This window comes from Brachionichthys hirsutus, chromosome 3 (assembly GCF_040956055.1).
Source record: "Brachionichthys hirsutus isolate HB-005 chromosome 3, CSIRO-AGI_Bhir_v1, whole genome shotgun sequence".
Lineage (NCBI taxonomy): Eukaryota > Metazoa > Chordata > Actinopteri > Lophiiformes > Brachionichthyidae > Brachionichthys > Brachionichthys hirsutus.
This window is the reverse complement of record NC_090899.1, coordinates 16093976-16166064: the sequence shown is the minus strand read 5'-3', so window position 1 is coordinate 16166064 and position 72089 is coordinate 16093976.

Below are 72089 nucleotides of genomic sequence, written 5' to 3'. Positions count from 1 at the left end.
CGGAGGTTACTCTTAATGAAATGAATAAAACAAAGAGAGCTAATCGTGGGCTAAAAGCAAGCTGGCTAGAGCTGGAAGAAGGAGCCCACAGATGGTGCTTGAACAACAACGTCCAATGCATTCAGTGATGTGGAATGACATCAAGAATTTGGTAAACTAGCTTACCGGTAACTTGCTCGTTGGACTCGTGAGCTTGTTATGCTAATTCTGCCTATTCAGCCTCCCAGGTATGTTATTTATGCGAGTGTGGAGCTGAATAACTGCTAATGTATTATGTTAACAGACTATTAGCTTCTTGTGTATGCAAAGACTTTGTAAATTAAATTTCCCAATAAAGTGTGACTTACCAATGTGGTTTTTTTCCATGACACGTTTTTGAACAATGCGACTTATAGTTCAAATGGAGGCTTTTTCAAAAAATCATATCTTGTACAATATGCGTTCAATTCACTCTCCATGAATCAGTCATAAAGGAGACTATGAACTATCTTGAAACATGTATTCTCGATCTGATCCAGAATGAGGTCAGGAACAAATATTAAAATTTAACATTAAAAGCCCATTTGTGATGGTTGAACTGAACGAGACACACCTGTTACACATCTCACCTCGTCAGCTGCTGCCTCTCTGGACAGTTCTCTGCCAGAATGTTGTAGGGAATTTCCGTATTTAGATGGGATTCCACAACGTAATTACATGCCGACACCACTAGGAACGCACCACGTTTAGTTTGTTATTGTAATGACTGATTTCAATTGAACGCATCACAACAGTGACATCACACAACACAGATAAACATGGGCTTAGATTGGATTGAGGGGGACGGACTCATGGACATAGAAAGACACGGACGCGGAGAGCGGCCCTTTGTTCGGACCTGAGACAGACACACGAAACAGGATCGAACCTCAGCGCTGAGGTTCGATCCTGTTTCGTGTGTCAATTGAAATCAGTCATTACAATAACAAACTAAATGTGGTGCGTTCCTAGTGGTGTCGTCATGTAATTACGTTGTGGAATCCCATCTAAATATGGAAATTCCCTACAATATTCTCTCTATTTTTCAGTACCTATTTTCTGACTCTCCCGTATTCGTACTCGTTGACTCCGCCAAGGAGGTTATGTTTTAGCCGGCGTTTTCTTCTCTGTCCGTCCGTCTGTTAGCAAGTTAACTCAAAATGTTCTGGGCGGATCTGGATGATATTTTGGGATTGGAAAGAGATTCCTCTGGATCTGATCCGGAATGAGGTCAGGAAAAAAATTCCTCAGATCTGAGAACTTGGTGATCCATACTTTCCTCTAGAGGCTGATGTGAACCTGGTGTATTGGGACAACTCTTGGTGATGATTGGATGGAAGGGGTAGAATTAGGGGGCACAAATAAATCCATTGCACTTTCTTCTCAGAACACTGTGTATTTGTCACTTTTTGTTTGTCCATGTTGTGTGTTCACTGCGGTGTGCACAGCCCTCTACGGCGGTAAGCAGGTAATAAAACCAATTAAATAGGAATAGGCTAGGCTGCCAAGAGGGCAGGTGACGGTCACAATCACTATAAGAATAAAAATTGCATAGAACTCTAACAGTGACTGACGTTGTGTACGTCACTGTGGAGCACGAATGCAGACAAGGTAAAAAAGAAAAGAAAAGAAAAAAAAAGAAAAAAAAGAAAAAAAAGAAAAAAAAAAAAGGAAAAAAATTACATTTTAACTTTAAACTTTTACTTTTCATGGTTGGTGTATAAAGATACCAAGAACAATCTAGAACCTTTTGATGATGATCCAGATCACCATGTGGGCTGTGTAGATCCAGTTAGGAGGGGAACAAGCTGCTTGGGGGAGGTCTGCGCTCTCTGAATGCTTTTCTATTTCTATCTTTATTACCGGAGGAAGCAGATCCAGATGAAATCTGGGTACATTTGTGTAACTGCAATTTAGTTTTTGGACCCTTTCAATAATATCTCTCTGATTACCTCCACAAAGGAGGTTCTGTTTCTGCTTGCCAAGACGCTGTGGAATTAGCAGTGGACAAACATATTTCAAAAGCTCTGGATCAAGAAGAATCCACCATTACTTGCCTCACAGCAAGAAGGTCATCGGTTCGAATCCAACTTGTGGCCTTTCTGTGAGGAGTTTGTCTGTTCACCACGTGTCTGTTTGGGTTCTGTCCGGGTTCTCCGGCTTCCTCCCACCACCAAAAACATGCCAATTAGGTTAATATGTTACACTAAATTGGCCGTTGTGTGTGTTTGAATGATCGTCTTTCTATACGTCTTCCTGACTGACGGCTTGTCCAGGTTGTGCCCCGCCTCTAGATTCTAAAATAACTAGAAAGACAATCAGAGATTGCAGACCCCGCCTCCAATAGACTATTGGATCTTGTGAGACAGTAAACAGGGCTTCCGGATCAGAGGGGCCAAACCTGCTCTAGCTTGCTGCTCCGGAACGTACTACAAGACAGCTTCTGGACTCTTTTTCCCATCATGCCATTCGTGTCCCTCCCTCTTAAAGTGGCAGTTTACAGCACAGGCACGATTCCAGATGTTTTAATAATTCTAGAATCTGGATCCAGATCCGGATCAACGCCATTCTCGGGGAGGACCGAGCCAAGGACAGAACCTTGCTTGTGTAAAAATTTCAAGTCGATTGGGTTACTAGTTTTTGAGTTATGCGCTCGGACAGACAAACAGACAAACAAACAAACAAACAGACAAACAAGCAAACAAACAAACAAACAAACGCACCCAATTGCAATACCCTCGTCTCCTCTTCGGCGAGGGTAAAAATAAAGACGAGTGAAGAAACAGATCCAGGATGTCCCTTACTTTTTATTTTATCATTTTATTCCAACATTTAAGTCTTAAACAGAGCTCTTCTGTGGCGTAGCTTGAACATTCAAGTAATAAATAAAATACTTTGTTCACTTTGGACTTGGACTAGTACAACAGGAAATACTAAATAAGAATATTTATTCTTATTATAAAGAATGTATCTCTCATCCACTTCGGAATACTTCCACAGCGCAGACAGACTCGCGCGACTAGCTTCAAGCTGCTTCCTGTTTAGCCAACATCAGTCAGCACTCTGTACCACAGCGTAACTCCAGATCGGATCAAAAGTAGTGACAGTAACTATCCATATGTATCCGAGTCCTGATCGGGACCTGACGTCCTTCTCCGATCGAGTCCGCAAGCTCGTGATCGGGCCTCATTTCCGATCAGGACATAACCCTAACCCTACTAGAAAATATAGATAAAATAAATGTAGGGCCATTATTCTTGGTGTAAATCACAATTTATGGAGACTGGGGTGCTCGGCGGAGGTCTGCGCTCAGTGCTTTTCTAGTTTGAGTATGTTTCATCTTAATGTCTTCATTATATTTCATAAATTATTGGTTTTCATTTCAAGTGTATCTTGCTCTCGGGGCATGTTGTATTGTTCTCCCTGCTCATCTTGCTGTCGACTGAATTGAATACTCCATTGATCATATCAGAACAGTTAGGTAATTGATTGTTGCTGGTTATTAACCTCCCAGAACTTTGCACCTTCCAGCCAGCCACTGAGAACAGCCTGTAATCAGTCACAAATGGCAGCCACTAATGCAATTAGTTCCTTGTTCTGCCTCACAACTTTGTTTGTTCCACAGTATGGGCAAGGGCAGAGATATGCTTCAGGTTCCTCTCCTCAGAGAATGCAGTTATTGAACAGCAGGAGGCAGATAATGTGCTGCTGTGTCTGTGTTGTCTGTCTAATTACATACGTGTCTGACCAAATTAGAAAGATGAGAACTTCCGCTTCAGGTGAGTCTCGGCTCATAGAAGCTCCAAACCGTGTGAACCAATATTGTGTGTGTTGTTTCCGTGACTTTGCTGGCTTTGGGTCTAGTTTGATTCCCTAACATTTTGTAATTTGCCATTCAAAAACCGATTTGTTCAAAAACCAAAACTATATTTCCCTTAATAAATAATGTAAACGAGATGAATCAGTTTCTGCGCACCAGATTAATGTCCGTTCACATGCGTACATTTAAATTAATATGTAACTTAATGTATCTAAACGACAGAAAACACATAAAAGTCTAAATAGTATGAAAAACAAAAACATTTTTTTCATGACTCATCTTGTTTCTGTTTTCATTTAGGAAGCCGGTTTCTGTCTCCAGGACCGAGTGGACCTCAGAAGTACATCACCTCCCAGCCATTCTAACTTTCTATGTTTCAGCTCCAGTCTCCAGCTCAATGTTCTTCACACAAGGATGGTTGATCTCCGGGGCTGTATAAATAAACAGTGTAATGGTGGGTTCACAATTTTTGGCCTTGGTGCGGCATGCGGGGCTCTGGCGGGCTGGGCTTGGGGCAAGATTGGTGGGTCGGCCTCTTGCTCCCTCCTCTCCGTCCCAGGGAATAATACTCTCCCCCAAAATAGCTGCATATGGGTCAGGTTGAGCTGAAGCCCCTGCGTTGCCTACGCCTGTTCCCCAGACGCTGGTTCTCCGGGTTGGGGGGTTGCCCGAGCTCGGCGGTGGGGGATGGTGGGGTGGGGATGGGTGGCGTTGGTGGGGGGGGTTGACTGGGCCATGGGGGGCTGGGCGGGCGGTGTGCGGGATGGGTGGAGGGTGCTGGGTGCTGGGAGGGGGGCGGGCGGTTGTGGGGGGCGTGGTGTTGGGTGCTGGTGGGACACCGGGCCGGTCCGCTGGCCTTGGTTTTGTCGGCTGTGTTGGTGACTGTCGCTCCCGGGTTCTGGGCTGGTTCTTCTGCGTGTGGCTCTGGGGGGGCCCCGGGGGTCGTTCTCGGGTTGCTGTGGCTGCTTGGGGTGACAATCACAATCACTATAAGAATAAAAAGCATAGAACGCTAACAGTGACTGACGTTGTGTACGTTGTTACTCTGTAGCACGAATGCAGACAAGGTATAGGAAAAAAGAGAGAGAAAAAAAAGGGAGAGAGAGAGATGGAAGGGGCAGGGACATAAGGAAGGGGGAGGGGTTATTCCTCTGAAAGGGAGTCCTCCTCCAATCAGTGACTGGGTAACTGTCCTGCTGGGTTTTATTCCGTCTCTTTAGCTCAGTTTTCTGCAGTAAAGTCTAAATCATTGATTCCTCCGTCCCGTCCTGCAGCAGATCCCAGACACGGACGCCGTTTCCATATCTGGAGATTATTTCCTTCTCCTATTCAACCGTTGTTCTCGCTACTTTCCTCTTTCCTTTGCCAGGCCTGTTACTGCTGCCTTTATTTGGATCCATGGCTAAAGGCTCAAAAGAATTAATGTGAAAAAAACACGCACACAGAGCAAAACATCAGCGAAGTCCTTCTCCTGCGGCAGGTCGACTCAAACTGAACCTTCTCGGGTCGACTCCGGCTTTGTTCACGCGTCTTCCGCTCACCTCAGCTCCACTCGAGCAATCAACTTCCAAGGCAATTTAAACTCCATTGTTTTGTTGGAAAACCGAGAACCTCTGTATACAAGTGGCTGCTGGACTCCTCCCCCTCCGTCATGTAGGGAGCGCTGCAGTCACGCCCACAGTGTTGTCGTGGCATGAAACTGTTGTATCATATGATATAACATCCATCCATCCATCTCCTTGTAGATGACATTATCACAATTGTCTCATCCACAGCTGCTTATCCGCCTTGTGGGTTTGTTATTGGCGAGAGGCGGGGTACAGCCCAAATAACACGCCAGCTCATTGCAAGTATGCACGCTCACCTGCACCTAACCTGCATGTTGTCCTTGTTCGGGGGCGCCAGAGACCCCGGAGAGAATTAAGAGAATCTATATACAGTAGTACCTCTGCTTACGAATGTCTCTACATCCGAAAGTTTCAGGTTACGAAGTATCTGAATGGGAAAATATTGCCTCTCGTTACGAAGGCGTTTCAGGATACGAAGTCAAAAATAGCTGCTCGTAGCTGCTCTGCCATTGGCTATCGCCTAAAATCTGCCTGGCAACCCGTTGCGTATGCGTGTATCCCAGCACGCTATTCGTGTCCCCCTCGTGTCACCCGGAAAAAGTGTTGACAAGTCGGGCTATTGCTCATTATGATGACGTCTGCCTCGCACATTTCCGACGGATTGTCAAAAGCCGGCAAAAGCAGACGCCATTGGATCAGTTTTTCAAGAAACGCGAGGCAGAAAACACCGCAAAGGACCAGTAAACAAAGAGGACAAAAAGTAACAGCTAACAGGTAGATTAATATTTTTAAAAAATATCATACTTTTGCGGGGCTTGGAACGGATTAGTGCATTTACATTCAAAATGCGTCTCTACTTACGAAGTTTTCACGTTACGAAGCTACTCCCAGAACGGATTAAATTCAAGATTCAAGATTCAAGATTCAAGATTCAAGATACTTTATTGTCATTATGCGAGCATAATAAAATCGTGAGAAGGTCCACGGCTTAAGGCACAAATCATAACAAACTAAATTCACTCTCTTAAGAAACAATATATATACACACAGAGAGAGTGAGAATCACAGGCAGTAGTGCAAAATGGCAACAGCAGCAACAGGACCGGCATAGAGTGTCGTAAGTAGAGGTACCAGTGTACAAACTCTGCACTCAAAAGAATCCATTCTTGCACCTTCTTGCAGCCGCCGCCCACCATGCAGCATATGGTAACATAATATGATACTATTATTATTCATTCATAAGCCGGGAAGAGCAACAAAATAAAGAACGAACTGGACGTGCTGAAGGTTGGTTGAAGATGTTTCTCGGCTTCTTCAGTTCTAACTGACTGAGATTCCTCTTATCATTCAGCAGCAACAATTCAGCGTCAGGACATGTAGAATCTGAAAGTGAAGAGAAAGCAATGACGATTCCCCAGCATGAGGTTTACGGTTTCAGCAGAGGTGCACTGCTTGTGTGTGTGTGTGTGTGCATGCTTAACATTGAGCTCTGTGTTTGTGGTTTTGTAGTCATAGTGAAATGGTCTCTAGGAAGTCATAACCTCAGGGTGATGCCTATGTGGACTGCTGATTATCGTGGATGTCCAGTTGGACGTCCAGTTGACCATCTGATATCGTCCTGCAGCCGGAGCCAGGAAGCCTCCCAAGAAACAAACAGGAAGAACAGCATTTTCAAATGCCATGGCCCAGGACAGTGCTCATTTACCCTGGAGCTCCTCCGGACATCCCAAACACTGAGCCTCAGATGGTCTCAGCAGGGCTCCAGAAACTGTCCTCCACTGGAGCGATGAGTCCATGCAGAGTATTTGTTTCTTTGCAGAATTAGACTGCCAAAATGGAAGTGGTCACAGCATGGAAAAAGAGCATTAGTCCTCCTCATCTCGGGCGAAGGCCTTGGGCGGTTTCAGTCTTGTGCAACCAAGGAGCCTCTTATTGAACTGTGACACTGCGGCTATCCATCCGAACTCGGGAGCTTTGAATTCGGTGCTTGTGTTACAGCGCTCTGTCTCAGCTCGTAGGGATGGAATAATTAGACTTATAGGACACCAGACCCAAATGCTACCAATGCTATTACAGTCAGGAGTCAGGAAGAATGGCAGAATTAAGGGAAGTTAACAGAATTATTGGGTGCTTGAGGCGTAAGGCGATCAATCTGAGGATGAATTAACAAAAGAACCTTCTGGTAAGGATTTGTCTGAAGGTCACAGTAATGGTGGGAATGTAACTTGTGTTTATTTTAGGTTTGTTCAGGGCAGCAAGTTTTTTTTTTTTTTGCCATTTAAATAAAACCAAACAATCTCGGTGAAGCAAATTCTCGTAAAACATAAAACCCATTTTATTATTGTCATTCAAGCAAGTGTTTTATTTTTATTACTTTACTTAGTACAAGCAAAATATTTATTTGAAAGCTGGACTTCTTAAATTATGAAAAATAATTAATGTATTCATTTTTCATTAGTAACTTTCATATTATATCATTTGATTTGTTTCGTTTTTATAATATCCTCTTTGCTGAAATTCAACACTTCACAGAATGAAGAGGTGAGATAGGCTCTGGGTGGGCAAGAGAGGCTTCCTGAAGCTAAGGCAGTGCTTCTCAATTATTTCTGACGCCCCCCCCCCGGAAAAAAAACCCACTCTTGTATCCTTATTAACATACAAAGAAATATGAAAAAGAAAGAAATATAGATCAACTTACAACAAAGAATAACTTTATTACCATTTTTTTTAGTCTGCAACAGAAAATGAGGAAGTCAAGTCTTTCTTCTTCTCCCACCGGAGATTGTTTACGACCGCTCTTCTTCTGCTAACACTCCCTGCGCGCACTCTGACAATCAGGGCGCCACTGCCAACTACTGGAGTGGATGTGCAATTACACTTGAATCTCGCAAGGCAAAAAAACATTTTCTCCGCGGTCACAGGCACCCCCCCTGACATCGCACCGCGCCCCCCCAGGGGGGCGTGCCCCACCATTTGAGAACCACTGAGCTAAGGTGATCAGGGAGACAGGTAGGAGAGGACCGGACGTGTCTTCTGGAAGGAAAGGAGAGACCAAAGGGCACCCATAGACATATATAAAGAGTCGGCGCCGCACCGAGTGCTACGACCTCTTGGCGCTGACGAGCCGTGGGGCCGCCATCTTGGTCCGGTCACCCGCTCCCCTCAGTGGAATCTGTTTGGCAGGCGCAATCGCTTTGTAAATAAAAGCCTGCTCGTCCTGCTCCAGCTCAGACAGAGAAAATCAGGGAGAACAGAATCATGACAGTAACATTGTTTTCTCAAATTCAGCGCAGTATTGCCGTTAAAACTTGTAAACTAGAAAATACAGGAATATTTTTGCACAGTCTTTTTTACAGGATGCATATTGTCAAATGTTTGCATCGCGATGCACCGTGGGGCGGTGCATCGTTACACCCCTAATAAACAGTAATATATGATAGAGCTATTTTAATAAGTTGAAAAATTAAGGAACACTATTTCAATACTTTATAGATTCAAGATTCAAGATACTTTATTGTCATTATGCGAACATAATAAAGTCGTGAGAAGGCCCACGGCTTAAGGCACACATCATAACATAATCAAATCAAAAACTAAATTCTCTCTCTTAAAGGAACAGTATATATATACACAAAGAGAATATATATACACAAAGAGAGTGAGAATCACAGGCAGTAGTGCAAAATAGCAACAGCAGCAACAGGGCCGGCATAAAGTGTCCCAGATCACTACAAGGGAACGACTGCTTTCACAGCTCGGGGGAAGAAGCTGTTCCTGAGCCTCGTGGTGCTCCATATCCATATATAAGATATAACACAATAAACAGAAGTTATATATCAGAAATATAAATATAATCCAACAACGAATCCTAAAAACAAAGTGGCAGAATTGACATTGAGGTTGAACCCAGTCCCAAATCAGTGGACAAACAGGTGGTTTAGGACTCTGACAGAGACACTCGAGGACAGGGAAGGACTATCAGAATCAAGAGGACAGGTGTCCTTCATAGGGGATCATCTCTGAGATTTGTCTTTGACTGAATCAGCAGCATCCACACATATTTCCATGTGATACAGACTCACATCTCTGCACTGAGCTGGGAGTCTGAGAGAATCCAGCCAGCCTTCCTGCCACGAAGCTCTTCTGATGTACTTAATGTGAAACAGAGCGAAGTTTTGGGCACCAAAACAGAACGTTAAAAGCAGCAGAGTGTCCTGTAAATGTGGGCAGCTTTTTTTGCACCCTTTTCCAATGTGGTTTATCGTGCAAATGGCAAATAAATGGAACTGAACGTTACATTTCTTTGGGTTTTTCTAACCCCTCTTCCGGTTCTTGTTCTTCTTCGCGGGTGCGTATTCAATGAGGAGAATGTGGGTCAGATTAAGACATTGACATAATTAACAGATCAGTTACGGTTGGTTCAGATATCAGCGCTGAGATTCTAGCATTGTCTCTCGTGGACGCTTGAATGAAGACTCTTCCTGCTTCGTCATCATTCAGTCCATCCCCTGTTGGTGGGACTTCTCACCGGCCAATCTTAACCCCTGATTATTATTGTTATGTGACATCACTAATGAGACGTTCAATGGAAATCAGTCATAGCAATACCAAAATAAATGTCATGTCTTCCTCGTGTCGTGTCGGCATGAAATCACGTTGCGTAATTCCATCTGGTATGGAAATTCCCTACACATTTGAGAAAATATTCGTGCTCTCAAGACATGATCTAAGGGTGAATATTTAAATTATGCAAAATACTTTCCTCTTTTTGCTTAAAGTAAGGTATTTGGGCTTCTGTTGAAAGTATATCTGCATCTGATATATGAGCTGTGTAAATACGTCTCAGCCTTAACTTGTCAAACACATTTCTAATTTCTCTTTTAAGGGCCACAACTCTAAATATATCACCAATAGCTGTTGGAGAGTCTAACTTTACTTTCGGTGTGTACGCGTACTTTACACAACCCTGAGGTAATATAATATCTACTTTTTACAAAGGTCAGATAAAAAAATAGAAACGAAAAAGAACCTGCCAGAGAAAGTCTGAAAGTAAAGCGCCACTGTCCTTTAAATAAAGGCCACTGCCAGATTGGGAGAGAGAGGGAGAACGTCTGCAGACACTGAGACAGAAACTGTTCTAATGCACAAATTAGTCAGAGGAGTTTGTTGAATAATGAACAGTTTCTCCTCGGGACCATCACCTCCTCCATGCCGCCATCCTTCGGCTTGCAAGGCAATCTCTTCAGCCCAAAATAAAACATTCATCCATCCATTGACAATCTAATCAAAGTCGAGAGAGATTGAGGACAACCTTTTTGGTCCTTTCAAACAAATGAAAGCAGCAAAGTCCTTTAGTCTAGAGGCACAAGGTCACCTTGCACTAAAGACATGCTGTCTCGATGTGGAAAGTCTGGAGTCTCCTTTTAATAAATGCTATTGATACTCATCTGGCTGAACTGTGTGTAATTAAGCTGCTGCTAATTCCACTTAGATAAACACATGGACTGCCTGACCTGAAGCTGGAAGAAATAAGCTCACAAGGGGGACAGGAGGAAAAGGTCCTCTGTGAATCGTAATCGTGTCATTATTTAGAAATGAATGAAGTCATGGAAAATGTGCATTGAATTGGAACCGACTTTGCCCTTTGTTTGTCTCGTGCTCAGTGGTCACATCATGAGCTCCCAAACAGTGTGAAAAGAATAGAGCCAAACTAAAACAAGGGAAATATGGGCATCATGTCATGATGCTTTCAATTGTAGCATTGATTTTTGAATCCCTGGTGACATCAAAGAGATAAGTCTTCATTTTCTATTTCCCAGACAGTGGTATTGATGAACCAAGACCTTCCCATTTGGTGCTTTGGCTTCCCCAGCAAGCCAAAGACAGGATACGTACGTTTACCGTTGACCATAATAGAAGTAATATGATGATCTAAATTGCAAAAATGTCTGACTGACTCAAAGTTGGTTGCCTGTCGTTGGATGTATGATGAACTGGCCCCCTGTGGACTCTGTACACTGCAAAAACAGCCCTTCTGGAAATAAGCCAAATATCCTTAAATTTAGTAAAATGTTCTTGTTTTGAGCAAAGAAATCTGCCAATGGGGTGAGCAAATTTTGCTTAGCTAGAATTCTTAAAACTAGCTTACAAATCTAGACTCTTTATGAACATAATGTGTCTTGAAACTAGAAAAATAACCCTGAATTTGATCAACCTTGCTTATTACAAGCATAACAAAGTTATTTTTTAAGAAAATTTTACTTAAATTTTAGCTGATTTCAAGAATTATTTTACTTAATTTAAGAATGTTTTTACTTAGTAATAAAATCTTATAATGTTACAGATTTTCTTCAAACAAGACAATGTTTTTCTGATTTTAAGAATGTTTTCTCCAACTCCAAGAAAAATAATTATCCAAAATATCTTGGAATAAGACACAGTTTCTTAAAAATTAAACTAAAATACAAGTGATTTTGTCTCAAATTAAGGCACCAGAAGCAATCCTGTTTTCTTGCCTTTTATTATAACATGCTGACAAATTTACAAAAGTGTACTGCTCAACAAAGGCATACTAGCTCCCAGTGTAAAATGGTTATCAAGCATTCAAAACAGCATAACACACAAATGTACATTTTTGTGCTACTAAAATATTGCACTGTTCGGTAAAATATTGCTGCTGCTTTGCTCTAAAAGAGTTCTGCAGCATTGGCAAAAGGGTAAAAAATAACACATCAGCTACATACAATAACAGAATAAACTAAGAACATTAATTCTGCCGACTTGCACTACAACCACAGAGATCCAGATTAAAACATGTTTGACCAACATTCATCTGTGTAAAAAAAAAGAGAAAAGAATGTAGCCGAAAAACCAGATGAAAAAACTAAACATACCCAGAGAGGAAGATCTACCCAATGAATGACTTCCACTCAGCCAGGGCTTTCTTGTAGGATGAGGTTGAATCTTTGTCATGGATGGAATCTAGGAGGATTCCCGTTTGCAGTACCGAGAGCAGTGTGGAAATACACCTTGGGTAGGTGCGGTGGAGGGCATAATGATATGCCAGGAGATAGAGCGGTCCCTCATACAGGTCATCCTTGCTGATTGTGGTGACTGGAGTGCTTCCAATGGCAATCATGCAGTTTTCTTCAGTGAGGAGCAAAAACGGACAAGACAAAGGCCACTGGCGCAGGAAACGGTCTGGGTCTTCAGTCTAAAAGACAGTGAAGATTAGTATAGACAACTTTTAAAAACTTCGAAACACAGCTGCACCTCCGCTAAAACGCATGAGTCCTAAGCTGTTGACTTTTGAAAAGTGAGCTTCACCTCCTACACAAATGCAGATGCTCATAAATCATACCATAAGAATAGAGAAAACAAATGAGTATACCTGCAGCACAGACATTGACAGCTGTTGCCCAGCTTCTTATGAGGTACAGCGCTGGATGGGAAGAGCAGTGGAAGAGCTCTGAACACAGCTGTGGCATGCTCCACTGGTTTGACAGAAAAGTACACAAGACAAGGTATCACAATACGTAACTTCTTCTTATCCAATCTAAAGAACAGAATTAACAGATCAAGATATGGTGACCACACCTCCATCTAAAGTTCTTGGAGGCTTCATAACTTTCTTCATGATGGCATAAAACTGCACCTTTGAGTAGAAGATTTCCCATCTTTTCTTCATTTCAGATATGAAATGGACATTGGTTGGTTGAACTGATCTCCGCAGCTCATCCAAAACCTATAAAATATAGAGAAGTAGAAACAAATTTGAACAATTGGTTTTACTAGTCTTGCACTTATTGGAGCTCGCATTAAAAAAAAGAGTAATGCCTAAGACATTTATAAACTGTTTCAAAATACACAAACTGTATACACTAAAATATAAAATTATATAACTGGGAAACCTAACTTACATGATACACTTCTCTGAAACAAGGATATGCCTCCAGAATTTTGGTTGGCCTGTCTTGCTCTTTTATTGCATCAGAGTCAACGAAGAGTCTTCTTCACTGCAGCTTTGTTTGGCTTCTTGGACCTGTACATTTCTTGGAGAGTCTTGTAGTGCCTCGCCTGGCTTTTCTGTCTGTCAAAGAAGTCAACTGAACCAGCTGAAAAGATATAAGCAGGGGTGAGGGTGTTAAAATTAAAGCCATTACACACATTTGTTCATGACATGTTCCAAAAGGTCCAGTCTACCCCAAACCCATGTATGCATACATTGTTTATTAATGCAATACATACATGCTTCATCACTGCTACCCTGGTTCACTGGGGTGCTGGATGCAGCATGTGATAAAATAATAGTTGATCCGCGAAAGTGTTGGCAGTATGTCAGTATGTTACAATATTTGCATCTGTAACAGAAACGTTTACATTCTCAGGGATATATTAATCAGAAAAAATAAATACAAATCACGCACTTATTCCATGTATTGAACACATAGCACATTTTATTCGAGATATACTCCAAGTTTAAAGATCATCATTTAATTATCCATCGTTTAATGAACTGACAATCAGCCACACGCACACTCACACCCTACAGGCAATTTAGCATCACAAATCCACATAAGATGCATGTTTTTGGTGGTGGAAGGAAGCCGGAGAACACGGGGAGAACATGCAAACTCCTCACAGAAAGGCCACAAGTCGGATTCGAACACGCAACCTCCCTGCTGTGAGGCAACAGCGCTAACCACCGTGCCTCAGAGTGAAAGGCGTAGAAAGAGGGAGGGCTACACGAACTTTCGCGGTTGCTCCCGCCATAACTTAAGCGAGTCATGACACAATTTATGTCCCTATAGGTTACGCTGCTCATATCCTTAATATTTTTATTTTACTTAATAAAAACGGATGACTAACCGTGGTGATTCCATTACAAATATCAACAGTCACTATGTAAAACGCCCATGTACCAAGTTGTGTTAGCTAGCTAGCTAGCATACATTATATTAGAGCAAAAGAAGAGCAACTTACCTTTGAGTGTAGTTGTTGTAACTTCATCCAGTTTATCCATAGCTCGATTTGCAAACTTGTATTTATAAAACGACCAAGAAGGAACGACAAATTTGTGCAAATCAAAATATTTAAACTTGCAACGAGGCCTCTGTCTTTTTTTCTTCCCTACGGATTTTCCCTCTCGTCGCGCTGTCGCGCTTCCAATCTTTCCAGGAAGGCGGGGGGGGAGGGGTCAATTTTCAATTTTCCCAAATACATTACAATAATTAAGATGGATAAATTACATTACATAATTGATATTTAACTACTTTTATATATTATTCTGTAAATAATTATGTGACACTGCTGTTACAAGTTGGTGAATTATGAAGAGTAATTTCACATGTCCCCTAATGGACTATACCATGTCATCCTGGGGTCATGGGGCAAACGCGTTCAAAAACCGGAAGACCATGGAAACAGCATCAGATCTCGGGGGCTTCAACATCGAGAGGGTAAGGCTTTAACAGTTTAACTAATTATTTTTTTATGTCTTTTTTTTATGTATGTTTATATGTCTGATAACTGTTACTTTTAAAACAAGTAATTATAACACAAATGAATAATATATAAGAGTTGCTAATTTTTTTAGATGCCTTGGGGGCATGTGTTAAATCCAGTTATATGCAGAATAAATATGATTGTGCTAATTAATTCATCCCAATCCCCAACAATACTGTTTATGCCTACATTATAAATTATAACAAGAGATTCATGCACTAAAGTTCAATGAGAAACACAGAGAAATATGTCACTTGAAAGCCATTATCCATAAATTGATATTTTTTTATAACAGATTATATTTTATGGCATTGTTAGTTGTATGAAATAATAATAAAGGTTCTGCAGAAAAATACAAATCATTAATTACACCTTTAAGCATTTTTGTGGTGGACACTTGAAAGGTTTGCAAATCATTGCTTTCAGTAGAACAAATTTTTGCTGGGTAAATACACAATAGAAATTCAAAATCCAATGTAATAAATATATTTTGCAATAATAAAATATCTGCATACCCTTGTTATTTTAGTAAGAAGGTAATAAAGGGTAATTTCTCATTGAATCTTACTAAACCCAGTTCAATAAAATGAAGATGTTAGGTTAGAGTATAAGGACTTTGTTAATTTGCAAATGTTTATCTTTAAAGATAAAATGGAAACAGGTGATGTTTGAGTTGTTCTCTTAATTAAATATTTTTTTCAGTATGAAATAATGTTTTACTTCAACTTCTTTCTCCCATCTAACAATTAATAAACTATTCCTTATTGCAGTTCCACAAGAAGGGAACCCATGTCAGTGGCAGACAGAAACACCAGCAACATATGGGAATCCAGGCCGGCAGCTGCAATGGTGGAAAACAGAAACCAACCAACAGAGAATGCCACAACGGAAAATAGAGGCCAACCAATAAGGGATGTAGCAGTAGACATTAGAGTGCAGTCAGTGGAAGATACAATGATGGAGGGTAACACTTCAACCCTGTGAGGAAGATGTTGGTGCAGAATGTACTACTATCGATGTACTATTGATGTACTATATGCATTTTGTCTTTGCGTGTTACAGCCTCATTGATGTTTTTCTTATATTTTATTTCTGTTGGAGTCTGCATGTACATAAGAGTAACATGTATTGCTCATATCTCTTTTTATATTACATGTTCCCTCTTTACTTGATTTATTATTTAGTGACACAACTGATATATTCCCCATAATAATGTGGTGTAAATTTGATTTAATTGCCTTTTTTCAGATTGCACCATGTATGTCAGCCATTTATTGGCTTGTGAATTTTTTTCTCATGGTTCTGTAAAAAATGCTCATGCATAAGGTAAATAAAGTATATTAATTCAAGTCTAATTTGTGTCATTTTGTAAACTTCTTAAATTGAGAAATTGTGCAATTGTTGTAATCTTACAATAAGTAAAATAATCTTGTTCTACGGTTGGGACTTCATTCAAACTAGTGTTGTGGCTTGTTACAAGTAACTGTTGCTTAATTTTAGCTGTAATATCTTATGAAGATTTTGTTAGACACATTTTCTTAAAATAAGAATTTTTTTCCTATACAAATTTTGCTTGTCAAGAAAAGTTTTCTATTTTGTTAAAAAATAAGAACATATATCTGGAAACAAGTTTTTATTTCTTTCTTAGAAATCCTTTTTTGCAGTGTAGTCCATATGTGTCAAACTCAAGGCCCTGGGGCCAATGTGGCCCGCCACGTCATTTTTTGTGGCCCTCAAGAGCTTTGTGCAGACATTTGTTTTAGTAAAATGCTGAAAAGTAAAAGTGAATCAGAGTTGATGTGTATTTGTAACTGATTTATAATCTGTAAATGGTTTTAATGTTAAAATTAAATATTTGTTGCTGACTCCATTCTGGATCTGACCCAGATGATATTCAGTGGTGAGATAGAGCCCCCCCCCCCCCCCCACCCTACATGACTGTGTTAAATTCCCTAAATATTGGTCAATAATCAATAATCAATGGAGATATTGAAGAACAAATTACAGACAGACGCCGGCGATTACATAACCTCGGCAGATATTTTTACAGCAGTAAGGTATCGATATATTTTTAGAACTATGCAACTGCATATTTAATATTTATAATTTAATTAAGTATGTAGTAAATACAGTTATTTAGCAGCATGTTAAGGAGTAGTTAGGGTTAGGGTTACATTACATTACATTCAGTTACATTTACAGCTGGCCCTTTGAGGGCAGCCGTAATGCTGATGTGGCCTGATTTGACACCCCTGCTCTAGTCCACTGGAATCGGTTCCAGCCCATCCATGACCCTGCAGTTTAAATATCAGAAGGAATGATGCTCGTCAACCAACGGCGGTTGCTTATGTTATCCAGAACATGGTGCATCTGTAGAGAGACGGACAGGTCAAGGTCATGGTTTCTTTATTGGTATCCAAGGGGTCAATTTGTGTGCAGAGGAGGAATACAGCAATCCAAAAATACACAATGGGACACAGATACAAAACACAATATTCACTCTATCTATTGTGGCGTATAAATTAAAATTAGTCCAATTCCACGGTGGGCTAGGTCGAGGGGGTTAAAACATTGAAGACGCGCACGCAGTACGTTGCACGGGCCTTGACAGATTGATTTGCTCCAGATTGCAGAAAGAACAGCTGGAGGGCTTACTTGTTTGCTGTTGTATCGATTGTCCTTAAATACCTCCGTGCGCCCGTGCAATCCTTCGATGGTTCATCTGGCTGGTACCCTGCTTATCCTGCGGTCCTGCGTTTATGATCATGCGGTCAACAAAAGGTTTCTCCCCACGCTCACCCCACCACCATAACAAGGCCACACACTGACACCGCACAGGTGAGCGCACACAAATAAACCCTCCACACCGGCTGTGCCACGCCCCAATCACCGCGGCGTGGACGCGCACACATTGGCTCTTACACTATCTACTGTCTTTAAGGAGCTACATGTATTTCCCAAAGGTTAACATAAAACCATCATGACTGTAATTGCTGGAGCCTGTCCTACATGCTGCTATTGCTTTAGACTTAGATACTATCTACTTTCTGCCAAAGAATGCATTCAGTGTTCAAGTCTGCTGGGACAATGGGGCGGCGTGCCGAGAACTGCTGCCTGTAAAAGTACAGCAGCTCTTTCTATTGGGAATAATGACCTTGCTCTGCACATTATTGAACTCAGGCATTTTGGTGTGAATGGGTGCTGTCAATTATGATGCTTTTCACATCCATTTACAACCAAAATCACTAACAGTTTCTGCAAATATCCACATTTTGCCCAACACAACAAGCTACAACCCTAATAAAGAAGAAAAAAGGTTGGTAGCTGTGCAAAATAAAATATCAATATCTCCGTTCCACATTTGGTCAATGGGTTACATGATATTCATGCAGACAGCACGAGCATGCCTTTCCTACAGAAGCCTTTTCTTTTAAGACCATGCACTGTGATCAGAATCAGAATACTTTATTGATCCCAGTGGAAAATTCAGCGCATGTGCACCTACAGGCAGATACTCGTCTTTAGGATAGGATAGGATAAGTTGCAGTTTTACACATTTACTATACAGTAGTCCCTCATTTTCCGCGGGGGTTACGGTCCAAAAACAACCCGCAATAAGTCAAATCTGCAATGTAGTGATCTTTATTTTTTTTCAATTATTATACATGTACATAAATGTTTTAAGGCTGTTAAACCCCTCACCACACACTTTATACACGTTTAACAGTCAGGCATTAATCTAAATAGATTGTTTCAGTATTATAGAATGAAACCAAAGATCAAAACCTTTTCAGAACTAAACGTTTGTTTGAGAAATATAAATATATAGTACGTACAGTAAACGTTTTCCTGTTAATAATGTTAAGGCGTGCAGGTCGAGGAAAGAGCCGCTTGGAGTGCAGAAGAACAAATATTCTACTCGTGCTGTCTTTAGCCTCTCATGCTGCTTTATTGGATAGCTTAGCACAGCGGAACGGCAGCGGCTACATGTATCAACAGGAAGAAACAAAACCCAAAAGGGACGTGACGTTTATGCTCCTACAAAATAAAAGCCTCTTTTTACACAGAGAATAAGAGCGCTATTAAACAAACGCTTAACAAATAAACATGATAGCTTTTAGAAATAACAAATTTAATTTTAATGATCAACCTACGAGGTTGAACACATAAGAAGTTATTAATAGCAACTTTCACAGTTCCTCCGACCGCGCCCCTTCGTCTTGCGCCGTTTCAAGGCGCGTTCAAGTGCAAAAAATAAAATCTGAAAAATTGCATTAAAACTCCGCGAAGCAGCGAAGTCGTGGGAGATGAACCGCATTATATCGAGGGACTACTGTACATTAAACAAACAGATTGCACACATTTCCAGTGCAGCATTGTCATTACAGAGTTTTTTCCATGATGATAAGGATGCTGTCCAGTCCTGGGAAGCCAGAGTCAGGGGGTGGGGGGTTACAGAATACAGAACCCCGGTGGGGCCAGATGAGCCAGTAGAGAAGGGTGTGAATAATATCAGTCCATGCACGTAGAGTTCATGTGTGTAAAATAAGAAATCTTCTTAGCTCCAAAGCTAATAGCAATTAGCTTACTTTAACAACAAGTAAACACTGTAACACAACCTTGCTGTCAAAATTACCCAGTTTGAGCTTGAGGAAAATAAATGAATGAATCAATTGTCATTTGTCACGACTGCTTAAACGGGACCTATCATGAAAAGAAAATCACTTTTACCATGTTTCTACACTAATATTTAGTGGTTTCGGGTCACAACGTGTTGTCAGAATTAGCTTTAGTAAGGGAGGCCATGCTCATGACTTAAGAGATCTGCTGACTTACTACAATTTATTTTGCTAAATATGTCTTTTCAAATACTTTAAATACAGGAAGTTTGTTCAGCTTATGCTCCTCGCCAGCGGTGTCAAACCCGTCCAGTGGAGGGCCGAGACACTCCAGGTCTTCCTTCCAGCCGGCTACGAAAGCAGGTGATTGTAATTATCAACACCTCCGATTTGAGAGAAGGAACTCATTAGTGAGATCAGCTGCTGGAGAGATGGTTGGAAAGAAAACCTGGAGTGTCTCGGCCCTCCACTGGACAGGTTTGACACATGTGCAAGTTTAAACTGTCTGCATCAGGACTTCTGTCAAAACGTAAGTTTGTTTTTAATTCTATTCATTTTGACAACAATATCTCTTGTCATTTCAGAACCTTCTCCACCTCCCTGCACTCAATCAATCAGAATCAGAATCAGAATAGAATAGATAGAAAGCCTTTATTGTCTTTGTGGATATACAAAGAGATTAGGAGCGCTGCTCCGTTCGGTGCGTAGTACGTCGCCATTGTCAGTGAAACGATTCACAGACTAGGGATTTTCCTTGGTGCAATCGTGTAACATGTAACATAAAATAACAACAACAACAAATTATATAATGCCAAACATCAGCGCTATGCTATGGTATACAGTAAAAATAGACAATGTTTAAAAAGCATATGAATACAGGAAACCCACAAAAACATCAGTAACTAACACAATCATGCAGTGCAGTTAGAACAGTGAAAGTTACAGGTTATAAGGTGTTCATGAGTCTGATACAGAGTTATTGATTGTTCAAGACGGCATGAGCGGAGGGTGGCGAGTCCCTGAAAACCAGGCTCCAAACCTCCCAAAACAAACTGATTCGGCTACTCCTCAATCTGGGGCCCATGACCCACCTTCTTCCTGGACATTTTGCTAGCCTAAAATGGCTCAGGGTAGAAGACAGGGTTAATCAACTCAAAATGGGATTGGCATTTAAAATAGTCAATGCAGCTCTGCCCTCAGTCCCCTCAATCCCTGCATACCTGAATAAACACCTCCACAGATTTAGTGACACCCACAGCCACAACACTAGAGGGAGCTCAAACAACAACCTGATTACCCCCTCCTATAGGACTAACATGGGTAAATCATCTTTCTACAATACTGCCCCCTAAGGGTGGAACTGTTTGACTCCTGCCCTCAAAACATGCACCTCTTTGGCCTCCTTCCAAACGGCCCTAAAAATACACCTTTCAGGGGGGCAGAAACGGAGATAGTCATCACGACTATCTCCGGATCAACCCCCCCTTTTTTTTCCACCTACATTGTACATAGTATGTGTCTTTTTAAGTTATTGTTATTTTGCATCTGTGGAGTAATTAATTTTTATTTTTATTGTTACATGTCAATTAATTATGTATGAAGGACTTTCAACTATTCTCTTCAAATTGGTCCAATCATGTTCAGCTATATTTTTACAGTTGTGTACTATTAATTATTTCTTTACTACAGAATGCTTTATATTGAATGAATTAAAAACTATTTCAGAATCAGAATCAGAAGGTGTTTATTGTCAATGAGGGTTCACAGACTAGGAATTTTTCTCGGTGAAGTCGTGCTACATGTAACAGTAATGACAACTAATAAATATATTCATTCATTCACAAAATACAAAAAACATACAAGTACAGACACATCACAAAACAGCAGCATCAGGAGTAGATACACAGATGTGTATTAGCAGCAGTAAAACTACTGCTGCTCTCAACAAGCTGCTGTATATAGTAGCCACATAGCCTCTCTTTCAAAATGTAAATCACCATGGATTGATTCCAATGTTTTATTCTGCGATTTCTATATGTTTTACTTCCACAATTTATGTAACCAGAGAAATAGAACATCAGGAAGAAATAACATGAACAGCTTGAGGAATACCAAGAGCCAAAGGAAGAGCTGGAGAACATGTGGGGAGTGAAGGCAACAGTGGTGCCAGTAGTGATTGGGGCACTAAGGGCAGTAACCCCCAAACTGGGTGCATGGCTCCAGTAGTAATCGGGGCACTAGGGGCAGTAACCCCCAAACTGGGTGCATGGCTCCAGTAGTGATCCGGGCACTAGGGGCAGTAACCCCCAAACTGGGTGCATGGCTCCAGTAGTGATCGGGGCACTAAGGGCAGTAACCCCCAAACTGGGTGCATGGCTCCAGTAGTGATCCGGGCACTAGGGGCAGTAACCCCCAAACTGGGTGCATGGCTCCAGTAGTGATCGGGGCACTAAGGGCAGTAACCCCCAAACTGGGTGCATGGCTCCAGTAGTGATCGGGGCACTAGGGGCAGTAACCCCCAAACTGGGTGCATGGCTCCAGTAGTGATCGGGGCACTAAGGGCAGTAACCCCCAAACTGGGTGCATGGCTCCAGTAGTGATCGGGGCACTAGGGGCAGTAACCCCCAAACTGGGTGCATGGCTCCAGTAGTGATCCGGGCACTAGGGGCAGTAACCCCCAAACTGGGTGCATGGCTCCAGTAGTGATCGGGGCACTAAGGGCAGTAACCCCCAAACTGGGTGCATGGCTCCAGTAGTGATCGGGGCACTAGGGGCAGTAACCCCCAAACTGGGTGCATGGCTCCAGTAGTGATCGGGGCACTAGGGGCAGTAACCCCCAAACTGGGTGCATGGCTCCAGTAGTGATCGGGGCACTAGGGGCAGTAACCCCCAAACTGGGTGCAAGGCTGCAGTAGTGATCGGGGCACTAGGGGCAGTAACCCCCAAACTGGGTGCATGGCTCCAGCAGATAACAGGAACAACGTCCAACATCTCCGTCCAGAAAAGTGTAGTTCTAGGGATAGCTAAGATCCTGTGTAGAACTCTCAAGCTCCCAGACCTCTGGTAGAGGACCCGGGCTTGAAGGAGGCACAATACCGTCCGGGTGGGTGAGATGACAATTTTTCATATATATATATACATACCGTATCTTTCGGACCATAAAGTGCACCTTATTATAAGGCGCCATCAATGAACGTGTCTTTTTTCATACAAAAGGTGCACCGGGTTTTAAGGCGCATTAAGCAAAACAAAACAGTCAGATAAGTCAAACTTTATTCAACTTATTCTCAAGATGAAACTCGCCCGGCGTCGCCGCCCTGTCTTGGTGAAAGTGTGTTCTTCTGTCGTCCAACGCTCCCACGCAGCTCACAGTTTAACGTTGAACGGTTGGAGTTCTTTGGTTAATCCACCCGGGATGATGATGATACCACATAAAGGTGCACCGGGTTATAAGGCGCACGGTCGACTTTTGAGAAAATTAAAGGATTTTAAGTGCGCCGAAAAATACGCTATATATAATTGACGACAATGTACTGGAGTGATTCTATCTATTTTTTACCTCTGCCGAGGAGGTTGTTTTCACTTGCGTTGGTTTATGTGTTTGTTTGTTTGTCTGTTAGCAGGATAACTGAAAAGGTTCCGGGTGGATCTTGATGCAATTTTCAGGAAAGGTTTGTGAATCATACCAGGAACATTTTAATTAAATTTTGGTGATGATTCAGAAGAGATGCTGGATTCTGGATCACTTTTAAATTTTAAATAAATTTTATAGTCAATGAAGCTTCAGAATTCCTCAATATCTCGGTTGAATATTGACCGATGTTTATGGAGTTTCACGCAGTCATGTAGGGTCCTACCACCGAATTTCTAGTTTTTATTGAATTTCTATATACATTAATATAACACTTATCTTGTTGCGCATGTTGACTTTATTAGAAACAAGTTTCAGCATGTGAGTCCTATTCCATAATGACTGATCCACACATGAGAACCATGAAATCCTGGAATATGGAAATATTTCAGTGTTTTGATCAAATTAGATGACACCAGAAACACAACATCTGAAGGATTCCTGCAACATATTTTACTGTCTTTTTCTAAACCAAACGTTTTAGCCTTAGACATAGTCTACTCTCTGAAAAATGTTGTGTGGATCACACTGCTAAATTAAACCTACCAGAGGCAGTCTGGATTCCTCCTGGCACTGCATGTGATAATGCAGGATGGCAGGTACCACTGGAAGGTAAGCAGAGGCACAGTTTAGTTATAGAATTGAATGCAGTGATTTAGCTCAATAATGATTCCTTTTTGTGTGACAAGCCAATTTCACTGGACAGAGGTGTTTGTTTCTCTCTCTCTTCTCCCTCCACAAGCCGAAGGTTGTTTTCAAAGGGAGGCAGTGCTGATAGAATGGCCTCAGATTATACTGGGGACAGCAGATGAGGCTTTATTAAACACACATGAGCAACCCTTAAGTTTGGCTGTGTCAGCCAAAGGGGTGACGATAAAGAGAGGGGATGAATCAGAGCCAATTTCCCACTTTAGAGAGACGTGGTCGTTTTGAGTTCATCGTTCTTTTCTTTTCTGAAGAAGTTGCTGTTGAGGGCTTCTATTCAAAACAAGCTATCTTGTCTGCCCGGCTGACATCCAATATTCTACACTTTTTCCGCAAGTTAACGCTTTTCCCAAACACTTATATGAAATATCTGTGCCAGTCTTTGGTCAGAATAGCAACCAGATGCTGCAGGACAGCGTCCCTCATTTCTGTCTCAAACAGATGCTGCAGGACAGCGTCCCTCATTTCTGTCTCAAACAGATGCTGCAGGACAGCGTCCCTCATTTCTGTCTCAAACAGATGCTGCAGGACAGCGTCCCTCATTTCTGTCTCAAACCGTTCTGTCAGAAACGCTTTAAACCCGGAAGCAAAAGTACGTTCATAGCGAGCAGGTGAGGGTAGGACCGGAGATCGACCAGTAAATGGAGAGCTTCCCCTTTCGGCTCAGCTTCCTCGTTACCATGACGGTGAAGAGAGGGCAGACACAGGGACTCACGCACGCTCCCGGCTTGACGTCAAGCCGAGAGGGATTTCTTCCAGACGTGTTTCAGGAGGTGATTACAGACCTACCAAACTACGAAGGATTGACTGGATGGTTCATTTTGCTCTTTTGGGGTTGATAACGACCCAAAATCACCAGAATAGTTCGAAACATGGGAAAGAGAGTTTATCATAATATCGGACCTTTAAAACAATGATTACAAACAATTGCAAAGGGTGGCCCAAGACTCATTTCATTATTGCCATATTACTGTCAATGGTCGGAATCAAGCCAGTAAGACATGATGGTCATTAAAGCTGCACGGATGTTTCATCACGTCAGGACTGACCCAGCTGATGAGCTGCTCCAGTCAGCTCCATCTCACGGCCAAGGCGCTCTGTTTCCCAACTCTAATGGAGGCTTAATTACTTCACACACTCAATTTGATTAAAGTGACTATCAGGTTAATGGATATATAAATGTTTTAAATATGATTCATTTATAAAGCCTGTTGAAATTAGATTACACTATTATATTACACAGTGTGTTCTAATGATTACCATTCAAAACGTATCTATATCCTCATATATTTTCTTTATATTTAAATATGTTTTCTGGTTGGGCAGCAGCACTGTTGCCTTTCTGTGTTGAGTGTGTGGAATGGAAAATGACTGTTTCATTGTTGTCTGTCGGGCCTCAGACATCCAGATAAATCAAGAACAGCAAACTAGAATCAGCTGGACTTGTTTGTGTCCGGTTGACGACATTTTACCGTCGTCCGAGAGGCTTCTTCAGCTCTAACTGACTGGTTGAGTCCAGATACTGATACTCCCACTTCCAAGACAATACGTTTCAGTCGTCATTACCAGTAGAGATTGACCGATGTGGTTTTTTCAGGGCCGATTGTTAGAAGTCAAGGAGGCTGATCGCCGATATTTGGAGTCAATATTCATTTGCAGTAAAAGTGAACATTTTGGGTTATATGAGGCAGTAAAAAGAAAAATTCCATGATGACGGTGGAGATGAAGCAAGTTAAGCTTGTGAATGTTTAATTGGGTGAACAGTTGTCGGCTGTCTATAATATTTTTACGAATAATTTGTTTGACTTTCTTTTGCAATAAGAAAATTTGATTTATATTAGTCGTATATGTATTTCTCCAGACTTAGTAGGTCAAGTATGGAGCAACTCCTGACACCCCCTCCCCTTTCACACCCCCACTCTTCCTCTGGTGAAGGTCTCAATGGTTCATCAGAACTCTTCACCCATCCGCCCACCCGTCACTTCACACCCCAGCCGTCAGCCTTGACTTCTCCCACCAACACCAGCAGTAGGTGCGTTTACATGGACACATTTAACCCGGTTAAAATCCTGATCGGAATAAAAATGCTTCATGTACACACCTTAACCGGAATAGTCTAACCCAATCCAGCCTGATCCGGTCACAATTCTATCCCGATGGAGAGGGGTGCTTTATACCGATTTGTGACCCGGTCAGGGCGCATGAAAACACTTATTCCGATGTTTCGGTACAAGTCGTCCTTACTGCGCATGTCTGTGACGTCAGCTACACGCGCTGCTGCTATTGCCGGAAGCTAGTTGAAGCAGAGCGAGCGGAAAGCACGGCGGGCGGAAGACAGAACTGGTCAATATCTGAGACAAACATGTTGCCGGAGACATTAAAGGAGGAAACTAAAAGCGCAAACGGGGAAAACGAGCGAAATAACGCTGACGTTTCAGGCAGGAAAGCGCGGAGCGATGATTTGTTTACAGCGGAAGTCGCTACGCTACGCTTCTTCTTCTACCATTTCCGGTGCTTTTGGTCAAACTGCGCATGTCAGAATATTCTGTTCCGATCAAAAGTGTGATGCATGAACACGCAAATCCTAATCGGATCGGATTTTTAGGGTCCATGAACACGGCGCATCGGATCACAGTTTTACTCTGAACTCTGATCGGAATAAAGACATTTTGTCCATGTAAACGCACCTAGTGTCCCTGGCAGTTAGCCAGGTCAGGAATCAGGTGAGAGCCCTTCGCTCAGGCAAAGCAGCAAGTTCTAACAGGGTCAGCCCGGGGGTGCTAAAAGCCTGTGTGCCCCAGCTGTGTGGAGTTCTGCATCAGGTCTTCTCCATGAGTCTCAGCCTTCGAAGGGTTCCTGTTCTGTGGAAGACGTCCTGCATTGTTCCAGTACAAATGACACCCGACCCCAGGAGTCCTAAGAATGACAGACCAGTGGCTCTGACGTCACACAGCATGACTGATCGCCTGATCCTGGACCAGCTACTGCCGAAAGTCAGCCCATCGCGACCGTGTGGTACGGCAGCTGCACGGCGCAGGACAGGAAGGACCTATCCCGGGTGGTGAGGACAGCTCAGGGGATTGTGGGTCACCGTCTGCCTGATTTGGACTCTGTTTACACCTCCAGAGTCCAGAGGAGGGCCAGACGCATCGCCACAGACCCCACCCACCCGGGCAGCAGACTGAGGGTATCTAGTCCATCCTGCTTGCTGTGGGGTGCTGGGGCAGCAGACTGAGGGTATCTAGTCCATCCTGTTTGCTGGGGTGTGCTGGGGCAGCAGACTGAGGGTATCTAGTCCATCCTGTATGCTGGGGTGTGCTGGGGCAGCAGACTGAGGGTATCTAGTCCATCCTGTTTGCTGTGGTGTGCTGGGGCAGCAGACTGAGGGTATCTAGTCCATCCTGTTTGCTGTGGTGTGCTGGGGCAGCAGACTGAGGGTATCTAGTCCATCCTGTTTGCTGTGGTGTGCTGGGGCAGCAGACTGGGGGTATCTAGTCCATCCTGTTTGCTGTGGTGTGCTGGGGCAGCAGACTGAGGGTCTCTAGTCCATCCTGTTTGCTGTGGTGTGCTGGGGCAGCAGACTGAGGGTATCTAGTCCATCCTGTTTGCTGTGGTGTGCTGGGGCAGCAGACTGAGGGTATCTAGTCCATCCTGTTTGCTGTGGTGTGCTGGGGCAGCAGACTGGGGGTATCTAGTCCATCCTGTTTGCTGGGGTGTGCTGGGGCAGCAGACTGAGGGTCTCTAGTCCATCCTGTTTGCTGTGGTGTGCTGGGGCAGCAGACTGAGGGTCTCTAGTCCATCCTGTTTGCTGTGGTGTGCTGGGGCAGCAGACTGAGGGTCGCAGACTGAAAGAGACTGAACAAACTCATCCGTAAGGCACGTGATGTTGTGGAGGTGAATCAGGACTCCTTCGAGACAGTGATGGAGAGAAGGATGCTTCAGAAAGTATGAAACATTCTGCCCCCCCCCCCCCCATCAGCTCCTAGTACAACAAAGGAGCCCAGGGACAATGAGACTGAGACCACCCCCTCAAATCTGAACGCCGTAGAACGTCCTTTCTTCCTGTCGCAATTACAATATACAATGCATCATTGTGACCATCTATTGTTTTTTAAATAGATTCTTACATTTTAATATTATACTTTTCTAATTATATTCATGCACGATGTGCATAATGTCAATTTGGTATTTCTGATTTTGTTGAGTGGAACAATGCTGCTGATGGAATTTCCCTCTGCGATTAATAAAGTATTCTGATTCTGATAAGCTCGTCTGTGAATGTATTATTGACATGCTGTCCGTCAAACACTTTGCAACCTGCTACTTATGAAATTATTAGTAGGCACCGCATTTCCTTAAATGTCGTGTTCCATTCATTAAAATACTTCATTAAAACCTGTCATCCCTTCCTGGTCCAATGTTCCCTGGTGTTTGAGCTGCAGCCCTCCGCTTTCCCGTCGGAGCGATCCCGCGTCGCATACATCATCTCTCTCCTCACGGGGAGAGCACGGGACTGGGCGACGGCGGAGTGGGAGAGGCAATCACCCATCTGTTCCTCCGTGTCCCGTTTCACCGGGGAAATACGGAAGGTTTTCGATCAGGCCACCCCCGGGAGAGAGGCTGCACAGGGCCTGATGACGGTGGCACAAGCTGAGCGCACCGTCGCTGATTATGCCATCCACTTCCACACTTTGGCAGCCGAGAGCTACTGCAATCCAAACGCGCTGTGCAACGCTTTTTACCACGGGCTGTTGGGGGACATTAAGGACGAGTTGGCGACTCGTGATCCTCCGGTGGATTTGGACGCCCTGGTCGCGTTGGCAGTCCGCATTGACGCGCGCCTACGGGAACGCCGGAGAGAGAGGAGCCGCTTCGCCCCTACGTCCCCAGGGGGCCCCGAGGTGGCGCCACCGCGGCTGAGGAAGGAACGCCGCACCATACTGCAGAGCCCATGCAGTTGGGCCGGGCACGTTTATCTCAGGAGGAGGGAATGGCGCCTTCGTCAGGGCTCCTGCCTGTATTGCGGTCAGCCGGGCCATTTCCTCGCTGCCTGTCCGGAAAGAGGCGGGGGCTCACCAGTCCAGCAGAGGGCGCTGGTGAGCCATACCGTCACACAGAACAAGCCCTCGCGACCCATCCTCTAGGCCTGGCTTCAGTGCACCGGCGGAGACCACCAGGTGGACGCCCTCGTGGATTCCGGAGCGGATGCCGACTTCTTGGACATTTCCGTGGCCAACCAGCTGGTCGTCCTTAATGGATAGGGGCACTGCCTGCCCCCATCCATGCCACGGCGCCCGACGGGTGGTTCCTCCACCGGATGCCAATCACTGTGACACTGTCAGGGAACCATGTCGAGACGTTGACTTTTCTTCTCATTTGTGCACCTCACCAACCTATGAGTACCTGGTCATGCCCTTCGGCCTCACTAATGCCCCTGCTGTGTTTCAAGTATTGGTCAACAACGTAGTCCGGGACATGCTCAATACATTTGTCTACGTATATCTCGACGACATCCTGATCTTTTCGAGAACCGAGAAAGACCACGTGACCCACATCCGCAAGGTCCTCCAGAGACTGCTGGAGAACCAGCTCTTCATCAAGGCAGAGAAGTGCGCATTTCACGTCGGCGAGGTGGACTTCCTGGGCTTTATCGTCAACCCAGAGGGGATCAGGATGGATCCCGAAAAGGTCCGCGCTGTTACTGAGTGGCCGGCCCCATCATCCCGCAAGGAGCTCCAACGGTTCCTGGGGTTTGCCAACTTCTACAGACGTTTCATCCGGAACTACAGCTTGTTGGCGGCCCCACTCACAACCTTCACCTCTCTGAAGAGTCCTTTCCAGTGGACCGCTACGGCTGGAACTGCATTCCGTGAGTTGAAGACCCGTTTCACGTCTGCTCCTATCCTGATCTGTCCTGATCCCTCCCTGCGGTTCATCGTAGAGGTTGACGCTTCAGACGCGGGAGTGGGCAGAGTCCTCTCCCAGCGCTCCCCCAGGGACGACAAGGTCCACCCCTGCGCGTTCTTTTCCCGTAAGCTCCTCCCTCCTGAGAGGAACTACGACGTGGGGAATCGGGAACTGCTGGCAGTCAAACTGGCCCTGGAGGTGTGGCGTCATTGACTGCAGGGGACCGAACAGCCATTTCTCGTCTGGACCGACCACAAGAACCTGTAGTACATTCGGTCGGCTACGAGGCTGAACTCCCGTCAGGCCAGGTAGGCGTTATTCTTCACTCGGTTCAACTTTCACTTGTCCTATCGCCCAGGCTCAAAGAACACAAAACCCGACGCCTTGTCCAGACGAGACCACCCGTGCCACCAACCCCGCCAGCCTGACCTCATCATCCCGCCTGCCTGCATTGTGGGTCTGGTTACCTGGGAGGTGGAGGAGAAGGTGCGACAGGCACACAGGGAAGACCCCCCTCCAAGCTCCTGTCCAGCGGACCGCCTTTATGTTTCCCCCGGGCTCCGCTCACTGGCCCTCCAATCGGGTCATTCCTCCCGCCTGGCATGCCACCCGGGAGTAAAGCGGACATTGGCCTCGGTCCTGCTGCGTTTCTGGTGGCCCTTTATGAAGGAGGATGTCTGGGACTTCGTCACTGCCTGCCCTGTCTGTGCCCAGAATAAGAGCTCTAACCAACCACCTTCTCGTCTCCTGCAACCGCTGCCCATTCCGCACCGTCCCTGGTCCCACATCTCCTTGGACTTCGTCTCTGGCCTGCCTGTTTCTGACGGTAACACCGTCATCCTCATGGTTATCAATCGTTTTTCAAAAACTGCTCATCTTATCCCTCTGTCCAAGCTCCCCTCAGCCAAAGAGACAGCGGAGACCCTCCTGCAACACGTCTTCCGCCTCCATGGACTGCCAGTCCATGTTGTGTTGGACCGGGGACCCCAGTTCACCTCTCGCTTCTGAGTTCTGCAGCCTCTTGGGGGCTACGGTCAGCCTATCATCCGGATTTCACCCCCAGTCGAATGGGCAGGCCGAGGGGATGAATCAGGAGCTGGTGGCCTCTCTGCGCTGTCTCACCTCCAGCAACCCTTCTTCCTGGTCCACACGGCTCATGTGGGTCGAGTATGCTTACAACTCGCTCCCCAGCTCGGCCACCGGGCTCTCCCCCTTCCAGTGTTCCCTGGGTTACCAGCCGCCGCTGTTCCCTGAGCAGGAGGTGGAGAACAGCGTCCCCTCGGTCCAAGCCTTCTTCCGCCGATGCCGACGGACCTGGGAGAAGGCCAGGTCGACCCTGCTCCGGACCTCGGAACAGCGGACCCCTGCTCCGCTGTACACCCCTGGGCAGTGGGTTTGGCTGTCGACCAGGGATCTTCCTCTCCGTGTGGAGTCCAGGAAGCTGGCGCCTAAATTTGTTGGTCCGTTCCCCATTGCCAGGGTCATCAGCCCCACTGCCAGCCGCCTCCGCCCCCCCGGCTTATCGATGGGGGGCCCGTCTACACTGTCCGGCGCCTCCTTCGGTCCCGGCGTCGTGGGAGGGGTTTCCAGTACCTCGTCGACTGGGAGTGGTACGGTCCGGAGGAGCGCTCGTGGGTCCCGGTGCGGGACATCCTGGACCCGTCCCTCATCCGGGATTTCCATCGGGACCACACCGACCAGCCTGGGGGAACGTCGGGTGCCGTTCCTAGAGGGGGGGGTTCTGTCACGGGCGTGCCGCTCTCCATGCCCACTTCCCCGCCTCCACATCTCCGCGCTGCAATCAGCTGATCCCTCCACCAGCTGCAGCGCATCACCCATCAGCCCTGAGATTACATAAGCCCAGCCCAGAGAACAGAACCACGCCAGATTGTAGTGTCATGTTTGTCCTCCTTCCAGCAACCTTCCAGCGCCTGCCTCCCCGTGTACCGACCTTGCCTGACCCCGGAACCCCGTCTGCTGGCTTCCCGCCTCTGACCTGTCTGCCTGACCACCCGGTGTTTGACCCTCGCCTGCCCTTTGGACCTGTCTCTGTGCCTGCCCCTAACCTGCTCTGTCTGCTACTCTGGACTGACCCCCCGGTAACGAACAATAAAGCTGTTTTTGGACTCCCGCTCAAACCGCCTCGCATTTGGGTTCTTACCTGCCTTAGGCCTGACAGTAAACCTCACGGCCGGAGCAATAAAATAAAGACCAGTGACACGAAATCCTGTTCCTGTTGTAGGGTTTTGCCAAACCCTCTTCCGGTTCTTTGTTCTCCTTCGTGGGCGCGTAGTCAATGAGGAGGACGTGGGTCAAGATTAAGATATTTATATAATATGCAGATCAATACAGGTTGGTTCAGATATCAGCGCTGGATTCCACCATGCGTCTCGTGGCTGTCCCATGTCGGAATAAAGATATTTCCTGCTTCGTCCTCAAGTCAGGCCTTCCCCCTAAGGCCGGACTTTGCCCCAGCCAATCTAAGCCCATGTTTATCTGTGTTGTGTGTGACGTCACCAAATGAGACGTTCAAAGGAAATCTGTCAAAACAACACCAAACTAAATGTGGTGCGTTCCAAGTGGTGTCGGCATGTAATTACGTTGTGGAATCCCATCTAATATGGAAATTCCCTACACTGTTCATTCAAAGTAAAATTCCAATTTATTTTCACGTTGAACTCGTTCAGAAATGGTTGATTGTGTTGGTGTTGCTGATGTTAATATCAGTCTTCAAGCAAATCCATGGCAAAACCTTCTTCCACACAAACTCAGTTTTAATTCTGCCGCAGATTTGGCCTCGCTGTTTTTGTGATGAGTCCTGCCTTTCTGCAGGCTTTTCTCCGCTCAGTTGCCTGCTCTGGTTAAACTCGGCTCTATGTTGCTGATAATGACAGCTGTGAAAAGAATGGGGGAGTGAATGGAAAGCAGTGGGGGGTGCAGATCCAGCCATTCTGCCCTGCCAGGCCTGTATTTACCATCCTTCTGTGTCCTGCAGTTTCACACAGGGGTGCACAAAGCCCTGCTTCAGCTGCACTCTGTTAACCAGCATAAGGGCCTCATTTTCTCTGTGAGAGATATGACTCGTTTCAACACCGGCTTTTCATGTGCTAAGAAAATCACTGTTTGCTGCAAAAGGTGTAGAAATATTTGATTTTTAAAGTGCATCCTGTCTTTAACGCAGAACAACGAGACAGAGAAGAGCACAATGGCTGTCTTGTTCCGAGCAAGTACACGGATGGTGTGAGCAGCTGTATGAGCTGCAAGAACGATATGTTATTTAAATGCACCTTATAGCCAAAGCAAGAAAAAAGGAGATGGTTGAGGAACTTCTAGATGTGACAGGAAAAGCAGAAACCATCAAATAACATCAGGATGTGGCAGCAAGGTGGAATAAAGACAAGCCACCATAGTAACGTTTGTCTAAAAGTATTCTATGTTCCATTTTGAGAATTAGAATTACTTAGGTGTTAAATAAAAATAAATTTACTACAATTCATTATTCTGAAGAATTGGTATCCATAAGGCACTCGAGTGAAAAACAATATACGCTGTACGTAGATTTTGAATACATAATGCATGTCCTTCTATGAAGTACATTTCCTGTCATGAGTCCCTTTTGTTAGTATTTGTACATGTGCTCACTGATATAGTGTGATTTTATGGAGCCTAACTCTGACTTGAAGTTTACAAACACAAAATCACAAGAACATTTATACAATAAAACGTATATGTAATACCACAATCAATTGTTCACCGAAACCAAAATGTTTTATTCTGTGGATAATATGAGTAAAACATATTTTTTTAAAGTTAATCTACTCCTACATCTGACTCTTTTTCTGGATTCAGCTAAAAGGAAATGGGCTTCACCTGTCAACGTCCCCTACCTTCTACCAAGAGTCATTGAAATCTGTTTGGAGTGCTCTGCATCCTGTTACATTCAGTACACTTTGGGTTGTAGTGCTGTTGATTTATTTTTTATTTCGTGTTGCCGTGTGTGAGGCCTGCGTTGAGAGACTTCTGGTTTCAGGCAGATTTGTTTATCATTTCTAAACACGTGGGCCCAGAGATGTCTATTGTCTATTCAGCTAACTGGTGAACATTAGCATTAATCTAATGACTAAATTGCGGCGCTTCGACTGTGTACCGGCACCCCCCCCCAAACACATGGCAGAACCTCTGCTATTGAAACAGCTGGCTCTGCTGGTCTTGCTGTAATTCCAGTCTGACAGTCGCTGTTCTTGGCAGACATTCTCTGACTACTGGTACCGCAAGCCAAGCCTGCCAGTGCATAAACCAGGGGTCGGGAACCTATGGCTCGCGAGCCATATATGGGTCTTTTGATGATCGCGTATGGCTCACGCTCAGATAAAAAAAAAAAAAAAACGTATTTTTTATTTTATTTTTTTTTAACTCGCCTTGCCCGTGCTGACCACAGCTGGTTTGCGTGCCCAGGTCGTGTGTCGTGTTTTTTGTTGTAAGTAACTTGTTCATTTGTGTCTGGAATTTATGTTCTGTTTTCTTTGCGGCACCAGACAGTCGCCGTCTGTTAGTAGAGCTTGTGTTGCAGGGGCATTTTGCACGGAAGCTCCTCTGAATATGATGTTTGCAGATGACATTGTGATCTGCAGGTAGAGGAGAATCTAGAGAAGTGGAGGTCTGCTCTAGAAAAGAGAGGGATGAAGGTGAGCAGGAGTAAAACAGAGTACATGTGTGTACATGAGAAGGTCCCAGGGGGGACAGAGAAGCTACAAGGAATAGACGTAAAGAAGGGAGAGGACTTCAGGTACCTCGGGTCAACAGAGCAGAGTGATGGAGAGAATGTGGAAAGGAGGTGAAGAATCGTGTGCAGGCAGGCTGGAACGGGGGGAGGAGAGTATCAGGTGTGCTCTGTGGTAGGACGAAGGGACAGGTCTACAAGACAGTGGTGAGGACAGCCATGATGAACGGCTCAGAGACAGTGGTGAGGACAGCCATGATGGACGGCTTAGAGACAGTATTGAGGACAGCCATGATGGACGGCTTAGAGACAGTGGTGAGGACAGCCATGATGGACGGCTTAGAGACAGTGTCTCTGAGGAAAAGACAGGACGCGGAGCTAGAAGTGGAGGAGATGAAGATGCTGAGGTTCTCCTTGGGATTGACCAGGTTGGACAGGATTAGAAATGAGACAATAAGAGGGACAGTGCAGGTCAGACGTTTTCGAGACAAGGTCAGAGAGACCAGACTTTGATGGTTTGGACATGTCCAGAGGAGAGACGGGGACTATATTGGTAGAAGGATGCTGAGGATGGAACTGCCAGGGAACAGGACTAGAGGACAACCCAGGAGAAGACACATGGACATAGTGAGGGAGGACATGAGAGTGGCTGGTGTTGGGGAGGACAATGTAAAGGACAGGACTAGAGGACGACCCAGGAGAAGATACATGGACGTAGTGAGGGAGGACATGAGAGTGGCTGGTGTTGGGGAGGACGATGCAAAGGACAGGACTAGAGGACGACCCAGGAGAAGAGACATGGACGTAGTGAGGGAGGACATGAGAGTGGCTGGTGTTGGGGAGGACAGTGCAAAGGACAGGACTAGAGGACGACCCAGGAGAAGAGACATGGACGTAGTGAGGGAGGACATGAGAGTGGCTGGTGTTGGGGAGGACGATGCAAAGGACAGCGTGAAGTGGAGAATGTTGATTTGCTGTCGCAACCCCTCAAGGGACAAGGACAGGGTGCAGTTCGTTTTTCTTCTTCTTTTTTTCTTCTTTTGATTGATTGAGTTGATTTTGCAGATATATTTTTCTTGGATTTTTTCCATGGCCTTTTCTTCAGATTATTCTATATGTAGAAGCCTTGGGAATTTGCAACTCTACAGGGTGATGAAGGATATTGTCCAAATGTTTGTGTCCATGGACATGAACGTGTACCTGAATGCAAATTGAGGTAGTGTCTTCAGAGGCGGCTTGTGACGCACAGTCACTGGGCTGGAAGTCAAGCACTGTGAAGATTGTTTATGGACTGCCAAAAGTAATTAATCTCCCTTCTCGATGGAAATGAATCGTATTAACTGTCCAAGGCCCAGTGAATCTGTCTCCCTATAATGTGTGGACACTGAATCTCTTGCTGTTCTTCTGTCCTGCCTCATACCCATAATGTCGGTCCTACAGGCTAATTCACTGGATTCACCCCAGAATCTCAATGACCTGTGCCAAGTTGCTTCTTGTTATTACCCGATGTTAAACATGCTGAACTATTTTTGTAGAATCGTTCACTTTTGTCCTCTCAGCTGTTATTTTACATTGAAATCGTCACGAAGCTGCTGCATTTGGGCATTTTGTCGTTTTGCACTACAAGAAAGAAAAGCAAAAACTACGGACACCTCATTGGTGGTTTAGGTCGTTTAGTTAGTTTATCCTGTAGATTATTTTATTAAAGACCTCAAACCTTGTCATTTCCTTTCATCTGTAAAAGCAGAATACTGCTGTGCACTTTATTTTGGTGAGAGGCTAAAAACAGTTCTGCAGGGTCACCTGTTGCACAAATTGTGTTTGTGTTCAATAAAATGAGATTAGAACATAGAAGGTGTTGCTGTCGGTTATTTAAAAAAAAAACGCTTGCACGACGAGCTTCAAGCTGCTTCCTATTTAGCCAACATTCAACCAATAGTGTCACAGGAAGTGATGTCATGCCGCACTCGTTACCATCTCTGTCTGCAGTAGAGAGGTCTCACTCTGGGCCACATCTTAACTCGAGATCTGAAAAGAAATTACAATAACGATCCATATATATCCGAGTCATGATCAAGCGCTAACGTCCGATTCCGATCGAGTCAGCAAGCCCTTGATCGGGTCCGATTTCCGAACACATGATTGGATCGGGACCAACGTTCCCTCTAAGCTGCGCGCACGCGCAATTTGCGGACTGCTGATGCGTTCTTCGCGCAGCGAAAATCTCCGCAGCACACAAAAACAAAATCCAACCTGAATTGAAAATGAAAGAAACACGTAAAAATTCATCCGTTGCTACTTTTCAATGTGAGCCAGTGAGTGACCGGCGAGCGGCTGCTGCAGCCAACGATGAGAGACGCGTGCGTTTCTACGCAGCTAATCGACGTCCGGCGTGGCCGATGTGGAGGGAAGACGCGCTCATGGTGCGACTTGCTGCTGATGTCGACCCTTTATAACAGGGGTGTCAAAGTCAAATGGACGGAGGGCCAAATAAAAGATTATCTACAAGCCGAGGGCCGGACTGATCGAATGCTCATTGATAAATGTTAAAATGGCCGCATATAGTCAAGCTGCTCTTTAGATTGATCTATTGATCGACTGGTCTATTCGCTCTGAACGGTGTTCCTGCTCAGGCTCACGTTTAAAGAGTTGCTTTCTGGGCAAACTACGTCACAAACTTTAAGCATTAATTTCTTGATGAAATCCCCCTCTGTCAATGGCCGGGCTGATTTAGCGATCTCTTCTGCCAGAATAAAACTGCCCTTGACAACAGCCTGATTTGTGATTTGTCTTTTCTGAACCGAGCCTGTTGAGATTTGAGGCCTCGTTTTAATTCCTCAACCTTCTGTAGCCTTTGCTCCGTGTCCATATTCTTGTTTTTGTCGTGTTTTGTTTCATAATGTCTCAGATTATACTCTTTCAGTACCGCCACACTTCCTCCACACAGAAGACACGCAGGTTCTCCAGCTACCTCCATGAACATGGACTCCGACCCCCACCTTGAAACCCCCGGTTCTCAGGGTCCACCTTCCGTTCTGCCATTTTTGATGTGTATCTGAAAGTTAACTTTACTGTTATGCTAACGACTGCTGCGCTAATAAATATTGAAATGAAGCGGCCGACTGATCGGTGCGTCACCGTTGCATTGTGGGAAATGTAGTATTGGTGCGTGAAAAAGATCTGCGGGCTGCCGGTTCTAATAATAATCAATATCATCCCAGGGGCCGTAGAAAACCTGATGAGGCCCCCGGGCATTGACTTTGACATATGCGCTTAATAATAAAGACAAGGCGAACGGGCGGTGACGTCATCTCAGCACGCCAGAGTGAAAAGGAGAAGCGATTCTTTTTAGCTGGAGCGCAAACAGAAGAAGAAACGGTGAGACTGGGGGAGAAGTTTACCTTTTCGAGCGACGCGCGTTTTCCAGAGGATGAAGGAGGAGTCTGTTTTCGACCTCGAGGCACTGAGCTCTGACGTCACTTCTGAGTGTGGAGCAGCAGACTTTGCTGCACCGGCAGAGAAGTGTGAGGCTGTTCTGCAGAACCCATGTTCTGGAGGTCATTACTGTGAGGCTGTTCTGCAGAACCCACATTCTGGAGGTCATTAAAGTGAGGCTGTTCTGCAGAACCCATATTCTGGAGGTCATTAATGTGAGGCTGTTCTGCAGAACCCACATTCTGGAGGTCATTAAAGTGTGAGGCTGTTCTGCAGAACCCACATTCTGGAGGTCATTAAAGTGAGGCTGTTCTGCAGAACCCACATTCTGGAGGTCATTACTGTGAGGCTGTTCTGCAGAACCCACATTCTGGAGGTCATTAAAGTGTGAGGCTGTTCTGCAGAACCCACATTCTGGAGGTCATTACTGTGAGGCTGTTCTGCAGAACCCACATTCTGGAGGTCGTTACTGTGAGGCTGTTCTGCAGAACCCACATTCTGGAGGTCATTAAAGTGAGGCTGTTCTGCAGAACCCATATTCTGGAGGTCATTAATGTGAGGCTGTTCTGCAGAACCCACATTCTGGAGGTCATTAAAGTGTGAGTCTGTTCTGCAGAACCCACATTCTGGAGGTCATTACTGTGAGGCTGTTCTGCAGAACCCACATTCTGGAGGTCATTAAAGTGAGGCTGTTCTGCAGAACCCACATTCTGGAGGTCATTAAAGTGTGAGGCTGTTCTGCAGAACCCACATTCTGGAGGTCATTAAAGTGTGAGGCTGTTCTGCAGAACCCACATTCTGGAGGTCATTAAAGTGAGGCTGTTCTGCAGAACCCACATTCTGGAGGTCATTAAAGTGTGAGGCTGTTCTGCAGAACCCACATTCTGGAGGTCATTACTGTGAGGCTGTTCTGCAGAACCCACATTCTGGAGGTCGTTACTGTGAGGCTGTTCTGCAGAACCCACATTCTGGAGGTCATTAAAGTGAGGCTGTTCTGCAGAACCCATATTCTGGAGGTCATTAATGTGAGGCTGTTCTGCAGAACCCACATTCTGGAGGTCATTAAAGTGAGGCTGTTCTGCAGAACCCACATTCTGGAGGTCATTACTGTGAGGCTGTTCTGCAGAACCCACATTCTGGAGGTCATTAAAGTGTGAGGCTGTTCTGCAGAACCCACATTCTGGAGGTCGTTACTGTGAGGCTGTTCTGCAGAACCCACATTCTGGAGGTCATTAAAGTGAGGCTGTTCTGCAGAACCCATATTCTGGAGGTCATTAATGTGAGGCTGTTCTGCAGAACCCACATTCTGGAGGTCATTAAAGTGAGGCTGTTCTGCAGAACCCACATTCTGGAGGTCATTACTGTGAGGCTGTTCTGCAGAACCCACATTCTGGAGGTCGTTACTGTGAGGCTGTTCTGCAGAACCCACATTCTGGAGGTCATTAAAGTGAGGCTGTTCTGCAGAACCCACATTCTGGAGGTCATTACTAGTGAATGTGTTGAATTCAAGTCCATAATGAGGCTAAAACTTAAACGTGGGTCAATCAGCACCTTCTCAGACGTGGTGCTGCAGCACTAAAATCTAGGAGCTAAAATTTCAATTCAATTCAGTTTTATTTCTATAGCACCAGATCACAGCATAAAGTCGTCTCAAGGCGCTTTACAGGATTAGCAGGGAAAGACCTGCAGGGAAACACAGAACCCAACTTGACCCACAAGAGCAACGGAGGCAAGGAAAAACTTCCCTTTAACAGGCAGAAACCTTGGACAGAACCTAGGCTCATGGTGGACGGCCATCTGTCTGAGAGAGAGAGAGAGAGAGAGAGAGAGAGAGAGAGATGCCAGATGCCAACGACAGACTGAATGCAAACTGAGCGCCAAAACATTATGGGCGCAACATCACGCCCATTACCCATGAACCTCTTGGGTGAGAGACCTATTCTAAGTGGTCGCCACACAGCACCCCCCCCCCCTGAACACCCATCTGGATAACCAGTCAGTACCTGACAGGGGGTCTGATCAACCTGCCGTAACGGCTGCGTTGTCCGACCGTAGGAACCTGTAGCTCCAGGTGTCCACATGGACCACCGTCAGGTGTCACAACGTCAGCAGAGGGCCTTCTTCCAGGACCTTCCACCCGCTGGGACACCCCGGCGTGTCTGGACGGGGGACGACCCCGACGGGGAACCTGGGCCGGACACACCTCTTCGTCAACCAGCACATGCGCTGGCTTAAGCCGATCTAAAGTGACGTGCTCTCTACATCCCCCCATGTCTGACAAAATTCTTCACGCCCGTCTCGAGTACCCTAAATGGGCCATCATAAGGAGGCTGGAGAGGCTGGAGAGGCGAGCGGTGCGCGTCATGTCGCAGGAAAACAAAATGAGCCTTTGCGAGCTCCAGCGGCACGAACGACCGTGGAAAACAGTGATGAACCGGCACCGGAGACAGAGCAGCGCCCGACGAAAAACGATGCGACTGCGGGGCAGAACTCTCTGGCAAAAACTCACCCAGAACGCGGAGCGGTTGCCCAAACACCAACTCAAGTTCAAGATTCAAGATTCAAGATACTTTATTATCATTATGCGAACATAATAAAATCGTGAGAAGGCCCACGGCTTAAGGCACACATCATAACATAATCAAATCAAAAACTAAATTCTCTCTCTTAAGAAACAATATATATATACACAAAGAGAATATATATACACAAAGAGAGTGAGAATCACAGGCAGTAGTGCAAAATAGCAACAGCAGCAACAGGGCCGGCATAAAGCGTCCCAGATCGCTACAAGGGAACGACTGCTTTCACAGCTCGGGGGAAGAAGCTGTTCCTGAGCCTCGCTGTGCTGCTTCTTATTGTCCTGAACCACTTCCCTGATGGGAGCGGGACAAACAGTCTGTGGCCCGGGTGGGTGGGGTCTGTGAGCGGGACAAACAGTCTGTGGCCCGGGTGGGTGGGGTCTGTGGGCGGGACAAACAGTCTGTGGCCCGGGTGGGTGGGGTCTGTGGCGATGCGTCTGGCCCTCCTCTGGACTCTGGAGGTGTAAACAGAGTCCAGATCAGGCAGACGGTGACCCACAATCCCCTGAGCTGTCCTCACCACCCGGGATAGGTCCTTCCTGTCCTGCGCCGTGCAGCTGCCGTACCACACGGTCGCACCATCCGAGAGCGCCGCACGTAAAGCAGCCTTGAGCGAGCGGCGAAAACTTTCACATAAGCCGTTATCCTGAGGATGGTACGCGGTAGTGCGGTGAACCTGCGTGCCCAGGGAACTCGCTGTTGCTGACCAGAGCTCTGAAACAAACTCTGTCAGAAGTGATGTCAGACGGGGCACCGAAACGTGCAACCCAAGACGAAATAAATGCACGCGCCACGGCTACAGAAGTCGTTGAGGACAGTGGAACCGGCTCTGGCCACCGGGTGCTACGGTCCACCATCGTCAGCAGGTGCGTAAAACCCTGAGAGGGAGGCAAGGGGCCCACCAGGTCCACATGCACATTGGTCGAACCGCCTTCCCGGAATCGAGAACGGTTCGAGTGGAGTCTTGATGTGCTGGTGAACCTTCGCACGGTGACATGCCACACATGCAGCAGCCCACTCCTTTACCTCTTTGCAAAGACCGGGCCACACAAACTTACAACTGACCAGCCTCACGGAAGCACGGACGCCTGGATGTGAGAGGGAGTGAACGGAGCCACAAACCCGACGGCGCCAGGCGACTGGGACGACCGGGCGGGGACGGCCCATGGAGACATCGCAGAGGAGGCTCGGACCGCTTGAGGCCTGTATCAGCAGATTTAAGGTTGAGGATGTCCCGATCACCAGGCTGGTCCGCAGCCATGGCAGAAAGATCCATCCCCAGATGCACAGGACAGACCAGCACCCGCGACAGACAATCAGCAACAGTGTTGGATTTCCCAGCCACATGCTGAATGTCCGTCGTGAACTCTGAAATTGCTGCCAAGTGGCGCTGCTGGCGAGTAGACCATGGCTCGGTCACCTTGGACATAGCAAAAGTGAGCGGTTTATGATCCACATAGGCTGTGAATACAACGCCAGCAATTCACGATCAAAAACGCTGTACTTGCGCTCATTGTCTCGCAGTTTACGGCTGAAAAACGCCAAGGGCTGCCATGCACCAGCCACGTGCTGCTCAACCACGGCGCCCACAGCCACGTCCGAGGCGTCGGTCGTCAGAGCAATGGATGCTGTGGCCGAAGGGTTTGCAAGTACTGCTGCATTAGCCAGGGCAGATCTAGCCCCATCAAAGGCCTTGCACCGTTCTGGAGTCCAGTCGACCTGGTCCTTAGCCTTCTTTAACCTCAAAGCCTCGTACAGTGGCTGCAGGAGATGAGCTGTGCGAGGGAGGAAACGGTTGTAAAAATTAACCATGCCCAGAAGCTCCTGTAAGCCTTTAACAGAGACTGGGCGCGGAAAATCTGCCACCACCTGCAAGTTAGAAGGCAATGGAACTGCGCCCTGCGAAGAAATGCGGTGGCCCAATAAATCCATCACCGGCAGTCCGAACTGGCACTGAGCCGGGTTTACTATCAGGCCATGCTCGTCAAGGCGCTGAAAAGGTTTCTGCATGTTAAAGGGAAGTTTTTCCTTGCCTCCATCTACAAGGTTCTTGCTCTTGTGGGTCAAGTTGGGTTCTGTGTTTCCCTGCTAATCCTGTAAAGCCTTGGGATGACTTCCTGTTGTGATCTGGCGCTATAGAAATAAAACTGAACTGAATTGAATTGAATCATCCACAGTTAACACCTTTCTTCTTCTGTATATTTGTTGAGAAAAAACATGTTGTTCCTCCCTTGCTTGTTAATTTTATGTTTTATTTGTTGATTGTATCTTTTGTTTTTATGTTTTTTTATACTATTGTGCACTTTGAGGTTTGCTTTGAAATATAAAGTGAGTTCAACATAAAATGTATTGTTATGATGTTGCTCACATTTGTCCGAGGGTCTGCTCAGGGAGTTTGTGTTTGCTCAGACACATGAAAAAACATTGATCGGGACATCCCTCGTTATTATCCAAGCTGTTTGTGTGTGTGTGTGTGAAATAAAACAGCTTGTGTGTGTCAAGCTGCGTACTCTCCTTTATGTTACGTCTCGGTACCCTGAGGCCGGTCGGAACAATCCTTTTCGCCTCTCAGTGTGTGAGTGGGTTAGAGGTTAACATCCTAAAGAGGCTAACTCCAATTTGTTTGAGTTCTTGCATGCTTTATGTCTTGGCCCTTTTCAATTCCTCAGTCCTGTTGGCACACAGAGGACATGAGAGAATCAATGCAGTCAGAGAGCTGTATGTTAGTTTACTCTGAAATAATATGGAACATATTTGGAATCCGTGATTTCGATCGAGTCGAGCGCAAAGCACTTCCTGTCTGCAGAGGAGCTGGTCTGTTAGCCTGCTGTCTTTCCCAGATCACCTTATTTCTTGATGAGATATACTTTGATACACATCTGGATCAAACACATCTGGATCAAACACATCTGCACGACTATGAAACAATGACAGCATGTGGATTTTCCAAAATGAGAGACTCAGGAGTGAAGGCAGTTGGGGCTGCATGATCGGTTACACAAAGAACTTTCACTGAGCTTTCTCTGCACATAACTGAGACACATTTTATATTGACAGAAGCTTTCTTTTGCTGTGAGCAGGGGTTAACATGTGATTTATGTGTGGCCTTCCTCAGGGTCATGCTACAAGACAAAATATATTGTTCTTGTTGTAGCAGGATGAGGAACGACTCAGAGACGAAGGTGGATTAGCTCTTTACTGTTCAGATGCCAACGACAGACTGAATGCAAACTGAGCGGCAAAACATTATGGGCGCAACACCACGCCCATTACCCATGAACCTCTTGGGTGAGAGACCTATTCTAAGTGGTCGCCACAAAATGTTTGCACCGAATATCAAGAAACGTGAAAAACTCATAGTGAGTCTGGATGTGGTCAGAACCATACAGACCTGAATGCGGGGGGAGTTTGCTGACCAACAGGGGGCAATAGTGGTGAAAAAGCTGTTAAAACAATTGGCTACCACCAACCTGTCGGTCTGGAGCGAACCACTTGAGTTAATGCAGATATTACTGGTTTTTGTTTGGAGTCTGTTGCTGCAGCCTAATTGTTTTAGGGCCTCCCACAGTTTTTGGGGGTTGCTTTTGTTTGCCTCAATGTTCTCATTTAGGAAATTCTTTTTGGCATTTTTTATCATTTTGTTAACCACATTGCATAGTTTTCTGCTTTTTTCCAGTAGTTCCTCGTTGTAGGTTTTTCTGTACTCAGAGTAACATTTGTTTCTGAGCTTGATGGCATTCAATATTTCCCCCTTCATCCAAGGTTCTGTACGGGTTCTGACCCAAACAGCTGTTATGGCTGCTATCTTATCGATTACAGACAGAAATGCAGATTTAAAGGAGTTTAAAGCATCAGACCAATCAGTTTCTTCCATTGGAGGATTGTATTAAACAGCCCCTTTAAAAACTCTACAGCTTCCTCTCCTAGACACTTCCACACCTCCACAGGTATGTCTCTGGTCCAACTGCCTTCCCATTCTTCATCCTCTTCATCGCCTTTCTAACTTCACTCATGCTAATCTTTTTCACTTCCTGGTCCACAACATTCACTGAGGTAAACGCCGACATATAGCGGCTGAGCTGTGAAGCTATAAGCTATATGTCCAGGGCTTGCGTCGTCAAGCATCCTGACAAAGGATGCTTGACGAACAAAATTAATCGATACAAAAAAACAACCGAAGTTGGATCCTAAATGGACTTCACTTATATAGCGCTTTTTCCACTGCTTATCGGTGTTCAAAGCATTCACACACACATTCACACTCCAGTGGGCGACTGCTGCCATGCAAGGTGCTGCCAGACCCACTGGGAGACATTCGGGGTTCAGTGTCTTGCCCAAGGACACTTTGACATGCAGACAGTCAGAGCTGGGATTTGAGCCACCGACTCTCTGATCACTGGACGACCAACTGAGCCACAGCCGCCCATTCTGAGCACCATATATAGCCGACTACCTATGGAGCTGTCCAGTGCTGATTCTGTATCCGGCTACATATGACGATCAGCAAAAACTTCATCCAACACAAGTTTCAACACTTTGTTCAAAACTCTCTGTCACAGTTGAGGGGCAGAACTGCAGTACAACCAACAAAGGTGGGCTGTTAAGAACATGTGTGACAGATGCAGCATTTTACAAAGACAAATGTCTGCACACAAAAAATGACTTGGAGGGCCACATTTGGCCCCCGGGCCTTGAATTTGACACATGTCTTTCAAACTATTTTGGGTCGTCACCCAGGACCTGTTTACCATGAGAGAGCCTATGAGGAGCATAAGGCCCCCGACAACATAGCTCCTCCTTATTTTTATTTTATTGGTATTTATTATTATTTGTATTGTTAAATGTCGATGATTTATGTACGAAGGACTTTCAACGGAAACAAGACCGGAAGGGCTTTTTAGAAATGCTCCTCTTAGACAGGATGTTTGACTGTACTTGTACTGTAATACATGCTACTGTGTGACTGTACTTGTACTGTAACATTCTAGCTCATAATTATATTCATCATCATCATCCTGGGATCTTTCTGGCACTTAAACTCTCCCACCACAATAAGATGTCAGTTCAAGGGGGATATACCGTATTTTTTGGATTATACGTCGCTCCGGATTGTAGGTCGCACCAGCCAAAAAATGCATAATTAAGAAGAAAAAACCATATATAGGTCGCACTGGAGGATAAGTCGCATTTTTGGGGAAAATTTATTTGATAAAATCCAACACCAAACAACATATAGCACAAAGAACATGCTAACAAGTTTACCAAAATATCAGGTTTTACTCCGAATCACGAAATCCAAGGAAATCTTCATCCTCGGTGTCACTTTTGAACAACTCCCCCAACTCGGCAGGTAGACAAGACGCCGCTTCCTCTTCTACGTCGCTTACATCAGACTCGTCGTCAGTTGCAGTTCCAATTATTCCAGCCTTTCTGAATCCCGACAGGATGGTTGCGGTTGTCACTGAAGCCCATGCTTTGTCGATCCATTCAATGACTTCCAGGAAAGTTGCACGGCGCATTCTCCCGGTTGCCGTGAAGCTGTGCTCTCCATCCGTCATCCACTGCTCCCACAGGTTACGCAAAACTGACTTAAAGCTCCTATTCACGGAGATATCAAGTGGCTGGAGTATTTTGGTTAAGCCTCCAGGGATGATGGCAGGTATGGAGTTGAGAACTTTTAATTTATTTTTTAACTGTGGTGTGATGTGCGCTCTCATGCTATCCATCACAAGCAGAGCTTTGCGTGCTCTAAAGAAGCCATCCGGTCGCTTATTGTAGCACTTTGTAAGCCACAAGTTCATCATTTCTTGATCAATCCACCCTTTCTCGTTCACGGCGACTTCAACTGAGGAGGATTGGATTTTTGGCATGGTTTTTCGTTTGAAAATGACCATCGGTGGCAGTTTTGATCCGTCTCCACAACATGCCAGCACCACTGTGAAGTGTGATCTCTCATGACCAGTTGTAACGATATTCACACTTTTTTGCCCTTTCTCTGCAACACTTCGGCCCATGGGGATGTCAAAAGTGAGGGGGACCTCGTCCATGTTAATAATATGATCCGGTGTCACGTTGTGATCACTTACATGCTTTTCAATGAACGCGCGGAAACTGTCAACCTTGGCTTGGAAGTCCGCTGGCAGTTTTTGGGACAGTGTCGTCCTAGCTCTGATAGAGAGGCGTTTGCGTGACATGAAGCGGTAACACCAAGAAGGTCCTCCCGCAAAGCCGTTTATATTCACCGCCCTGGCAACCACCTGGGCGTGGAGACGCAACTGCACCGTTGACAAACCTCTCCCAGCAGCACGTTGTTCAAGCACCCATGCGTGAACTCGTTCCTCCAACTGCGGCCACCTAGCTTGTCGCCCGCGATTAGCTTTCTTTGTTTTCTTCATTTCAGTAAGCGTAACCTCCGCTTTTCGCCAGTCCCTTACAAGTTTTTCGCTCACTCCAAACTTTCTTTCTGCTGCTCGATTGCCGTTTTCGGCTCCATATTTCACTCTCTGAAGCTTGTAAGCCGCGGAATATGACTTTCTTTTCGGCGACATTTTCAATCAGCCCTTCTAATTTGTGTTTTTAGATAACAGGTGTGACAGATAACTCTGAACCTCCAGAAACCGCGATAGATTCTGACGGGTCACAGAGTTCCCTGTAACACCTGTTATAGAAATGTGTAGGCTACTGTCTCTGCGCTCACAGATTTTGTAAAAAAAAGCATATATAAGTCGCTCCGATTTATAAGTCGCACCCCCGACCAAACTATGAAAAAAACCGCGACTTATAATCCGGAAAATACGGTATTTATTTCTTGTTGTTATTATTATTATTATTTATCATCAGTTTCTATAAACACTTCAGTTTCTAAACAAAAATATCTCATTTTACTATTATTATTATTTCATGTTTCAGGCTTTAGCGGGTTGCTAATGTTACCTAATAATGCCAAACAGAACAGAATACTACTCTCCGAATTATATTTACTGAATTAAATCACGTATTTATGCTGGAAGATGTCAAAATAACGAATCTTGTATTTTTGTGTCTGTTGCATCCGTAGTGCTGCTGCAGCTGAAGAGCCCAAACACACCATACAGAATGTCATATGGGTCCATTGATGGAGGAACGTTTGGAGGTTCTCTGGGGCAAGGTTACCAGCCAGTAGGTAAGAATCAATATTGATTTTGTCATGATTTTAGGGCAATCTGTTTCTATGCTGTATTTTGAAGGTCCATACACCAGGACAGAGAATATTAAGTTGAGGCAACACTATGTTCATGTATGAGGGACATTTGTGTTCCAACAGAGTGCTGAGATACTTCAGTTTGCCACACAGATGGAAAGGTTTTGATTCTTTGATCAAGTTATTGTTATTCCATGAATATATACAGTGCAGAAATACCTTGACATACGAGTAGAATTTGTTACTGGAACAAGCTCATAAGTAATTTTAATAACAAGTAAATATTTGTCTTCTTGATAGAATCCTTCTGTTTTATGATTGTACATATCGTTGATGTACTCCGCTCGTACTGTCGTGCCAAATCCCTTACGTGGACACCACGGTCATGTTTATCCATCATTTAATGCTTCATCACCATCATCATCATGCATTTTTTTCTTCTCACTGCCATCCTTAACACTCACTTTCTTTGGATCCACCACTTATTATAAAGAATATTCACAAATATAGTGAAAATCACTGAATGAGTGAAGCGCGCTTGGAGCGCTCACAGCGTTCGGCCATCGAGCTTCAGCATGTGGAAGCAAAGTGTGCGAACACCCTTGTATCTCGGAATGCATGTATGTCAAAGCGCTCGTATGTCGAGGTATTGCTGTATATACAGTGTAAATTGCTGTCTCGCCCATCTGAGCGGTACGGTATCTCCTTCAAGCTCGGGTCCTCTACCTGGGCCTGGGAGCTTGAGGGTTTTAGCAGGATCTTAGCTGTCCCTAGGACTGCTCTCTTCTGGACGGAGATGTCGGGCGTTGTTTCTGGTATCAGCTGGAGCTATTCACCCAGCTTGGGGGTTACTGCCCCTAATGCCCTGATCACTACTGGAGCCATGCACCCAGCTTGGGGGTTACTGCCCTTAGTGCCCCGATCACTACTGGAGCCATGCACCCAGCTTGGGGGTTACTGCCCCTATTGACCCAATCACTACTGGAGCCATGCACCCAGCTTGGGGGTTACTGCCCTTAGTGCCCCGATCACTACTGGAGCCATGCACCCAGCTTGGGGGTTACTGCCCCTAATGCCCTGATCACTACTGGAGCCATGCACCCAGCTTGGGGGTTACTGCCCTTAGTGCCCCGATCACTACTGGAGCCATGCACCCAGCTTGGGGGTTCCTGCCCCTAGTGACTCGATCACTACACTACTGGAGCCATGCACCCAGCTTGGGGGTTACTGCCCCTAGTGCCCCGATCACTACTGGAGCCATGCACCCAGCTTGGGGGTTCCTGCCCCTAATGCCCTGATCACTACTGGAGCCATGCACCCAGCTTGGGGGTTACTGCCCCTAATGCCCTGATCACTACTGGAGCCATGCACCCAGCTTGGGGGTTACTGCCCTTAGTGCCCCGATCACTACTGGAGCCATGCACCCAGCTTGGGGGTTCCTGCCCCTAGTGACTCGATCACTACACTACTGGAGCCATGCACCCAGCTTGGGGGTTACTGCCCCTAGTGCCCCGATCACTACTGGAGCCATGCACCCAGCTTGGGGGTTACTGCTGTCTGGTATGGTTGACCCCAGTTGCTGTTGATCTTGTGTTCAGGGCCTGTTTTTGTGCTGCCATGATTAGTGCCTCCGTGCTGTCTTTCAGTCCTGCCTCTTCCAGCCACTGGTATGTTTCTCCCATGTCGGCTAGCACTTCAATTTGTCAGTGGTACATGCCATGCCATCCATCATAGGCCTTCTGGCTCCTCCTCCTTTCTGGGCTTCTGTTGGTTGAAACATTCACTTGGCAGTGTGAGGGTCATGTTGCTGCACTTCATGATTTGCCTTATGACGCACACCTGTTTCTGCCTCTCGCTCCAGGACCTGCGGCGTGCGGATTGGCTGCGGTCACCCCGGACACACCTGAGGCAGATTACCACCAGCCTTCATAAGCCCTGCTCCGCCCGTTGTTCCCAGTCAGACTATTTTGTATGGATCACGTCTCTGCGTACAGAACGTCCTTCTGCCGCTCCCCGTCCCTGGGATCCGCCTCGCCCTCGCCGACCGCAGCTGATTTGTGCGCCCAGGTCGTGCGTCGCGTTTTCCGTTTGTTAACGATTTGTATTTGAGCTTGCTTTTTGGTTTGTTCTTTTGGCTGTGTCTTTTTGTTCAACTAGATATTTTTGTTAGGCTCCAGCCACCCCGTAACCCGTGCGCAGCTCCGGGATAGTGACTCTTCTGATGAACATTTATCAGTAAAACATCAAGTCACGTTTGCACCGTCTCTGTCCTCTGTTCCTTGGGGTCCCCTCGCATCGGTCCATAACAGTAATAGTCCGACTCCAGTAACATGGACCCCGCAGAGACCAAACGGATACGTCAAGCCCTTTCTAGCCAGGGTCTCCTAGTCGGGCAGCACGATGCCTCCCTCAGGAGCCTCGCTGACGCCCTAGACCAGCTCAGCTCTACCGTAGCGCAAATAGACGGCCGAGTCGAACGCGTTGCCGGGGCCGTAGCGGGGATGCCTCCTCCCGCGTTCCCTCGCGAGCCGCATATTCCCACGCAGGAGGGGTACGCAGGGGAACCGGGGAAGTGCACGCCGTTCCTGCTGCAGTGCTCCTTAGTTTTTCACCACCAGCCGGCGACTTACCGCGCCCATAGCGCCAAGATAGCGTTTGTAATTAGTCTCCTCTCTGGGTGGCTGCACCGCTGGAATGGGCGCTCGCCGCCCATTCCAGCGGTGCAGCCACCCTTGACTCATACTCGTTATTCGTGGCTGAAATGCGGAGGGTATTCGACCACCGCATCTGTAGCAGGGAAGCCGGCAGCCGCCTCCTCTCCCTTTGACAGGGCTCTGCCTCAGCCGCCCATTTTTCGGTAGACTTCAGTATTACAGCGGCGGAGAGCGGGTGGGGACAGACTGCACTCCAGTCAGTTTTCTTAAGGTGCCTAAACGAAGATATAAGAGACGACCAAGTATGGTGTGAATGAATAATGCCCATAATACCATTGGGCATTATTCATTATTCATTTCTGTATAGAATCGCAAAGAGCCATATAAAACCATTATTATTATATCCTTCATAATGAGGACTGTCCAACCTTGGGTTAGTCAACACTGGGTGGGTCCCTGACCATAGCAGCTGATTCATTTGTGCTGCTAGGCATTAGTGGAGTGCAGTTAGCTTCTTTCGCCAGTAGGCGTGAATCATCAACCACCCCTGTTGTCAGATTTAGTAGAGGTCATAAGTAGATGGGCGATAGGTGCAACCTTCTCACGTTTGGCCAACGACAGAAAGAATCGCGCCTTTCAAAGATGAACTTCCCCCTCCTCCTCCTCCTTCTCCGCCTCGACCGCACCTGAAACATCTACTCGGGGCTCCGAGTTTAGTGAGGGACAGGTAGAGAAAAGTTGTTGATTACCCTCGCCGAAGAGGAGGCGAGGGTATTGCAATTGGGTGCGTTTGTTTGTCTGTTTGTTTGTCTGTCCGAGCGCATAACTAAAAAACTAGTAACCCAATCAACTTGAAATTTTTACACAAGCAAGGTTCTGTCCGTGGCTCGGTCCTCCCCGAGAATGGCGTTGATCCGGATCTGGATCCAGATTCTAGAATTATTTTTACATCTGGAATTGTGCCTGTGCTGTAAACTGCCACTTTAAGAGGGAGGGACACGAATGGCATGATGGGAAAAAGAGTCCAGAAGGAGTCTTGTACGTTCCGGAGCAGCAAGCTAGAGCAGGTTTGGCCCCTCTGATCCGGAAGCCCTGTTTACTGTCTCACAAGATCCAATAGTCTTTTGGAGGCGGGGTCTGCAATCTCTGATTGTCTTTCTAGTTGTTATTGGAAATGTTTTATTGTTTTTATGATTTTCTCTGTTGCTTTGCTTAAAATTAGCCTACAATAAACCTAATGGAAAATTTTACCATCCCTTCTTTATTGTAATCAATTCCCCCACCGGGAAAGTGAATCCTCCATAATGTGAAAAAGAAGACAAAGTACACTCCATCTACAGGTTCTGAAAGCTTTTATTAAGTCATGAATGAATCCACCTTTATTTTTACATAAAACGCTGCCCTTAAGATCTCATATCCTGATCTTTAAATACTCCCTTCGTAACAAGTTGCACCGCACTCAATAGAAGCAGTCTGCTTTCTAGACCCGTCCCCACGGAGAGGGGTCTCTCCAGATCCGCGGCGCTGTGGGGGTAAGAGAGGGCAGGGGTTGAGAATCATAGCAGATAGGGAACGGGCGAATGCTTCAACATAAGCGACTTAGGGGATTTCCCTTAGGTTGTTAGAACCGAGGGGCTAAACAGTACACCTCGGTTCCCGGAGTCAACATTTGATTCCTCTGGGGTTGTTACTGTAGTAGCACTCCATCAACGTCCTGTTCTCCGACCTGCTCCACCTGTGTCTGGTTCCAGTAGCCAACTTGTCATCAGGGTGTTCTGGTTCCCAACACCTTGTTACCCCGGGCGTCGTCCGACCCAGTGTTTCGCTCATTCTGAGGTATAGGCGTGGAGCTTGAAGGGCCTTGCCTCAGAGCCCACCTGGATTTTGGGGCCCTGACCGGGTTGAAAACACTGCTCATCATTTCAAATACAACGAGCAGTCAAGAAATAAAAGAACCTTTTTTTGTAGCTTGGTGTCTTTTGTGACTCACATTTCACCAGCCGACAATAATCTTAGCTCAACACTCAAAATAAAGAGATTTTACATTCATCAATCAAGCCTGAATGCAGCGGTTGCACTTATCAGTTGACAAACTACATTTTACAAGAACAAGCAACTTGTGTTGGTTCATATCTGAGTTATCGAGTGAAAGCAGCACCATGGTGGTATTCTGGCCATTCCATGTAAACCTTTGTTAAAGTTTCCCGTATTGTAAGAAGGTAATCAGTGACCGTTTCTCGTCAACACAACACATTTATTATTCATAAAGAAATGAATCATTCAAGTAATCAACACTACAAAGAACACAAATGTGATGGTGAGAAAAGTACGCAAAAAGAGCTGCACAATGCGACCCCCCACTTAACTGTGTGTGAATGCAGCATCCCCCTTCACTCTAAACAATTCTCTGTGTGTGTGTGTGTGTGTGTGTGTGTGTGTGTGTGCGTGTGTGCGTGTGTGTGTGTGCGTGTGTGTGTGTGTGCGTGTGTGTGTGCGTGTGTGTGTGCGTGTGTGCGTGTGTGTGTGCGTGTGTGTGTGTGTGCGTGCGTGTGTGTGTGTGCGTGTGCCCTCCTGCAGAGGTCATAGATTTTTTGAGGGTTAAGCAGTGTGAAAACCAGCTCCATTGGATTTGATCCTCTCGCTACTTCCATTAGCCTAGTAATAGGAAAGGAGAAAGATAGAGCCCTCGAGCTAAACTCTTTCCCTGGCCAAATCAGTGGTGTGTGTGTGTGTGTGTGTGAGAGAGAGAGAGAGAGAGGGAGAGAGAGAGAGAGAGATGGATTCACCACTGATAGATCTAGAGATGAACAGAACACACGGCCACTGAACCAATCTTGTGGTAAGAGCAAGGAATATTTTTGTTATTAAAATAGTATTTGTCTACAACAATTATAAATTGAGACATTCTGATTTGTTTCATGTAATTTTACATGAACACATATACAACACATTACAACTTCAAAGACATCCAGTTGAATTCCCCAGCTGTGATTGGAAGCCTTTGTGTTGATGTTCACATCCTCTGCTCTCTGTGGGCTCGCAGGCCTGTCTGCTGATGCAGGGCCTTTCGGCCGCTAACCATTGCGCCACTGGCTCAAGCTGAGATGGTGCAACACGATAGCAAATGGTTCCACGGCTGGCTGTGGGTTTGTATTTGTGCATCGAACAGATAATCAATCATTTCTGTTACATTGTCCTGCCTTTGATAACGCCGGCCGTTTCCTGACGTACGACAGCCAAAGATGAAAACGCTCCAAAGAGAACATTTCTATTTCTCATTTCTCACAGAAGAAAAACAAACAATCCAACGTCGTGATATGAATAAACGATTGCATACTGTAATGCTGTGATGGAGTTTCACACCAAATACTAGTACATGCGGACTGTGTAAATAAAGTTGTGTATGAGGATTAAAATAATAAAGCAAAGATGTTTAACGCATGACCAGTCGCTTTGAAAGATTCTAATCTGCTGTCAATTTTAAATTTGCCTCTGACTGAGGGAGTTGATCTGAGTCGTCGCCTGCGGCGTCAGTGATTAGGATTGTTTCCAATTAACTCCTCATCAGTTTTGAGTGGCTTGGAAAACGGCAGCTCTGAGCCCTGCGAAGGAACCCGGGGGTTCTCCGCTGATTTAGTCTCATGGCTGATCATGATGACGAGCCATCAGTCTCCAGCGGAGTCGGTCCGACGTGATGTCGAGCTTGTTTTTCGGCTCTTTGGATCAGTTTGTTCCTGAGACATTCGGAGTTCGTCTCATCATGTAGCTACTTATTAAAGTATCGCTATATACTGACTGTACTTTGGTGCTCTATTGGCTAATAAATACCTGAGAGCTGGTATTTATTAGCCAGGCATTGACTGTATTATGTGGCTGCTGATATTGGTACCAAACGCTTCTGCTGTCGATGTGAGGCACAAGCAGAGCTCCAAGTGTGGAGCCTTAAATGGGCCTTAAATGGAGGCAGTGTACACGGTAAGTACAATGTGGGTTCTGTTTTTCCCTGATAATCCTGTGTGTGTATATATACACACAAAGCATATACATATAAACACACTGGAACCTCGGTTGTCGAATGACTCAGTTTTCGACCAACATTTTTACTTACATATATATGTACCGTATTTTCCGGATTATAAGTCGCGGGTTTTTTCATAGTTTGGTCGGGGGTGCGACTTATAAATCGGAGCGACTTATATATGCTTTTTTTTACAAAATCTGTGAGCGCAGAGACAGTAGCCTACACATTTCTATAACAGGTGTTACAGGGAACTCTGTGACCCGTCAGAATCTGTCGCGGTTTCTGGAGGTTCAGAGTTATCTGTCACACCTGTTATCTAAAAACACAAATTAGAAGGGCTGAATGAAAATGGCGCCGAAAAGAAAGTCATATTCCGCGGCTTACAAGCTTCAGATAGTGAAATATGGAGCCGAAAACGGCAATCGAGCAGCAGAAAGAAAGTTTGGAGTGAGCGAAAAACTTGTAAGGGACTGGCGAAAAGCGGAGGTTACGCTTACTGAAATGAAGAAAACAAAGAAAGCTAATCGCGGGCGACAAGCTAGGTGGCCACAGTTGGAGGAACGAGTTCACGCATGGGTGCTTGAACAACGTGCTGCTGGGAGAGGTTTGTCAACGGTGCAGTTGCGTCTCCGCGCCCAGGTGGTTGCCAAGGAGGTGAATATAAACGGCTTTGCGGGAGGACCTTCTTGGTGTTACCGCTTCATGCAACGCAAACGCCTCTCTATCAGAGCTAGGACGACACTGTCCCAAAAACTGCCAGCGGACTTCCAAGCCAAGGTTGACAGTTTCCGCGCGTTCATTGAAAAGCATGTAAGTGATCACAACGTGACACCGGATCATATTATTAACATGGACGAGGTCCCCCTCACTTTTGACATCCCCATGGGCCGAAGTGTTGCAGAGAAAGGGCAAAAAAGTGTGAATATCGTTACAACTGGTCATGAGAGATCACACTTCACAGTGGTGCTGGCATGTTGTGGAGACGGATCAAAACTGCCACCGATGGTCATTTTCAAACGAAAAACCATGCCAAAAATCCAATCCTCCTCAGTTGAAGTCGCCGTGAACGAGAAAGGGTGGATTGATCAAGAAATGATGAACTTGTGGCTTACAAAGTGCTACAATAAGCGACCGGATGGCTTCTTTAGAGCACGCAAAGCTCTGCTTGTGATGGATAGCATGAGAGCGCACATCACACCACAGTTAAAAAATAAATTAAAAGTTCTCAACTCCATACCTGCCTTCATCCCTGGAGGCTTAACCAAAATACTCCAGCCACTTGATATCTCCGTGAATAGGAGCTTTAAGTCAGTTTTGCGTAACCTGTGGGAGCAGTGGATGACGGATGGAGAGCACAGCTTCACGGCAACCGGGAGAATGCGCCATGCAACTTTCCTGGAAGTCATTGAATGGATCGACAAAGCATGGGCTTCAGTGACAACCGCAACCATCCTGTCGGGATTCAGAAAGGCTGGAATAATTGGAACTGCAACTGACGACGAGTCTGATGTAAGCGACGTAGAAGAGGAAACGGCGTCTTGTCTACCTGCCGAGTTGGGGGAGTTGTTCAAAAGTGACACCGAGGATGAAGATTTCCTTGGATTTCGTGATTCGGAATAAAACCTGATATTTTGGTAAACGTGTTAGCATGTTCTTTGTGCTATATGTTGTTTGGTGTTGGATTTTATCAAATAAATTTTCCCCAAAAATGCGACTTATCCTCCAGTGCGACCTATATATGTTTTTTTCTTCTTAATTATGCATTTTTTGGCTGGTGCGACCTACAATCCGGAGCGACGTATAATCCAAAAAATACGGTATATATATGTATAATTAAGTGAAAATATCAAAATGTAAATTTAATATGTATACATTTATTTTCACAGAAGAACGTTCTGACTCAAAATTATATTTGAGACGTAAATCTCCTGCAACATTCAAATCACAAATGAAATGATTGACTTCTCATGAAAATGGTGCCACATGTGAACAAATTCCCAAATGTCCCTGTCTGGCGTTCCCCTCGTCAAACACTTTTTTTTCAACACTTTTCCGCACCACATTTTGGTGTCACTGGTCTTCAGGTAAGACTTGATCAGCAGGTTGATTTTTCTCTTATTTGTCGGGAAGATGTAATTGCAGCAATGTGTTTCACTCAATCCCAATCTGAGCCCATGTTTGACACAGATCAGTAAGAAGTGCCTGCGGTGCGACGCTTCCTGAATTAAGGTCTTTTCTCTCAGGAAAATATTTCTTATTTGACCAATCAGCCTGAAATGAATTTGGCCTTATCTGTCTGCTCTGCGCTGTCCTTCATTTTGGGCTGTGCATTTCTAACAGCGTGAACCAGTCGTGTTGGACACTTGAGGGAAGAAGCTGGCAGAAGGTATTGTGCTGCAATCAGATACTCGCACACAGATAATGGGGGGAAGCGTCAGTGAAAGACAAACACATATCAAATGTGCTTTTTCTCTGCGATCTCCAGCAGACTGGATGTAAGTACTTCACTCAGTCTGACAGGCAGCTCCTCACCCCCCGGCCTTGTCTATTGTGGGTAGACAGGCGGGAGGCTCAGCCACCAGAGAAAGCATCTTTGATCATCGGGAAGCCTGGGCGCATTCCTCGAGGTGGCGGTCGGGGAGCCGGGTGGAGCAGGAGCCTGTCAGATTTGCCGTCTGTTGCTCAGGCTGATCTGAAGGGGAGCTCGGGAAATGATCAAAGCCCAGGTTAAGTCTCTAATAGAGCTGTCTTGTAGGCTAATCTCTCTCCTCCCTCTCCAAAGCTCTCAACCCGGCACGCTGCGCTCTAAGAGGAGGTCTGTCACGTTCACCAGGCAGGCGTCTCATTCAGGATGACGGGACAATGCAGAATATCAGAACATATTAATATTAATATTAATCCCAGAGGGAACTTCTATTATAATAATAATTAAAGCCGCAAGTGGCGATGTAGGTCCTCGCCGGCCGGCAGGCCAATGAGCTGACCCGCCGACGCACGCCGCTTTTGTTCTCGGTGCTTCACAAGTGTTTAGATTTGAGCTGCATTAGTCGCCCACACTTCAGTCTTTAACTGTATTGGGGTAATATGGGACATTTTGCCATGGCAACAGCATAAAAAATGCAGCCTCGGTGTCATTAACCTTTTCAACCGGCATGTGTGTGAGAATGTATGTGGCAAATTTGGGACGTTTCCATGCTAATATGTCATTTTCATAAGATTGGTGATTGTTTTGTGTCGCACTCATTTGATTAACATGGGGACGGCCGGCCATTGCCACGGCAACACCGTGAAAACAACGACATGGTTACGATTGTAGTTTTTGATCGGGACCACATGAGGGAATTTTCTGGAAAGTTTCAATAATTTCTGGCAAACTATTTTTTTAATTCCCATTCAATTTTTCTTATCGTTCTCTAGGGGGCGCTGTAATGTCGATTGTCAAAGTTTCACTTTTAAAGTGTCCAGGTAGGAAGGGTCAATAAGTGTTTAAAATCTGGTTTGGATTGGAGTGTGTGTGTGCAAACGGGAGCAGTTTTTGGTGTACGAAAACGCTCAAAATTCTACCTCAAGTTTGGAGCTTCGCCACACGGAAACCGTGAAATGTATAAAAATAATTTAGATAACGTTTGATGCCCCAAGTCTCTAGATGGTGTACACTGAATTTCAGCTCATTTGGTGAAACGCCCTAGGAGGAATTCGTTCAAATGCATCGTCAACAATAACACTGACTCAGCAGTTTTTTCATGCCCAATTTTGAAACACATAAAATAATTAATTTTTCTGCGGTTCTGAAAGTTTTTCGATTATGGGAAAGGGTTCAAATTGCCGTTTAAACAGCAGAAGAAAGAGAGAAAGAATAAAGAATTTTTGCAAAAACAATATAGCTTTTTTTCTGAGTATGCAATTACTACACAAAATACATTTTCGGAATTGTCTCGATGAGGGCTACGTGTCTGTGTGTGTGTTGTTTAGTGTCGGGGTGTGTGTGTGCGTGTGTGTTGTTTAGTGTCGGGGTGTGTGGGCGTGAGTGTGTCAACAGCATGGCAAAGTTGAATGTCGAGGGTTGACGAGCTGCGCTTGTCAACTTGTCGTCTTCTGCGTTGCATAAGCAATAGCCCCGCCCCTTACGCCTAGGATAGGCGCTCGGGCCTAATAATATCCACATAGAACCACAGGCCATGTGTTATTGTCAATAAACAACGAAGGTGCAGAAAGCTCACTATTTTACGTCTATGCTACCAGTCATAATTGTAATGGTGTGACGGGGTTAGCTAAAGCGTCGATTGCATTGCCTCCTCCGAGGAAGGACTCTAAATAGTAGTACAAATAGTAATACATGAAGTATGATGCATGTATGACGCATTGTTGACTCACTTTTGCTGACTTTGGCTTGTGGGCTTGAGTTGATGGCTGCTGCTTCCCGTCTGGTTTCTGTAGCGGACTGAATGCCTGCAGCAGAGCATCTCTGACACTGCCAAACCACATATTCCGTTAAAGCCCCTCACGGGAATCTAAATGGTGACTTTCTTGCCTGGGATCACCAGAATGGAATAAAATGACCACCAATCATGGTCCTCCAGTGAAAATCCAGCAGATTTCAGCCTCGCTCTGCGCTTGTTGTCGCGAGTTACAAAGCTATGATGTGATTTGTTAAATTAAAAAGTGATTGACAATAGAGCCCCCCCACCCTTAACTTGACTTCTAGCACCACCTGCTGATGTTGAGGATAAAGCCTTTTAGGGTCGTATCCTGAACGTGGCAGTGTAGGAAATTTCCGTATTCGATGGGATTCCACAACGTAATTACATGCCGACACCACTAGGAACGCACCACATTTAGTTTGGAGTTGTAATGACTGATTTCAATTGAACGCATCACAGCAGTGACGTCACACAACATAGATAAACATGGGCTTAGATTGGCTGGGGCGGGACCCCCACCTGGAGGGGGCCGGACTCATGGATATAGAAAGACGCGGACGCAGAGGGCGGCCCTTTGTTCGGACCTGAGACTCACACACGGAACAGGATCGAACCTCAGCGCTGATATCTGAACCAACTTGTATTGATCTGCATTTATATAAATATCTTAATCATGACCCAAATCCTCTTTATTGACCACGCACCCACACGAAGAACAAGAACCGGGGAGGGTTAAGGTAAACCCTAACAGCAGACATGATCAGCCTGAAGTTAAGTCCAGTTCTGTTCTTGTTTCTGAAGGACGGCACGTTTCATAAGAGGTTTTTCTTTAATGGGCACAGTTTGTACTTTTCAAAGAAGAGGCCTCATTTTTGATGATGTTTTGTACAAAATATTGAGTTGTTGAACCATTTTTGTTCACTTAGGTTCGAAAGGAAATACATTTTCAAAAAAACCTGCTCACATGGTTTCCACTAAAGTTGACCAAGATGCTCACATGCACTTCCTGGGTGCTGTGAGTTGTGTCGCAACCCAAGGGCAGAAGCAGAGAACGCATGTTTATATGTGACTAACAGAGATGTCTTCTTCTTTGGTTTACGGTCAATTAACGATAATGATGATCTGATTAACCTCGACTGTATTTTCTGACCAATTCTAATATTATGAGCATGTTAGCATCCTGAGCTACATGCTTCTAGGAAGCAGTTTGATTTAGAATGGAGTCTTCTTGAACTGTGCTGTATGTGGGAACAGTAAGCCGCTTCAGTGAACAGATACTGTTTGTCATTTATGGCCAACCCTCCGAAGTTCTTGCCTCAGAATACAACATATTTGATTAAAATCATAACATTTACAGCTGGGAGAGAAATAAGTTCAGCATCTGGCTCTTTCTTAGTTTTATCAATCCCAGTGGGCAACTGGCCGTTGCTTTGCAGGAGTGCAAATTATCATGTGCCGAGGTGAAGAGAGGAAGTGAGCTGGCAGCCAGAGCCGTCAATAAAAAGGATTGATCTGGTGGTTTGATTGATTGGTTTATCATTTTGTCTGTGGTGCCAAGCAGCCCTTGAACTGACAGGCATCAGGCTGCTGAGTGTCATCAGCGTTTATCCACTCCATCTGACATGTGCACCTTATTAATTTACAGTCCATTGTTCATTAATGGTCTGACATCTTTTACACAGCCAAAAGGACACGCAGTCACAGTCCAGGTTCAAACAGTGAATCCTTTGTCAGACTTTAGTCACTGACTCACCGAACCCCGGTGAAGAAGCAGTGCTTCAGAGTGAAGCAGCTGACCTCCTGGAAAATGTCTCCGGTCTCCCATTTGATTTGCTCTCCTAGTCCTGTGCGTCCTTCTTTTTTGCAGTGTGGGTGTGGGGAGAGTCGACAGAACACCTTGAGACACACCTGCCATTCATTTCCATCGCATTAAGACCTTCATTTTACCCTGCCCTGCTGACGCTCCACGCCTGATTGTGCTTTGTGACCTGTTGTCCTTTTGGCTGTGCAATGGGCAGATTTCCTTTTTGTCTCATTTCATCATGAGTTATGTTTTCTTGTTATCTCTACATACTTCATTTGCTGGTGCTCTTCTCACTGTCATTTTTGTATCATCAGTGAGGGCCAGTCAGCAGCTATCCCAGTAGCCAGTCAGCAGCTATCCCAGTAGCCAGTAGCAGCTATCCCAGTATCCAGTCAGCAGCTATCCCAGTAGCCAGTAGCAGCTATCCCAGTAGCCAGTAGCAGCTATCCCAGTAGCCAGTAGCAGCTATCCCAGTATAGCCAGTCAGCAGCTATCCCAGTAGCCAGTCAGCAGCTATCCCAGTAGCCAGTAGCAGCTATCCCAGTATAGCCAGTCAGCAGCTATCCCAGTAGCCAGTCAGCAGCTATCCCAGTAGCCAGTAGCAGCTATCCCAGTAGCCAGTCAGCAGCTATCCCAGTAGCCAGTAGCAGCTATCCCAGTAGCCAGTCAGCAGCTATCCCAGTAGCCAGTCAGCAGCTATCCCAGTAGCCAGTAGCAGCTATCCCAGTATAGCCAGTCAGCAGCTATCCCAGTAGCCAGTCAGCAGCTATCCCAGTAGCCAGTAGCAGCTATCCCAGTAGCCAGTCAGCAGCTATCCCAGTAGCCAGTAGCAGCTATCCCAGTAGCCAGTCAGCAGCTATCCCAGTAGCCAGTAGCAGCTATCCCAGTAGCCAGGTTGCATTAGAGGACAGCGCACGCCACAACCCAACACTCATATTTCTTTTATTAAAATGTTATCCAATGCAGGGAAACTTGAAACCTCTCATCCCAACTAAGCACACAAGATACACCAAACCTTGTTTTCAACTAATAAAAGATTTATATTTAGAAGATACACTCTTTTGTCATTTTACTTTCTAAATATCTAAACATCATGTGCAGTCAGTTGATGCAGCTCTCTGACTTTACGATAAGCTGTTCTTCAATAAGGATTCACACTCGAGATGTCCGATAAACAGAAACACCATCAAATAACCGCTCTATCAACCTCGTCACAGTACCCACAAGACAACGTTCAATATTCAGCTTGCAACTCTGAATTATTTTCTTCTCCATCCTTTGATAGGCGAGACCATCTCCGCTACATTGTCCACACTGGATGTCCATCCATTTGGGTAAATGAAAGGCTGACAAAGTGTTGGAGTTTGTGTGGTGAGATAATTTCAGAAAAGTATTTCCAAATACATGACAATCCTTTCATGCTGCTCGAGAACATGCAATGAGTGGAGGTAATGATTGGAGATGTGCAAGAGGGGTCTTACAGTTCTTTCCACACATTTGTCCAGCTATGCTTTGACTGTCCTTTTTTCTGAGCAATATTGGATACAACTGTCCTCAAAAATAGCAACTGTAAATTTAGCATATACCCCTGTAATATGACTATGTTAGAGAGAAAAAAGCCATCTGGGTGCAGACATTACCGGACATGCATTTGACAGAGGGTGGGTGAGATTGATTGTGCGTGGAGCTTATCCAGGTGGGGATGTTGATCTCAGCCTGCTGTGGCTCCAGGCCATTAACCCTCGCTGTCATTTGCAATGACATGTGCTTTGATACAAGGAAATCATGCTGCCCACATCAGCTGGAGGAGACTCACCACAGATGCTGGAGCCGTTGCACAGTGCCATGTTCGCCGTCCACTCGCTTATCATCATTTCATTCTATATTAGAGGATATCACAGGGCTGAATGATAAAGCTGGTGGACCCCAAAAAGCAGAGACAGAGGAACGAATAAAAGTTAAACTAAAACTCTTCACTCATATATACAAATGGTAATACAGAATAACAGAAAACAGAAATGTAAACTCACTATACTGAACGAATTCTGCCAGCCATCCTGTTTGCTGGGGTGTGCTGGGGCAGCAGACTGAGGGTATCTAGTCCATCCTGTTTGCTGGGGTGTGCTGGGGCAGCAGACTGAGGGTCTCTAGTCCATCCTGTTTGCTGTGGTGTGCTGGGGCAGCAGGCTGAGGGTATCTAGTCCATCCTGTGTGCTGGGGCAGCAGACTGAGGGTATCTAGTCCATCCTGTTTGCTGTGGTGTGCTGGGGCAGCAGACTGAGGGTATCTAGTCCATCCTGTTTGCTGTGGTGTGCTGGGGCAGCAGACTGAGGGTATCTAGTCCATCCTGTATGCTGGGGTGTGCTGGGGCAGCAGACCGAGGGTATCTAGTCCATCCTGTTTGCTGGGGTGTGCTGGGGCAGCAGACTGAGGGTATCTAGTCCATCCTGTTTGCTGTGGTGTGCTGGGGCAGCAGACTGAGGGTATCTAGTCCATCCTGTTTGCTGTGGTGTGCTGGGGCAGCAGACTGAGGGTATCTAGTCCATCCTGTTTGCTGTGGTGTGCTGGGGCAGCAGACCGAGGGTATCTAGTCCATCCTGTTTGCTGGGGTGTGCTGGGGCAGCAGACTGAGGGTCTCTAGTCCATCCTGTTTGCTGTGGTGTGCTGGGGCAGCAGACTGAGGGTATCTAGTCCATCCTGTTTGCTGGGGTGTGCTGGGGCAGCAGACTGAGGGTATCTAGTCCATGAATGAAAAACATCTTATCGAGATTACATTTACATCCAGCAACCAAACAGTATCTTTAGGAGCTTAAATTAATCAAAAAAGAGAAGCAGCAACCAGCAGATGGTGAGAAACTGATGAAAATCCAACCTCTGCTGTTTTTATTCATCACACTCGAGCCTGCACGGCTGGCAGCTCTTGTCTTGTCACGCTCCACCGGGCTGAGAACATTTGTGCTGATATTGTGTTTTTCCTTCGAAGCCACACAGGTCAGCCCCTTAGAACTGCAGGAAACCTCCTCCAATATCCTCCAGATCAACATCAATGGTAAAAAGCCCATTCATCAATAAAGATGTATGTGCCCGTGTGTGCATGCGTGTGCATGCGTGTGCCCGTGTGTGCGTGTGTGTGTTGACGCCAAGGACTACTGTAGAGACATAAACCTGCCTACGCCCTTTTATATGTCCTGGCCACGGTGGGGATGCATTAGATTCTGTGTCTATGTACTGCATGGTTCGCCCACATTTTCCAGCAGTGCAGGGTTTAACAAGTAACATGACAAAAGCATGGCAACGTGAAACTACACAAAATCACGTGTTGTTGCATGCACTGCTGTTAAATACTTCATGCAGCTTTTCTTTTGCATGCTATCTAAAATACCACAATAGTACAGTGAAATGCAGAGTAATTGTAATACCAATGAACATCTGCGTACTGGGTGGGGGGTGGGGGGGGGGGGCATGGTGGCATGCAGTTTGTAAGTTCTCCCCACATCTGCGTGGGTTTTCTCCGGGTTCCTCCAGCCTCCAAAAACATGCGATCACTCCAAATTGTCTGTTGGTGTGCGTGTGCGTGTGCGTGTGCGTGTGCGTGTGCGTGTGCGTGTGCGTGAGCGTGAGCGTGAGCGTGTGCGTGAGCGTGAGCGTGAGCGTGAGCGTGAGCGTGAGCGTGAGTGGTTGTCTGTCTATATGTGTGGCCCCGCGATGCGCTGGCGATGCGTCCGGGATGTGCCCCGACTCTTGCTCGTAGTCAGATGGGACAGGCACGAGCAACACCTGCGACCTGCATGGCGGATAAAATGCTTGTAGATGAGAGGATTGATGTCGTCTCGTTTACAAGAGAGTTTACAATAGGTGCGGAAAGAGTCGCTGGACAGCGACAGGTTTCAAATAAACCTGGGGAGTTGATGAGTTTAATGTTTTAGGTATTTAAATTGAAGACCTAACCATGAAAATGATGATGTCACCACCCCACGGTTCCAGCCTTCCTCACATTCATGGACAGCATGATATGGAACGAACATCCAAGCAAAGAAAGTTTTCAGCAAAGTGATGTCCTCCCTGAGACCTGAGTTAGTTTCACATGTATTTGGAAGGAATCGAAAACTCTGCAGACTTTTATCAATTCCATTCCTCTACTGTGCCTCCAGTTGTCACGCTAGAGAAGTATCTTCAGTCACTCGGATCTCCTAGAGACACGGCAGAAGTACGACAGTCTGTGAGTAACACACGCACGTACACAGCTGGAACACAGTACAAATTGTCTATCTCTGAACTTGGAACTTCTGTACGTGGGAAAGAACTACTTAACTATTTACCTCACTAATTATTCTTGGCAGTTATAGCTGCTCATTACTTAGAAAATACATGCATTGTGAAAAAACAAATAAAAGACATGTATTGTAATTACAGTCATATACATGTTTTTCCTGATGTGTAATTTCTTATTTATTTAAGTAACAGTCTCTAAAATCTTTAATTGGCCTTTTAATTTGAACAACTGCTATAGCCTTGGCTTCTAGACACTCATTTGCACCTTTTTTATTTCCTACTTGTTTTGTTTATTTATTTGTGTTGCTTAGTTTAATAGTTTTAGCTTTTCCTGGATCCTTTTATTGATTTTGCTGTTTGAAGCACTTTGGGCACCTTCTTCTTTTGCATAAGAAATTTGAGCTAACCGCTCAGTAACTGATGATGATGATGATGAATATATTTATTAGATAGAATGTTAGAGTACCAGTGCAGTCACACAGTAGCATGTATTACAGTACAAGTACAGTCAAACATCCTGTCTAAGAGGAGCATTTCAAAAAAGCCCTTGCGGTCTTGTTTCCGTTGAAAGTCCTTCGTACATAAATCATCCACAATTAACAATACAAATTTAACAATAAACAATAAAAATAAAACCAATATTAAATTACTCAATTGATGCAACGTAACATTAGAAAAACAAAAATAAAATGATTTTACACCGCCAGTGCAAAATAACAACTAATCTAAAATAAATTACACCACTGATGCAAAATGACAATGAATGACAATAGATTACATAAATTACAATAAATTACTAAGGCAATTAATATGTGCAACGTAGGTGGACAAAAAAAAGGAGGGGGGGTTTGATCCGGAGAGAGTCGTGATGACTATCTCCGTTTCTGTCCCCCTAAAAGGTGTATTTTTAGGGCCTTTTTGAAGGAGGCCAAAGAGGTGCATGTTTTGAGGGCAGGAGTCAAACCGTTCCACCCTTGGGTGGCCGTATTGTAAAAAGATGATTTACCCATGTTGGTCCTATAGGAGGGTGTAATCAGGTTGTTGTTTGAGCTCCCTCTAGTGTTGTGGCTGTGGGTGTCACTAAATCTGTGGAGGTGTTTATTCAGGTATGCAGGGATTGAGGGGACTGAGGGCAGAGCTGCATTGACTATTTTAAATGCCAATCCCATTTTGAGTTGTTTAACCCTGTCTTCTACCCTGAGCCATTTTAGGCTAGCAAAATGTCCAGGAAGAAGGTGGGTCATGGGCCCCAGATTGAGGAGTAGCCGAATCAGTTTGTTTTGGGAGGTTTGGAGCCTGGTTTTCAGGGACATTTTGATGTTTGAATACCAGGAGGTGCTAGCATAGTCAAAGAGGGGCTGAACGAGGGCTCCAGCAAGCGTCCGGAGAGCACTTTTGTTGACAAAAGCAGACATTCTGCCAAAAAATCTTGTTCTTTGATTGAATTTTTTGATCACCTTAGTTGCCATACTATCGCCAGACAGGTATTTGTCAAGAACACAGCCCAAATAGGTAATCTCTTCTTTGCTGGAGATTACTGTATTATCGACTGTGACCTTGAAATCATTAACATTTATCTCACGTAGAGGGTGTTTAGACCCAAAAAGAATCAATTCGGTTTTGCCAAGATGTAGTGACAGTTTGTTATCGGTAAGCCAAGTACGGATTCTGGTGACCTCAGAGCTGAGAGCCTCCTCAACCTGCACTTTGTCCTCTCCCGAAATTAGGAGTGCTGAGTCATCAGCAAACAGGAACAATTTGCAGTTACAGGCAGCACTCATGTCGTTAATGTATAGGAGGAACAGTAACGGTCCTAGAATGCTGCCTTGAGGAACCCCACAGCTCACCGGAAGGGACGAGGACAAGGTTCCGTTTATGTCTACCATTTGTTCTCGTCCCTCTTGGTACGATTTCATCCAGTTTGTTGATGTGCTATTAAAACCAATCGCCCCTAGTTTATTCAATAGGATTGAATGGTTAACGGTGTCAAAGGCCTTCTGGAGGTCCAGCATGACCATGCCGCAGTATTTGCCCGAGTCTACTTCACGCTTGATGTAGTCGGTCAGATATATGAGGCATGTGTCAGTGGAGTGGGATGTTCTGAAGCCTGATTGGAATTCAAAGAGCAGGTTATGCTCGGCGAGGTAGCGGTTGATTTGCTCCTGGATTATTCTCTCCATAACCTTTGAGATGGAACAAAGGATGGAAACAGGGCGGTAGTTGCCAGGTTCTAATTTGTTTCCTTTTTTATACAGAGGGATAACCCGCGCCGTCTTGAATTCCTGTGGGACGTGGCACTGATTGATGGATAAATTTATCAGATGGGTTACCACGGGGGCGATGGAGACAGCTGCGTCTCTGAGGAACCGGGTGGGTATGTTGTCAAGGCCTGTGGCCTTGTTAGGTTGAAGGGCAATTAGTTGTTTTAGCACATCAACGGTATTTACAGGTGTGAAAGAGAAAGTGTCCTTTTTAGCACCTAGCTTCTCATAGTGAGTTTGGATGTGGTCAGAACCGTACAGACCTGAATGCGGGTGGAGTTTGCTGACCAACAGGGTGGCAATAGTGGTGAAAAAGCTGTTAAAACAATTAGCTACCACCAACCTGTCGGTCTGGAGCGAACCACTTGAGTTAATGCAGATATTACTGGTTTTTGTTTGGAGTCTGTTGCTGCAGCCTAATTGTTTTAGGGCCTCCCACAGTTTTTGTGGGTTGCTTTTGTTTGCCTCAATGTTCTCATTTAAGAAATTCTTTTTGGCATCTTTTATCATTTTGTTAACCACATTGCGTAGTTTTCTGCTTTTTTCAAGTAGTTCCTCGTTGTTGGTTTTTCTGTACTCAGAGTAACATTTGTTTCTGAGCTTGATGGCATTCAATATTTCCCCCTTCATCCAAGGTTCTGTACGGGCTCTGACCCGAACAGCAGTTATGGGTGCTATCTTATCGATTACAGACAGAAATGCAGATTTAAAGGAAGACCAGGTCCCCTCGACAGAGGCGGAGTTTAAAGTTTCAGACCAATCAGTTTCCTCCAGCGCTGTTGTTAGAGCTTCTGGGGAGTAATGCTTCATGGTTCTGCAGTTTATTGTGGTATGACAATGGGCTGCAGGTCTATGAATTTTACGAGTGCAGAAGATCATGTTGTGATCACTTAGATTGCACTCGATGACACCACTGTTTTTTGATTCTAGATTTGTCCGATGTCAGGATTAGGTCTATGATGGTTCTAGAGGTGGTGCTTACCCTTGTAAATTGCTGAATCAGCTGGGTAAAGTTATGCAGATTACAGAAGCTGCTGAAGGATTTGAAAGTCGGGGTGTCTTTCCGAAGGACATTGGTGTTACAATCTCCTATCAGAATGACCTCCGAGCTTCCCAAGCCGATCACATGCTTCTCCAATAAATCATAGAATGAATTTTGGTCTGGGGGTCTGTATACTGCGCCAATGACCAGAGGTTTAGCTCTGGGATAAATGATTTTTACCCAGACAGACTCTGTGTCTGTTCCTAGTTCTGGTAGAACGGTGAAGTTGAGGTCTGATCTAACGTAGATGCAGACCCCGCCCCCATGACGGTCCCTGTCCTTCCTGATAACAGTGTATCCCTTAATCTCAATCTCAGTGTCTTTATAAGAATCATCCAGTTTGGTTTCAGAAAAGGAGAGAATTCCAACCTTACCGTTGCCAAACATCGATGTTAACTCGGACATCTTGGACTTGCATGTCAAGCTGTTCACGTTGAGATGAATAATGTGAAGACCTCTCCCCGAGAAAATGTTATTCATATCTTCCGTGGAGTAGAAGCCTTTGTCATTCACTGTCTCTGGGGGGACGCTGGGGGGAGGAGGGGGTATCGATGGGGGGGTATTGTCCGCCGGTGAATGGGGTAGGGTGGGGCCGTTGGGCAGGACGGGGGCGCTGGGGTGGCGGTATCGATTGTAAACAAAGGGAATGGCCGACCGATACCTGGGGGGGGGGAGTGCAGCTGGGGGGTGGGAGTGCAGCTGGTGTTCTCAGGCGTTGCTTCGTGGCGAAAAACTCCGGGGGAATAATCCGCATTTCCGAGGCCTCTGCTCGATGTGACCCTGTCTGTGTTTCCAGGGCGGCGGGGGAAGCCCCTTCCGTCACCGTGACGTATCTGCGCCGGGGGAATTCCGTGACGCGCCGTCGCGCGTTGGCTGCATCCCTCGGCGCGAAGTGCCGGAAGTGAAAACAGGGAGAACGCTTGCGCTGCTCCTTCTCCGTCTTGCTGCTGGGGGGGTTCGGTGGTGGGCGATGCGGTGTTTGGCTGGGTTGTCCTCGGGAGGTTTGTCGCGAAGTCCTCGGGGCGCGGCCTCCACGTGTCGCTGCTCCAGATGTTGTGAGCGGCGACGAAGGCTGAGTCGAACGGCGTCTCCGTGAACGTAGAATTCGCGTCTCCGGGTCCCGGGTTTGGGTGTATATTTCCAGACAGAAGTAGACTCATACAGATGATTTTCCTTACTGTCCTGCCGTCCAGGTGGTGCACGTTTCTCCTCCTGGATTGAAACCGCTTCAGATCGCCCAGAGTTTTAAAATGCGCTGAAGAAGCGGCGCACGGAAACGATCCATTTCTTTCCGATATCCTCGGTAAAAGTACTTCCTGGGACTCGATGAAAATTAATCCCTGTAAGGTTACCGCATAGATCAGCACAAAATAGTTCAATATTTTTAGGATGGATTTCAAAAGAAGATGTTGTTTCCTCTTGTAGAGCAGTGATCGAGGTGGAATGCAGGAGCTTGCCAGGAGCTCACCCGCGGTGCGACCGCTCTCACCGCCCATCACAGGAACCAACTCGGGTATTTGCATTGCTAAATTGACATTTTGTCCTCTCTGTGGAAACATCCTTCTTTTCTTTTTTTCTGTATTTCTTCGTGATTACTCCTTTTTAGTCAAACTGAGGTACAATTCTTTGACTTGACTTGGAGCTCAGATACATTACATCCAAATGAGTGGGCTGGTATGTCATTATTTATGATTAATGATTGACAACACAACCAGCTAATGCAGATGATGATGATGATGATGATGATGATGATGAATATATTTATTAGATAGAATGTTAGCGTACAAGTACAGTCACACAGTAGCATGTATTACAGTACAAGTACAGTCGAACATCCTGTCTAAGAGGAGCATTTCAAAAAAGCCTTTGCGGTCTTGTTTGCGTTGAAAGTCCTTCGTACATAAATCATCGACATTTAACAATACCAATAAAAATAATATTAAATTACTCAATTGATGCATAATAACAATAGAAAAATAAAAATAATTTTACACCACAGATGCAAACTAACAATACATTTAAAATAAATTACCCCACAGATGCAAAATGGCAATGAATGACAATAAATTACATAAATTACAATAAATTACAATAAATTACAAAGACACTTAATATGTGCAACGTAGGTGGACAAAAAAAAGGAGGGGGGGGGGGAGTTGATCCGGAGAGAGTCGTGATGACTATCTCCGTTTCTGTCCCCCTAAAAGGTGTATTTTTAGGGCCGTTTTGAAGGAGGCCAAAGAGGTGCATGTTTTGAGGGCAGGAGTCAAACAGTTCCACCCTTGGGGGGCAGTATTGTAAAAAGATGATTTACCCATGTTTGTCTTATAGGAGGGGGTAATCAGGTTGTTGTTTGAGCTCCCTCTAGTGTTGTGGCTGTGGGTGTCACTAAATCTGTGGAGGTGTTTATTCAGGTATGCAGGGATTGAGGGGACTGAGGGCAGAGCTGCATTGACTATTTTAAATGCCAATCCCATTTTGAGTTGTTTAACCCTGTCTTCTACCCTGAGCCATTTTAGGCTAGCAAAATGTCCAGGAAGAAGGTGGGTCATGGGCCCCAGTTTGAGGAGTAGCCGAATCAGCTTTATTTGGGAAGTTTGGAGCCTGGTTTTCAGGGACATTTTGATGTTTGAATACCAGGAGGTGCTAGCATAGTCAAAGAGGGGCTGAACGAGGGCTCCAGAAAGAGTCCGGAGAGCACTTTTGTTGACAAAAGCAGACATTCTGCCCAAAAATCTTGTTCTCTGATTGACTTTTTTGATCACCTTAGTTGCCATACTATCACCAGACAGGTATTTGTCAAGAACACAGCCCAAATAGGTAATCTCTTCTTTGCTGGAGATTACTGTATTATCGACTGTGACCTTGAAATCATCAACATTTATCTCACTTAGAGAGTGTCTTGACCCAAAAAGAATAGGCCTCACGACCCCCCCGGATAGGAACTCTGGGCAGATCTCATCCAGCCCTGGGGCCTTGCCACTGAGGGGTTTCTGACTACTTCGGCATCTCAGCCCCAGAGCTCCCAGACCCTGCTTCCACACCGGAAGGCATGTTGATGGGATTGTGGAGGACTTCGGAGTAGTTTCTCCACCGATCTACAACATCTCAAGTCAGCATCGCACCATCCCCACCATATACAGTGTTGACCGTACACTTCTTCCCCCTCCTGAGATGCCGGATGGAAGTCGTTTACCATGGCCTCACCAAACACCTCCCATGCCTGGGTTTTTGCCTCAGCAACAATGGGAGCTGTACTCCGCTTCATCTGTCATTACCTGTCTGCTGCCTCTGGAGTCCCACAGGGCCTGATAGGACTCCTTCTTCAGCTTGACGGCATCCCTCACCACCGGTGTCCACCAAGAGTTTCGGGTATTGCCGCAACGACAGGGTCTGGCAGCACCTTGCATGGCAGCAGTCGCCCATGAATGTGTGTGTGAATGGATGAATGTCGCCTAATGTAAAGCTCTTTGAGCACCGCTCAGGTGGAAAAAGCGCTATATAAGTGCAGTCCATTTACCATTTACCTCTCAACAGTTAATGACTCACTAGAGTTTTTGGCTCGTGGCCAGTTCATTTCAACCCTGGACTTAGCAAGAGGGTACTGGCAAGTATCAATAGCTGCTGAGTCCCACGCAAAGAAAGCTTTTATTACTCACAACGGCTTGTACCAGTTCAAAGTGATGCCTTTTGGTCTTTCGAATGCGCCGGCCACCTTTCAAAGGCTTATGAATACCGTACTGGCGGGCTTGATTTATGACTGCTGTGTAGTTCTATCTGGATGACATTGTTGTTGCCTTGCCAACCTTTGAGCAGCATTTGAAAGACCTCAGAAAGGTGCTGTATTGTTTTTCTGATGCTGGCCTCTCTCTCAAGATTGAGAAGTGCCACTTCTGTAAACATTATCTGTGCTCTCTGGGGTATG